Source organism: Lepidochelys kempii, chromosome 5, assembly GCF_965140285.1.
Source record: "Lepidochelys kempii isolate rLepKem1 chromosome 5, rLepKem1.hap1, whole genome shotgun sequence".
Lineage (NCBI taxonomy): Eukaryota > Metazoa > Chordata > Testudines > Cheloniidae > Lepidochelys > Lepidochelys kempii.
In genome coordinates, this window is record NC_136384.1 from 113,654,320 (window position 1) to 113,725,822 (window position 71,503).

The 71,503-nt window shown below is 40.6% G+C and overlaps 1 long non-coding RNA gene across 1 annotated transcript; it reads left to right on the forward strand.

The window, feature by feature from the left end:
- The first annotated feature begins 32,452 nt into the window (after nt 1-32,452).
- LOC140912124 (uncharacterized) lies at nt 32,453-57,716 on the forward strand. Its single transcript, XR_012159227.2, has 5 exons — nt 32,453-32,531; nt 38,386-38,526; nt 48,665-48,754; nt 56,573-56,714; nt 57,590-57,716. It is a non-coding gene; the product is annotated as an uncharacterized LOC140912124 (long non-coding RNA).
- Nucleotides 57,717-71,503: the final 13,787 nt, after the last annotated feature.

Here is a 71,503-nt window from a genome sequence, read left to right on the forward strand (position 1 = left end):
TGAAATTAATCAAATGTATGTATTAAAAGGGTGAGTCAGTTGAACTTAATAAAGTGGTTGATATAAAATACAGGTATTTTCAAAGTAGAGGCTTGGAGAGTTGTATCCTAAATTGAAATTTGTAGGGTGAAATCCTGGCTTCATTATAGTTGATGGCAAAACTCCCAAGCATTTGCCTCTGCTTTAACTGAAGTTAGTGCGGCTGCTTGCATGGATAAGAATCACTCACTAGAGCCAGGGGTTGCTGGATTGGGGGCTAAGGACCAAAACACAATGCATGCCCTAACTCCAAGCACCTAGTCCCATTGAGACACCAGGGTAGTAGAGTAAGATGAGTGGAACTACTCACATGGTTGTAATTCTTTGCAGGACTGGAGCCTAAATCTATAACTAAACAGGCAGCTTTCCAAGTTCATTTAGTTTTTTAATATTACCGTACCCAGACTAATACTGAGAATAGTTGAATAACAGTAAAGCCATCTTGTGGTCCACTCTGTCCTCATAAAAATAGTAATTTGGCAAGACAGTAAACATAATCATGTAGACTGGCATGAAAGTAATTTACTTTCAGTTCTGTTATGTTGAAGATGCTACTATAAGGCTTAAAAAAATAAAGACCAGTCAACTCAGTTAGTTCTGGGACGTTGAATGAATGTACTATTGAATGAATGTAAACTAAAATGATGTAAGCATGACAACAAAACGCTAAAAGAATGTACAAGTTGACTTTGGTATCATTCTATTGATAGAGTGCTTCAGTTTAGTAATGTAATAAAATTAGTCACAAATTTCTTTACAAACATCTGTTCTGCTACATGAATAGCTTGCAAGCCAGTCATTGTGGCTCTGGTATCTGAGCTTCAAAACTGGCATGCTTGGTCAGCAGCACGGGTCTCATGGAATTAATTCTGCTTAATGACTTAAGTGGCTAACTACTACACACAAATTGCAAATTTTGAATATTGAAATAGAATATATAATTGAAAATTTTCTGTCAGGGTAAAATTCATCCCTGTGCACCACAGGTCTATGTATTGCTTTAGCCCTATTTTGAGGGCTTATGTGGGGCATAAGTAATAGACGAGCCTTTTGCTGGATCTTTGCACAGGGTTGAATTTTGCCCATCATGCATTTTCAGATACTGGAGCTTAATATATATTTTTCTTGAGTATTAGTGCCAGTAAAACATGACTGCTCAAATGTCCATAGAAAGCAAATATAAAAAGGGTAGTGAAAACAATCAGATAGAAATTCATTTTTTGAATTCAAATGAATAGACAATGAAAAATGTTCACTTTTCACTCTGCTTTAGTCTCAGTTCCTTTTTTTCTTTAGCATATTTTTTCCTTTGTATAAAACTGATCTTTTGTGAACTGATAAAAGGTTCTTCAGAGCTGTTATGGCATGTTCTTCTGCTCTGTTAATGTGTATCAATAATAGGCATAATTGTGGTACAGATCCATGTTTTCAAATGTCTGCTAATCTGCTCAAGAAAACTAGTGTGTGATTTCAGCTTCCTCAACTCTATCTTAGTTATTTTATTACACTTCAAAGGACTTAGTCTATTTTAATTTCATAAACCTAAATCAATTTTCAATCAGAATGTGAAAAAGCACCCAGAGTTGCGAAAGTACAGTTTCTTTGTCGGGTGTCTATTACTCAGGGAGTCAAATGGATTGTACTATGCTTATTTTTTACAATAATTCATGAAACAGGCAATTATCTCTAAGTACAATGTATTCTTATGAGCCTCTGATAATCAGGACCATTCCTTAATTGGCATGTTTCTGAGTCCACTGGGTTGTGCCATTAAGGAGATTTGACTTTTCCAATTGCCCTCTCGATACCTCAGATTATCATAAATTAATTCTAACTGCCTTAGTAAAAATTGGGGGCCCCATCATGTAGTTCTTTCTCAGACCAAAGCAGGGACAATAATTGTCCTCTATTCTGCTGTGGGGAAAAGGGATGAGAACGCTGCAGGGAAAGAGATGAGGACATGTATAGAGCTCCCATGGAAGTTGTCAAGGTTCCTTCCCCATTCTGAGCTCTAGGGTACAGATGTGGGGACCTGCATGAAAAAAACCCCTAAGCTTATTTTTACCAGCTTAGGTTAAAACTTCCCCAAGGTACAAACTATTTTACCTTTTGCCCTTGGACTTTATTGCTGCTACCACCAAGCATCTAACAAATATATAACATGGAAAGAGCCCACTTGGAAACGTCTTTCCCCCCCAAAATCCTCCCAAACCCTACACCCCCTTTCCTGGGGAAGGCTTGATAAAAATCCTCACCAATTTGCATAGGTGAACACAGACCCAAACCCTTGGATTTTAAGTAGAATTTTAATTGAAGAAAAAGTAAAAGAATCACCTCTGTAAAATCAGGATGGTAAATACCTTACAGGGTAATCAGATTCAAAACATAGAGAATCCCTCTAGGCAAAACCTTAAGTTACAAAAAGACACAAAACCAGGAATATACATTCCATTCAGCACAGCTTATTTTATCAGCCACTTAAACAAAACAGAATCTAACGCATATCTAGCTAGATTACTTACTAAATTCTAAGACTCCATTCCTTTTCTGTTCCCGGCAAAAGCATCACACAGACAGAGAGAGCCTTTGTTTTTCCCTCCCTCCAGCTTTGAAAGTATCTTGTCTCCTCATTGGTCATTTTGGTCAGGTGCCAGCGAGGTTATCCTAGCTTCTTAACCCTTTACAGGTGAAAGGGTTTTTCCTCTGGCCAGGAGGGATTTTAAAGGTGTTTACCCTTCCCTTTATACTTATGACAGAAGTCAAAGAGAGTTTTGGAGAAATTGCAAGATCAGACCCTGAATTTCTTGAAATAAAATGAGTCAGAACCACTGAAAGTATTCTCCATCTCCTCCTCTTGAAGGCCAAATCTGTAATTCCCTGAACATACATGACACCTTCCACACAACACAAGGCTTTCTGAGTAAAGAGGACAAAACAAGAGCCCGAGTCCAAAGCAGAAGAGATCAACATTGAATACATTATTTGATGAAGATGGTCGTTAATCACCACCATTTATTCATCACATAATATTCTAATAAATTAATGAATAATTGTGATTTTCATCAATGTAGTAGATGAATAATATTCAACCAGTGGAGTTCAACCACAAAACTTCATAGCTCGGGTTTATAATTTTTTATTTGGGGTCATCTAAATCAGTGGTGCCCATCCTTATTACACAGGAGGGCCACATACACCTAAGCACAACCTGGTGTGGGCCAACAGATTCTACATATTTTAATAAGATATAAAGTAACTTGTGTTGATGTATATTTTAAGTTCAGCTTGTTTAGCATGTATTTAGACAGGTTGTTTCTATGTACACTATTCTCTGTTTACACACTTGTGTAAACTAAAATGATGTAAGCATGACGACAAAACACTGATGAATCAGCTGTTAGTATATTGTGTTGAAGCTGGCTGTGGGCTTTATGAGGTGGGGCACCCCTGATCTAATGGGACCATCCCTGGTCTTGGTTTAGATGTGTCTCTCAGGTTGTGGGAGGGGATTGGAAAAACAGTTTTGGTTTTGGTCCATCTGCCTTTCTCAGTATCCATATGTGTTTAGAGCTCAGTTGTGGCTTTAAGAGAGGCCATGGCAGGAGGCAGTGCAAAGTAAGAGCTCTCATAGACATTGTGCCTCATCAGGTCACGGTGCCAGGAGTGGAGGTGGGGGAGCATGGCATACATGCCTCCCTATCACAAGTCAACTTCATTGGCTGATGCACTGGTGGGTCAGGACTTTGGCCATACCCCTTTCTGGTGCCAGCATCGGCATTGTCAGTTCTTGGGCACAGTGGCCATTGCAGGTCATCAGTGCACGCTCAGGATTTGAAGAGGTCCTTGGCCCCTCACCTAACCTTGTGCACCTGTGTAGGGCTGAGCACAATAAGTCCCTTAAGAAAGCCCAATGTTACTGTGTTGCCTTTCCAAATAATGGATAGATGTACACAGCCTATTGTTGTTAGCTCTTGTGTTTTTACATTTTTCTCCATTGATTGTGAATTTATAATCTCCAGAATTGATAATTCTTCACCTCTTCCTCATCTATTCATTGGAAGCTGGGACAGAATAAGCCAGTCACCACTGATAAACTCTATGAGCCTGTAAAATATAAGGGCTTTTCCTTTCTAAAGGGAACAATGTTATCACATTTGCTTTTTTATGCAGAAGTGAACAGGCTTAGGCTACCTTTTAATGACAGAATTTTTCCATTATTCCCACATATATTTTACATGTTGATCCACTGCAAACTATCTGGTTTTGCTAATGATGTATGGCATGGGTGATTTTCACCCCTTTGCCTTATGTTGGCACAGAAGTGAATTTCACTATAGACTTGCAGCCAGCAAAAGCTCCTCAGTTCACTTGAGAGGCAAACATTGATGTACACATGTGTGTGTTTTTAGGAAGCAAGCAGACTATCTTTTAGCTCAGCTTTTTTGCCTCCATCTCCTACCCTGTCACACATACACAAATCTCTGATGTGCAAAGAGCTTCCAGCAGCCTTTGATTAAAGGGCCATAGTTGAATCAATGTAGGGATCGAATTTAGGTTTGGTAAAAGCAATATTTCTGTGATTTAAAAAAAATTCCACTGCAAATAGATTTTACTTGGGTGTAAACATTCCCCTGCATTGTACTAGGGAATGAGAGCTGCTGTTAATGTTTGTAATTTGCTCTGAGATACTCGGGTGAAAGTCTTATAGAAGTGCGAAGTATTTCTATTTCTAGGGTGTTACTTTAATGTATTTGTCAAAGTGAAAGTCAATATATTCACTATTCAGGATCTTTTTTTCCTTTTACTGTATTTCAGATGATTCTGTCCATCTGTTTAGAGAGTATTTACTCACTAGTGCTTGCATTTATCTTACACCTTTTAACATTTAAAATCTCACACATTTATTTTCAAATAAACTGTATGCCATTGCTTAAAGCTAAACAGGATCTAGATAACCAAAACTTCAGCCCCCAGACCAATAACATTACACCCCCAGATTTTCTTAATATTCCTCTCCTGGCCACTGAAATGAACTCTTCCTTCCAATCTGCCTCCCCACATTGGAGTCCTTCATTTTCCCCTCCCAGCCCCCCAGCATAAAATCTTTTTTGTTCCTCACTGACTCACTCCTGTGTTCAGCCTCCTCACATGGCCAGGCCCTGATCCCACAGATTCAATGATCCTGCCTTAATCCACCCCTGCATCCATGACTGTATGCAATCTATTCTTTGTACCCAATCTATTTCTCAAAGTTCTTCTGTATCTCTTTGAAGATTGCCTGTCATTAGGTTGTTAAAAATTACAATGAATAGAAAATGATGAAATGTGCTGGAGGAGGAGGTAAAGCACCTAGTCTGAGTGTTACTTCATACTGACTATGCATCCCAGTTTTCAAATTTCTCGTGCAAGTCCAAACAAGCAATTCAAAACATTTAAGACAGTATTCAGCATTCTTTGCCTTGGTTTGCATTATTTGACAACCAGCTTTCCCCTAGTCTGTACGAATCTATCATTTGTGCCAACTTCTTTTCAAACCTAGTATGCCTTCATCATCATATTTCAAGTACATAATTTTTTTTCATATTTCTCTGTTTAAACTGCATTAATGTTGATGCTCATCTCATTATCAGAGCTGGTCAAATACCACAAAACCAGTGTTGCATAAATAGGTCAATGACCATTGCCAATATGTGTTAAATAATGTATCAGATAAATAGTATTGCAAAACTAAAATTATTCATTGACTTAATTATTAAGTGAAAAAAGACAAAATTCAATAAATATTGTAATATTGAGTAGTATTTGGTGAGCTCCCACCAGTATATTAACAGCAAAAGACAAGGGGGTTAAGATTGGAATGCAGCTTTCATTGGAGTCTTCCTCTTTTTCTGTTACCCATAACTTTCTCAAACAAAATTTTTGGATGCAGTTTTTCATATCTCAGATGAAAGTCAGTGCTGCACCTTTTAAGAGGCACAGTACAGAACTCGCAGCCCAGGGAGAATGAAGCTGGCTTTGAGACAGCTTGTGCCCTCCTGATTCTGACCTGCTCAGGGGACCAGGACAGCCCTGGAATACCTTAGTCCTCGGGGCCTTGTCCAAGTTATGGCAGCCTATCTAGGCTGCCCCATGGGCTGCAGTGCTGTCTGGAATCTCTGTAGTGCTGAATGCTTTGGTCCTGCCACTCACATGCCTTCCAACCCCAGCTCTGTCCTCAACATGCCTCCGTACTTCAGAGCTTGCAATGGAGTTCTCAGAGGACAGACAACAGCTGTCTTCCTCTGTTCCTGTGGCAGGGAATCCTCCATGTGTAGACCCTATTTAATGCTGCTCTCAACTTTTTACAGGCACCAGATTCTCACCCCTGCTCTTTGCATAGAGGCAGTTTTTTAAAGAAAAGTTCAGTGAAATCGGTCCAGTCATTTTTGTGTTCTGGGTGTGTTTGAAAATAATATACAGTTGGTTCATATCATCCACTCAGAATTCGTGCAGATGTAACTCGGCAACAATTAAATACATTTAGTTCAAACGCAGTTTCCTTTGTATGTTTTCTTGCAATCTAAGGAATAAATTAGTCTGGGAATTAAGAGCACTGAACTTGTTTTACCTACATGAGTAGTACACTTGTCTTTACTTTCTTTGATCAGTCTAGGGCTTGAAATATCAGATATCAGAGGTGCAAATATCAGAGGTGCAAATGGTTATTCTGTTGGTTTGTCTGATTTCCAGATGAGCCTCCCTCATAAATTCAAGTAGCTTCTGGGCAACTCCGCTTACATCAGTTGCCCCAAAGGACTGTCATGGAAGCCAAGGATTCCTGGAAAATATGGATGTCCCAACCACATCCCTTTTCTCTGGCCATACCCTTACACCAGGGCCTGGGGAGGGGCGCTATTTGAGAAGCCTGCAAGCTGCTGCTGCTGATTTAAGAGCCAGCCTGCTGCCTCTGCAGCTAATCTGGTGGTGTGGGTAATTAGGCAGCCAGGTGCAGCCAGCTGTACTGGTGAGAATGCTTGGAAACTAGCTCTGCTGCAGGCCCTGATTTCTGACAAGTTTCTTGGTTCTACTGCCAGCAGAAGTGCAGTAGAATTCTGCAAGACCTTCCCCTCTAAAGGAAACTTTCCATTGAGAAAAGACCATCATCACAGGTAAGGAGAAGCTGAGGGCTATTGGTACGGTGCTATGTATATTACAATTGTATCTACATAGATGACTGAGTCAAGTGTGTTAGTTTAAGTGCCTTAATCATTTAAGAGCTGAAGAAAGGATATTGTGCAAATCCATAAGAGAACCAGGCAGCCCTTGCCAATGGATGAAGCTTGCAAGTATGTGGTCTGCATCTTCTAACTGGTCACAGTCGCAAAGTGGGGAGTCACAAAAAACCCAGTTATGGTCATTAGCAGCACGTTTGATCACTCAGAAACCATTGAGCTTTACCCAAAGATGACATGGAAGGTCAAAACCACAGGCTGGACTGTTGGAGCTGTCAAAAGATAGGCATCAGCAATGTTTGAAGCTTGCTCTTGCCTGGAGGCAATATCAAGGTTCCTTGGAGGAACTGTTCAAGTAGGAGGCCTTGACATGAGACAGTGGCTCAGTGGATTAAACACATCTTTAAAGAGGGGTAAATATGGCATGTCTTGCACCTTAAGGAGCAGATTCTGCAGGGTGACTTCTCGCCTGATGTCAGGAGGGGCTATGTTGGGCAGGACAGCCTCATGGTTGTGACAGTCCCCAGGGATAACCCAGGGTTGTGAGGCACCTTACTACCACTTGTCCTTAGCATGAAGGATTCTTGTCTGGATCTGTTGTGGGTCAATTCCCTGAAACCAACAGCCTTTGGCAACACAAACGCTGCCTTTCAGTCCTCTGCAGGCCTCACTATCTCTGTACAGGACGTGATAGTTACACATCAACCCCCAAGTCCTCTCAATGCTTCCCATCGTGTCCAGCCCCTTATCCACCAAACACTCACAGAATTACCAAACCTGCTGTTCCCAAAGGAACAGAAGAACACACAAGTTTAAAAGGTTCAGCTTGCAACCAACACTTTGCTGAACACATAGCACATGTGCACACATGTGTACGTGTGCAGACACACACACACACACACATATATATATATATATATATATATATATATATATATATATGACCTTCATCCCGATCAGCTGACAGATTGAGAAACCACTAAAATTGAGGCCAGGGTCTCTCAGTGCGAAAGTGAAAACAAGAATAAGCTTATTATCAAAGAACAGAGATTCAAGTGATAGTACTGGAAACCAGTGGTTACATATAAAATAAAACCATAACACACTTTTTAGAGATTAAATTTAACTAACAACTGTCTTAAGAAGAACTCCTGTCTAAAGAAGAAGCTTATCTCACCCAAAGTTCTCTCCAGTGTTTTCAACCAAGCCGGGTTGACAGCCCACTTTCATGAAGCAAACACACTGTTTACTTCCTAGCACTTACCACAACTGCCAGGCATTTTGTCTATGCAGAAGACATCCATCTGGCAATATAGAACCAAGATTTCAGCCACCTCAAAGGAATCCTCAATGCTAGTGACAGACAGTTTGCTGGTGAGTGCATTGTGAGCTGTGAAAGACTTAATCAAACCAAAGCAGGAAGAAAAAAGTAAGATTTTGCTGAGTGTTTTGCAGTATAATCTCTGGATCGTGGTTAAGAAAAGACTCCGCTTTGATTAAATATATCTCTTTTGAACTGGAGGAAAAAGTGAAAGGAATGACTCTTTCAGGTGCAGAGGATCAGCATAATTTTATGAGTCCCAGGGAATCAGCACTAGTATTCTGGATTTTGAGAGATTAAAGATATTGATGGAATATTTCACAGTAGCCAAAGTTTTTGCCTTCGTACATTTTAGTGGATATGACTGTCCCTTATTAGTCCCTGGAAACTCTCCAGCTGTCAAGTGACCAAATTAGTGCAGTTGCTAGACTTTGGACTATTCACGTTGCTGATGGCTGCGTTTTGGGGAGTGGACTGCTTTAATTCTTTACTTGGCAATGTTCCATGGCTTTTTAAAAATGATAAATTTTTGGACTCTAGCCTGGGGAAGGGAGTGGAAATGACTCATTGGAAAAAAGATCTATATACGGGCTGGTAGGTGTTTGAGCCCTCACTTAACATCTGATAACTGCCCATCTGACTTTAGCCATTAGAAGTGGGGAAACATATTTCTTTCTGACTACTCTCCCATCTCTTATGAATTAATTCTACTTGATGGAAGAGTCTCACTGGAGAACCTCAGTGTTAAAATTTATATTCTGCTTAGTGTGTTCACTTGCTTCTTGGTGAATGTGGGTCTCTGTTTGTTCAGAGTGGAGTTCTGCGACTGGAGATCATTGTTCAAAAAAGGTTTTTTGTCCACAGCTTAACCTTCACCTGCCTTGGGCTAGATCTCACCAACAGATTAGTAATCATCATGTCATAGTCTTTAATAGAGAACTGAACCTAAGTGATAAACTGAAATGTCTGAATTAGAGGAGGAGAAAAGACAGATTGTCTCTAAGTAAAGAAATTCCCTCTTTAATTTTGAAAAATGCGTTCTTCAAGGGCTAGATTGTGCCTTGTGCAAGGAGTGGCACTGAAGAAAGGAAATGTGACTGCTCCTGAGGGGAAGTAAAGGGGAATCTGCAGATGCCTCTTACCAGCAGCAGCCTACACCCTGCCATGGGCCAGCTCAGTATCACTGGCTGACGCTTATGTAGGGTGGAGTCAGAGCCCACCCACTTGTGCAGGGGAGCAAGGAACAGCCCCATAAGGAGTGAAAACCATTTTTAAATTGTCTGGGAACACAGACATTTTCTCTTTATAGTCACTTTATCGGGTGGAACTTGTAACTTTGAGCTGGAAAGTTTATTTTTGGTGCAAAATGCTTTTCAATTCCTGTGAAAATCTCTTCTCCTTTCTTATCATTCAGTACCATGCTACCCTCTCCTATATGATGCAGAGGGTGCCAGAACTTAGCAGATTGGCAAAATCCAGCCCAGTGGAGAGAGGGAGGCAGAATAGCAACTTCTGTTCAAGCTATCCCTGTACCCCAGACACAATGGCAGCCCCATCTCCTCCTGATAGGAGCTGTTGGGCTTGGTGAGCAAGCAAAACTGAGGAGCAACTGCTTTGTATGACATAGTTTCCTTGGCTCCAGGAAGATTTCTGACCAGGGATTTCCCTACACCGCCCCAGAACTTCCCCAACACCCCGCCCCCAGTGCTCAACTAGTTGCATGCAGTGTTGCCAGTTTCATCATTGCTTGGAAATTTGAATTGAAATTTAAACATTAATACACACTTTAAAAGCATATATGGTGTATGAGAAAATACTTTTTCAGGTGCAAGTATAATAGGTTTGAAAAGTATGAACAAAGACTAGCTTCTTCACACAGCTGTTGTTTTTCTGACGGTGTTGGAGCACTCGTTTTGGCAATGTTGGCCAGCTTTATAATTTCAAATTATGATTTGTAAGCAAGGTCTGAATGAGCTCTACCTTGACAGCTAGTGGTGAGCCAGGGGTGGCGGGTAGGCTTCTGGACCAGACTGTATTTACATGAACTTACCTACTCTGCCTAGGTATCCAGCAGACAGAGCTGTGTTGCTCAAGTGATCAATTTTGTCTGGCTTGGTGGTGTACTAAATATTTTTAGTATATTAATTTTTACATAAGAAAATAAGAACGGTCATATTAGGTCAGACCAATGGTCCAACTAGCCCAGTACCCTGTCTTCCGACAATTGCCAATGTCAGGTGCTTCAAAGGGAATTAACAGAACAAGGCAATTGTCAAGTGATACATCCCCTGTCATCCATGCCCAACTTCTGGCAAGCAGAGGCTCTCAGACCATGGTGTTGCATCCCTGCCCATCCTGGCTAATAGCCATTGATGGACCTATCCTCCATGAACTTATCTAGTTCTTTTTTGAACCCTGTTCTAGTTTTAGCCTTAACAACATCCCCTGACAAAAAGTTCCATGGGTAGACTGTGTGTTGTGTGAGGAAGTACTTCCTTTTGTTTGTTTTAAACCTACTGCCTATTAATTTCATTGGGTGACCCCTAGTTCTTATGTTATGTGAAGGAGCCTATTCATTTTCTCCACACCAGTCAAGATTTTATAGACCTCTATAATATCCCCACTTAGTCCTCTCTTTTCTAATCTGGAAAGTCCCAGTCTTTTAAATCTTTCCTCATGTGGAAGCTGTTCCATACCCCTAATCATTTTAGTTGCCCTTCTCTGTACCTTTTCCAACTCCAATATATCTTTTTTGAGATGGGGCAACCAGAACTGTGCACAGTATTCAAGATGAGAGCATACCATGGATTTATATAGTAAAAGTGGAGGAGCTTGGTTTGCCAGACCGATAAGCAAAGCCAATGTTGACAAACTATGTGAAAAGGCTGCAAAACACCAATCCTCTGGACTGCATCAATATGCAGAAAGTCTTATGAACCCGTCATTATCAAAGCCAATTTTAGAAGTACTTAATGAGGCTGTTAAGAATGCTGGAGACACAACACAGTTTATGCGAACAAGTATGTCACATCATACTTTCTCTTTAAGCAAGAGATATCACACACTGCAAACTGGAGGCCAATATTAAGTGCATTGTCATTTGTAAAGTTGGACACTGGTTCTCACCAAGACTAGCAAATGGTCACTACCTTTCTGCAAGAAACTGAACTGACTGGTTAGAAGCATGCAGCGCAACAGTGAAAGACTCAGCCACTGAAAAAGTGAAGAACTCTCACCGCATTCGGAAAATGTGCATACATGGCTGATGAATGCACCAATACAATTGGGTGTCAAGTAGTAAGTCGCGTACGTTATCTTGATGTCAGTGGTAGGCCAGTAGATGAATTTGTAGATGTTCAGGTTATAGAAGACATCGGCTGCATCTCTAACAACCCACGTCTTGGAAGAGTTAAATGCTTGCAAATTGAACCCCAAAGAGATGGCTGCTTGTGCATTTGATGGAGCTGCAGTCTTCTCTGGAAGACATAGTGCAGTACAAGTTTTGCTCAGAGAAAAGTATAATCCTAATCTCTTCTATATACACTGCAGAGGCCATCTACTCCAACGAGCACTAGTACAAGCTGCCGAATCTTCAAAAGGCATTTAAAAAGCTATAAATTTAATGTCTTCATTATACTCTTTTTTTTTTTTACTCTTTTTTTTCAGCAAGAGTCCAAAAGGATTGAATGTCTTGGAAAATATAGAAGATGCACTGGGACTGAAGTTCAAAACCTGCTGGGTTTCTCATGAGCAACCTTTGGCTGTCTTAAAAATACTGCAACCATTATTATTGGCTTTGGAGAGTCTCTACCAAGATGGGACGGATCTAAGTAGTGAGGCTGGTGGACTACTTTTGCTACTAAGTTCAGAGAAGTCAATCACCATTCTCTCTTGTAAGTCTGTTGTTAAAACCACTTGGGTCATTAACCAATGCCATCCAGGCATCTGCTACAACAGTAGTAGATCTCTTTTCAGCAATGGAAGCTATGCTTGTATCAGAGAGATATCCATTGAAAACGTAAGCAAATTACAGTTGAGCGTTCTTTTTCCTCATTGAATAGAATTGAAAGACATTGCCTTTTGCCTGATCATGAGCATATCGTGAAGGACTGGAAGTACCGGACACATGAGAATCCACCAAAAATGAATGCAGTGCATTTGAGAAGACCCTTAACAAAGTTGTCCAAAATGACAAGAAGAAATCAAGAAGGATGTCGATATTGTGCTTCATAGTAGGATTGTGCAGCCAACTTTAATTTGTGTGATGATTTAAAAGCATGAATTAAATCTAATAAAATGGTTGTGAAACATTTTTACTGTGATGCTATACAGCCCACCTTCTCCCTAACAGTCTCACCCCTCATCAGTCCTCACCCCTTTCCCCCCCCCGCAGTATTTTTGAAAAACGCCCCCATTTCAATTTCTGGGAAAAACACTGTTTCTGACTGAAATCTTCCCATAAGTTAGTGCCTGTTGAAAGAGCAGTAACATCTCTTCTGCAGTTGCATCTTCCCCATGCTCTTCTTGAAGCCTATGTGGCTTCTTAAAGATGCAGGCAAGGACCACATGGCTTCTGAGAAAGGTGTGTTGCCTGTCTTCATGATCATTCTGTGATGAATGGATGGATGATATTTAAGGAGTTGTGTATATGCACTGAAAATATGTTTTAAAGTCTGTGTCCAAGGCAGAGCTGACACACAGGTTTTGGTCAGACAAAGGATGCTGATTCACCTGTCTCTCTGTCAGCCATGTAGATTAAGCATTGTAAGCCAACACAATGGAAGCCCCATTTACAGATGGACTCAACAGGAAAGAAGTAAAGAGGAAAAGAACAAGCCATGGAGTACGGGGCGGTAAGCTTGCCTGTGTGCAAAGACTGTTGAACTTTGAGAAGTATATATAGGCGGCAAAGAAGGCACCTCCTTATCCTTATCCTTATCCTGCACTGAGGAAGTAAATGAACAGCACATTTTCCATTCACAAAAATAGAATCTCAGCCATGCCTTGGTTGGAAACACTGCAAAGGACATTGGGATGAGATAAGTTTCTTTAGATATATGGTTAGCCTATTAAAATTAAGCTTAGTCTCTTGGAATTGTAGTATGATTTTGTTTTCTATGTAACTTTTCTATTTCCATTATCCTTGCTCACTCTATCTTAAATCTTGATCTTTGGTATAAACTCATAATTGTTTTCACTGTAAATATATCTCAGTGCTGTGATATGATACAGGAGCTGATCTTGAGTGAAATCGGACAAGCTGGTGTGTATACACAGACACACTTAGCATCTTTTGTTGATTCCTCCAGCAATACAGGCAAACATGTTAAAGAGTCGAGTCTACTTGACCTGGCTTTGATAACTATCAACAAGGAATGTTCCTGTTTACCACTGCAATACCCTTGTGATATGTCCTTCAGGGTTGCTTCCAGGTCACCCCGTTGGCTGATTATTTAACCTTCCCTGCCTCAGCGTTACATATGGTGAGGGCTTATTATAAAGAGGACAGTGATCAGTAATTCTGCATGTCCACTGAAGGTAGGACAAGTAGTAATGGGTTTAATCTGCAGCAAGGGAGATATAGGTTAGATATAGGAAAAAACTTTCTAACTATAAGGGTAATTAAGCTCTGGAATAGGCTTCCTAGGGAGGTTGTGGAATCCCCATCGCTGGAAGTTTTTAAGAACAGGTTGGACAAACACCTGCCAGGGATGGTTTAGGTTTACTTGGTCCTTCCTCAGTGCAGGGGGCTGGATTTGATGACTTCTGGAAGTGCCTTCCAGCCCTACATTTCTGTGATTCTATAATAGACTGTATAGAGTAAAAAAATGATAGTTTGGAATGGGTATAAAATACCATACAGACCTATTTATCCAAATAGAGTGGGGAACATGGAATTGGAGGGGTGGTTTTTTTCATGTACAAGTGATAACCAAATAGTGCGATCCTGCACACACTTGATTTCAATAAGAGATGCACGAATGGAGTGCTTGCATCACTGAGCATTGAGCTTGGATTTCCTAGAGTGGGGAGGGTGTGTGGTTTCTGTTACACAGGTTTTTAACATCTGGCTACCCAACGTGTCGGAAAAGCTCTTAAATACCAGACTTCTTGGTAACTTGGGTTAATTGGTGCAGCTTTCATAAACTCTACAGAAGATTATTTTAAATCTACAATGCATAAAAATATGTTTCAATCTATTTGATGCCAGTGTTACAAGGTAGGGAGCCTGAAGTTCGGTTTGGCATTCTGTCATTTGTTTATATGATAGCTGTCAGTTGTCATTTACCATTTGTATATAGTGCCATAGTTGTGCAAGGTGTATTCCATTGAGAATAAGTCTGTGGGTGGAGGAGCTCAACTGGGCTTTTATTTTGCTGTAATAATGTGAATGAGTCCTGGAGTTTTAGCCTTGATTTGAATTTCCTGGTGCTTGTCAGTCTGTTTTTAAATATTAACATTATTCAGATGTAATATGAGATGAGCATTCTAGTTGACAAGAAATGTCTTGTTTAAAGTAGGTACAATACACAATTGTTTTTGTGCAACTATTATTTTCAAGGATCTGATGAACACATAATTCTGCAATTTCCTTGTCCTTTCCTTCTGTACCAAAAAGTGTTGTTGTTTGCTGTTCCTAGCACTTCATTTTGTTCTTATTAAAATATTCTATTTTATTTGCCTAGTGTTCATTATTTGCTGCTTTTAACAAATCAGTTCTACTACTTTAAGTGCTCCTGAGCATTATTTTTTCTACTTCCTATTTCACAGAGGAGATTCCAGATGCATTTATTTTCAAACATTACTATCCTTAGAGATCAGATGTTTGGCTGATTCATGCAGTAAGCTACAGCTTTCCTCACTGTGCTGATTTTTCGAGGAGGAACTAGCTTCTAGATTCTGAGAACTTTTTCTTATTAGAAGAATTCTCAAATGAGTAAAAGCTTTTCATTCCCATTCTTATGTGGCTCCAGGATTTTCGCTGGAGGTAAGGTTGTTGTTTTTTCCTCCACTGATCTCTTATGAAAATGGACAATAATTCTCATTATGCTCTAGGTTTTGTTTTAAGGCTATGAAGTATAATTGCTCTGAATGTGGATGATAGAAGAGAACTATAATTTGTACAGTTCTTTTATAGAACTCATTATCAAATAGGCTAATTTTAAACAAGAGTATTGCAGTCCTGCTCTTGGTGACATTTTGGGATATTTTTAGTTTAGGGGGTGTGTGAGAGAGGGAGGGAGAGAGAGAAATGTATAGCTTAACAGCACATTTTCCACCACTTTACCTACACTTTTTCATATATTGCCACTAAGTGATGTAATATTGTCATGATGCAGTGTAAGAAAAAGAAGACCATGCTGACTGCAACTCAAAGCAGAATGAGTATCAAAGATATCTGGGAGCAGATCCCCAGCTGATATAGATTGTCCTGGCTCCACCTGATGATCTGACATTTTCACAGAGGGTTAGTTTTCTGGGAGATGTCTTAAAGAAACAGGCAATTTAAGCTATTGGAAGTTTTATTCATATACTGAATGTAGTGCTTTGCTCTGGATTTGCACAAATCTAACAATTACGTGGAAGAGCAACTCTAGATCTCTAGAGTGCTCTAGATCTGCTGCTCTACTGGTCTGCTATCCCAGATGGAATGACATTGAATGTCTGACAATGCAATCCTTAACATTTTGTGCTCTGAAAATTAGTTATTTTATTTAGGGATTTTTGCCTTTTGCTGTCATTCAAAAGCTTCTCTACTAGCTGTCAGTTATTCAAAAATTACTTCTAATTTGGCAAATATGTAAATCTCTACATTATTCTGAATCCATTTAATCATTTGTAATATGTTTTCTCAAACTGGCATGAGAGATGTCTTCTGCAAAATTACAATGCACTTTTAATGCACATAAATCAGTGTAGCAAAGAGTTAATTGTAGGCATACTATTACAGCTCAGTGATGTGTAATCTACTTATAGCCCTTCTATAGGTGGCATGAGTAGTTTTTGGGTTGCTGATTTTCATATTCAGGAACTATCATTTTAAATAAAGGATAGAGCGGCTTGTGGCAGCTTTGCATTTGTTATAACAAGAAAACGACACATGAATTTTCTGTTTGATATCATTATATGTCCGGATATGGAGGAGTCCTATGCTCCTTTTCTTGGGGCAAGTATTATAAATTAAGCATATCAAAATAAGTGGGACAGATTCATCCCTGATGTGAATCTACTGACTTGAGTGGAGTTATGTGAGGGATGACATTGGCCGAGCTTGTTTGAATCAGCAATAAGCTAATCTCCAGAGGTTCAGAGTTTGTGATAGGTTTGGACAAGCATTTGGAGGCTTATCTGAAGCTTGTTCAAGTTATCTCCTTCCTCTCCCCCCTCAAGCTGTGAAACAGTCTGTCCTTGATCCCCCCAGGAGCTGCCTCCTCCAACAGACTTCTTAGGTCCCACCCTTCCCAATCCCCAACTTTCTGCCAGTGGGCCCCAGCACCCACCTACCTGATTTCAGGTCTTCAGGGAGGATCTACAGCCTACTACCCATGCCTGAATGTGATCCTCTCTTTAAGTAGTCAGATGGCAAATCACTCCTGAAACCCACTTTGTGGTGTGCCTAGCTGACCTGCCTCCCCCTTCGAAACCTTCAGAGGAATGATGCGTACGCTCATTTCCCCTAACCTGCTAGGTCACCCTGATTCTGGGGCAAATGGCTTGTCACCATGGTCTGGATATACTGTGAGGAGAGTCTCTTTCTTGATATTTCAACCTCTCTGGTCCTGACCAGAAACTGTACATTGAAAAAAAAAACATTTATCTGAACATTTCCGCAAAGCACCTTTTTACAAAACAGGCAGTGGGTTCGGAATTGGGAGATGGCTCTGATGTTACTTGACCCAATTTGGCCATCCCTAATTTAAAATCAGCATTTCTCTTCCTGCAGCGCTTTTTCACACTTGGGTTGATGAAGTCTTTATAGATCATGTGGGCACTTTTATCTGTGCTGATATACTTCACTTATTCTTCTTACGGATGAGTTTCCCTGAATGATGATTTTTCTTGTATACCTGCCTCAGTTAGTTTTATGGATGAAAAAGTTAAGACAACCAGACTTTTAATAGTCAACACATCTTTTTTTGTTCAGTACAAAAGCAGAGGAGATTTGTAGGCTGGTACACCAAGCATGAAAAAAACAAATATAAAATTAATGTATTGATAGTGTTTATAGTTTTATTACCCTGTAATTATATCATACCTATGTTTATTTTTTCTTTTCATGACATTCTATAAAATATAGCTGTCTGAACTTGTTTGGAAGGTCTGTGTTTTCAGGATTTAGACCGAAGTGATGTTTTGCCAGGTTCAAGGGAAGAAAGGCCAGTTGTAGATACGGTGTTATTATGCTGGAAGATGTTAAAGGCTGCCATCATGCAGGTCTTTGCTCTGTAGACAATCACAGACCTGGTTAAAGCTGATGGGTGTGCTAGGAGTCTTTCTTTCAGGCAAAAGGGAAGGACCAGTTAAATGACCCTTTATGTAATTATATTTGGAAACAATATCCAAGGCACTTGTTGGCCACATGGTGAAGCTTGAGCGGAGCTAAATATAAAAAAATCTTTGTGTGTGTGCAGTTAAAGATAAATATTAATAGTTTATCACACATGCAGGGCTTGATTTACCCCAACAAGTACAAGGGGGTTGCAACTGGTATCACATAGCCCTACACTCACAAGGGTATCAGAGTGGGAATTTAACCCCCATGGCTAGGCTGGCCTCTCCGCGGAGCTACACAGGGAAAGGTAACTTTTTAGTTCTGGCTGGAACTTTGCAGGAGTCCGACAGAAGGAGTCTGTGCAAGGAGGTGCTGAGAGCACTCAGATGTTAGGTAAGGGGCACTATGTAAAAACCCAACACAGATAAACTTCCTCTCCCCAGCCCAGCTTGACCACTTTTATGCTGGGCTTGCCAGCTCTGCTTTTGCATTGCTACGCCTTGTGGGAGTGTGAAGGTACAGTACAGGCTGTCAAGCTTCCATTTTCATGGGACCGCCATTAGAATGTAGTGGAGGAAGACGACTCCCTAGAGAAGTGGGTGGGACTGAGTCATCAGCTACAGGGAGTCTGTGATTTGGTACTTTCTCAGGGCCCTCTGAACTGCTGATTATAGCAATGGAGGCTCCATGCTTGAGTCAGAAACCAGACCCCTTCACCAAATCAGGGCCTCTTTAGAATTGGCAGCCTGTCCAATCATCCCTGCAGTAGAGCGTCTAAATAATTTCGGAAGGTTTTCAGTTTAGCTGTTGAATTTGGCAGATTACCTGTCCAGCATTTAGAAAAAAGAGACAAAATATAATACATTTAGCAGCTTTGGCCATGAGGCCTAACAAACGTGACATGTAGACAAAACCTCTGTAGGTGTGCCCCATCCTCCGGTCTGGGGCTGGTGACTGATACACAAGGCACCAGATGCAGTAGGGACTATATATCTCCCCTGCCCCCATGGCCAGACAGAGCATCATGTAGCTGTTTTCACATACAGAGTAGAGAGTAGGATTAGGATTTACAATTGCAATTTTCCCTCTATGCCCTACATTTAGTCAAAGAGCCGAGTTGTGCACTTATTCAGGTAAAACTTCCTGATGGGATATCCTGATGGGATATTGATGGGTTTTTTACCAGAATAAAGCAGGGTTGAGCCCAACATGTGAGACTGGGTGTGTAGTTTATGTTTGCCAGGGCTTGTGCAGTGTTTGAAGTGAGGATGAAGAAGGTCAGACAGGTTGCTTCTGGCCTCAGATTCTAAACTCTATGAAGTGCCTTAAGAGAGAGAACCATAAACTTCTCATCATAATAGGCAACTGATCTGTGTCAGTTTCCTGCCTGGACTTGTTGAAATGTGTGATTAATTTGAAATGCTTCTTTGCTTCTAGTCAAATGCGTGACTTATAATGTTGGAATTTTTAGCCAATAAAAACAACAAGGAGTCCGGTGGCACCTTAAAGACAAACCGATGTATTTGAGCATAAGCTTTCGTGGGTAAAAACTCCGCTTCTTCAGATGCATGGAGTGAAAATTACAGATGCAGACATAAATATACTGACATATGAAGAGAAGGGAGTTACCTCACAAGTGGAGAACCAGTGCTGACAGGGCCAATTTGATCAGGGTGGATGTAGTCCACTCCCAATAATAGATGAGGAGGTGTCAATTCCACGAGAGGCAAAACTGCTTTTGTAATGAGCCAGCCACTCCCAGTCCCTATTCAAACCCAAACTGATGGTGTTAAATTTGCAAATGAATTTTAGTTCTGCTGTTTCTCTTTGAAGTCTGTTTCTGAAGTTTTTTTTGTTCAAGTAGAGCTACTTTCAAATCTGTTATAGAATGTCCAGGAAGATGGAAGTGTTCTCCCACTGGCTTTTGTGTGTTACCATTCCTGATGTCCGATTTGTGTCCATTTATTCTTTTATGCAGGGACTGTCCGGTTTGGCCAATGTACATGGCAGAGGGGCATTGCTGGCACATGATGGCATATATCACATTAGTAGACATGCAGGTGAATGAGCCTCTGATGGTGTGGCTGATGTGGTTGGGTCCTCTGACGGTGTCACTAGAGTAGATATGGGGACAGAGTAGGCAACGAGGTTTGTTAAAGGGATTGGTTCCTGGGTTAGTGTTTCTGTGATGTGGTGTGTGGTTGCTGGTGAGTATTTGCTTCAGTCAAGTCACTTTAAATATCCATTATTAATTAAAATTTGTAATATGTATTAAATGAAATATTCACTGTGTGTATATATTTATAATACAGATAGAAAGATACCACAAAGATGTCTTCCTTTGCTATTTTATCAAGTGCAAGTGTCCCCTTCTTCCCATAGATATTATGAAAAATCAAACAATTTCAGCCCATCTTGTATCATTGTTTGGAATGATTTTTCATTGCTGATAATTGCTGATTGCAGCAGTAAAGCAATTCCAGCTGAAATTTCTTGCCAGAATGGATATGGTGAGGGCAAGAAAAGAATATGTTATTTAGGGATGAACCATTAGATGAAATGTGCAAATAATGTGGAAACTACCCTGGCATTTTCTTTTTACCAGATAATAAATTAAACCACTATATACACACATATAGTTACGTAAAATAGACATAACTAATTATTGTTACTGTTTAAACTGATTATATACAAATTTATTAAAAATTAAACTTCCTATACATGTCAATATATTGATCCAAATTTTGCCTTTACAAATTCTAAGACCTCTCACTGCAGCAAAACTGTCTGAGGTGTAAAGCAGGTTAGAATTCATCACTCTGCCTTTACATTCTATTCCACAGTGTGTTTATTAATTGTTTGGGGACCTGATCCTGAGATCCTTACTTGGGGGAATCCTTACTCACACCGAGTCCTACTGAAATCTGTAACTCCTTGGGTGACAAAGGACAACTCTCCAGTATAAGGGGCTGTGGGACTTGACCACTAATTGCTTACACCTGTTTCATTGTAGTTCATTGTACTATTTGATTGGAAGAGTTACGTGAATGATTCCCTGTTAACAAAATGAAGGGTCTGATCTTGCAGTCCTTAGTTGGGTGAAATGCTCATTGCTTCATTCAGAGGGTTACCTAAGGACTGGAAGATCAGGTTTATATTTATTATTAAGTGTGTATGCATCTTTATTAAGAAATTATCACATTGTTCTGTTTGGATTGGATCCAGAACAACATTTATTTTTAATTTCTTTAATCTAGAGTAAAAGAAGAATGTAAAATGTTTTTATCTCTTTTCCTTGGACTGAATCATTTTTGTAAAACCCCTGAAACTGAGCTGGAGAACATGAAAACTTTCTCTAAGTAAGAGACAAGACTATTGTAAGCGAATACATAGACGTGGCATTTCAAAGAATTTAGAGCCCGATCCAAAACTCATTGAAGACAATGGAAAGATTCCCATTGGATCAGGGCTTAGGATCAGGCCATTGAAGACAAGGGTGGACTTGCATTTGATGAAGTACAGTAAATTATGCATAGGAAGCCAAATTTGTGCCTGCTGAAGCTACACTGGCCCTCTGAGCATGTACGTGTAATAGCTCTCTCACCATTGTGCAAAGTCCAAACAAGAGCTCTTTACGTAGTAAATCTCTATGAGGATCGGGGAACGGAATTCGTCACCCCAAGATGAGTGGCACCAGTGTGGTCAAGGCTTAACTGCTCCTCAGTGCATGGGTTTTAGAAGCGATCGCTGTCGCTGCCACTTTGGGCTCATGAAACCAAGAAGCTGTAGGCCTGTTGGGTATGTCTTCCCACAACCCCAGCCTCCCCTTTGCGCTCTTGTGAAGAAAATCACCACAAAACACAAGAGGTGCTGGAACTAGGGGTGCTGGGAGGGTGGCAGTATCCCCTGGCTTGAAGTGGTTTCCATTGTTTACAGGGTTTACAGTTTGGTCCGATGGCTCTCAGCACCCCCACTATACAAATTGTTCCCGTACCCCTGCAAAACACGCATAAGGCACATTGGAGGGGATGAATGGTCTTTCTAGCCTGCATTTTCTCTCTCAAGGCAAGTTCAGCAAAACCGTGTGCTAACTGTTGCTTTGCAGACTTTGGACATATAAATAGGAACAAGATTTGCTTCTTTATACTTACACTGCATACAGGAATAACATTTCACAAATTGCCCAGAACCAAAATTCACAGCAATCAAAAGCTGTATACCACCCCCTCAGCAGCAAGTTTTTATATACACGTGTATAGTTTCTCATACAGTTGGGAGGCCACAATAGTTAACATTAAAAATTGCGATTTACCCCTCCACCCCAAAAAAGTACTTATTTTTTAAAAAATACTAACCAAACACTCCAGAAATGTGTAAAATTAAAAATCAATTGATACCCTTGTTGGCAGTCTCAGTGGAACGGCCAGGACTGAATGGACAAAGAGACTGGATATTCTGCCACTCCTATGCACCCTTTGTCCCCATCAAGGTTTAGGTACATTGGTAGGGTAATACAGTATGGGAAGATTTATACTGTTTATATTGTTGCCCGTGATTGACATGTTCTGTGGATAGAGGATTTCAGTCTCCAGAGGCATCAGTCTCTCACCTTTCCAAGGAATAAAGTCCACTCAAATATTAGTAAGAAAGAAAATGGTCAGGGCAGAGGGGGAGAAATGATTTATTGCAATAAAATACTAGTTTGTTTTAATTCTTGAAAGACCATTGGATCCTATTGTCCCACGTCTCTCCTTTTCCTTTACCTCTCCTATGCTATTTCTGTCTGCATAACTCATGGAAAATAAAATGTGATCAAATAAACAAGAGTCGCTGACCTCTCTCTTTATATGCACAAATTTATTCTTCAAATATTAACCTGTGCAGTTGCTATATGTGATTGCACAGTAAATGTTAGCATTTTAAATATTTATGAACTATGCAAGAACTGATGCTATATGCGCAGTCACTCTTGATTCCAGCACTTAAATCACTGCAACAGTTTGTTTTGGAAGGGGTTTAAACTCCTCCATAAGCACTGGCATGCAAGAAATCAGCTGAGGAACAATAGATGTTTTTAATATAATTTGAGACAGTCCATTAGAATGTTTTTAAGTGATCAGAGTGGAACAAAATAGAAGCTGGAGACTTCACATGGTTTTTAATGTCAGGTTTTGATGTAAACTATATTATATTTTGTGGCACCTTAGAGACTAACCAATTTATTTGAGCATAAGCTTTCGTGAGCTACTCCTTTTCTTTTTGCGAATACAGACTAACACGGCTGTTACTCTGAAACCTATATTATATTTTGTAATCTGTGTACTCAGTTTTATTCACATTAAGGTCATTGGCAAAACTCCCATTGACCTCAGTAGGAGAAAGAGTAGATCAAAATGTCCACATTGAACATTGGTATAACTGGATATTCTGTGTGCATGTTGGAAAGGAAACGGGTATGTGAACTGGCCAAGGTATTTAACTCTGAAAAGTGCCTATTGCACATATGCACTAACAAAAAATTCATAGGAATTTTTACTAGAGATGGGAAATGCTGTTTTGCCAGATTCAGAACAAATCAAAAATTGTGGCTTCTAGATTTTTTTTTAAGAAATGGCTCTGGCGAAATATGTATTCTAGGCTGCTATTTATTTTTATGTTGTTCTTTTTTAGTCTGAGAAGGAGGCCCAGAATTACTTACAAAGGCTATTTATTGTTTACATATTACATATTTTCAGGAGATAGGATTGTCCTGTGTTTAAAACATCAGTATATGAATAGAGTCGTTATTTGACAGATAATTTAGACACCCCCCCCCGCTGCCCCCCCCACCCAGCAGTCCAGCAAAGCATTTAAATAAGTGCTTAATCTTAAACATGTCAGGATTGCTGTTGAAATCAAGCAAGTGCGTAAGTATTTTTCTGAGTCAGGGATTTATGGCTGCTTTCTCATAATAATTTGTAATGTAACCCTATGTGTGTTAACATATTTATAGGTTACTTGTCCATGTTGATCCCTGCTATATTCAAATCTGCACATTGCCAGCCAGACAAGATTCAGTTGAGATATGGTTAAAAGGGAAAAAATGATTATTTTAGTTTAGAAGATGGTCTCTCATTCATTGAGATCTAGGCAACAATAAACCTACTGGTAAAAATCCTGTTAAAAACTATTCAGTATAAATTCAGACATATAAAATTTAAAGACAGCAATTTGGTGTCTGGTGCCCAAGGCTTTGTGCAATAAGCTTTTAAAGTTTTTAGCCAGGAGTGGAAGACTATTTTTGCTGCCCCCTGAGGACTCAAATCCATGAGGGGCATTCTGGGAGCCCATCTCTTAAGTTTCAGAGTAGCAGCCCTGTTAGTCTGTAATCGCAAAAAGAAAAGGAGTACTTGTGGCACCTTAGAGACTAACCAGTTTATTTCAGCATAAGCTTTCGTGAGCTACAGCTCACTTCATCGGATGCATTCGGAATGCATCTCTTAAGTGTGAACCATACACCTTTAACTAGAGGCCAGGCAAATTAATGGACATCTTCAGGTTTCAGCCTGCTCCCCTTCCCAGCCTTGTGATGACTATTCACAGAGGCAGACAGCCTGCCAGATCCCTCAAATCTGTACGTGCAGCAGGAGTACTAGACCCACAGGCAGCAGCCAGCCAGCAAGGTGACTGCCAGCAGTGGCAGGCAAATGTGAATTATTCATAGGTAAAGGTGGGTGAAACTTTTCAGATGAGTTTTTTATTCACCAAAAAAATGCAGTTTCAAGTCAATCAAAATTATTTGCAAATTTGGTGAATAGTTTCATCTGGGGAAAAAAATTGAGAAAAAATTGAAATGTTTCATTACATTTTCAAAACAAAGTATTTCAGTTTTTAGTTTCAAGATTATAATTTGTTTTGAAATTTGCCTGAATTTAATAAAAAGTTTTGAAAACCTGAAAATGCAATTAAATGTTTTGTTTCAAGTCAAACGAATCATTTCAGTCAATTCAAACCAAATTTGTTTGTTTGTTTTTATTTCACCAAGAGAACTGACTGTTTCTCATTTCGGGTTGACCCCTCTAAAATTAAAAAAAAAAAAAAAGTAGTTGTTGTTGGGGTTTTTCCCATTGGCCCAGTAAGCTAAACAATCAATTATTCTTAGAACTGTAATGCAGGATTCATCCTTTAAGGCCTGATTCTCCACCACTGCCTTTCACTTTGTATAGTAACTTATACCTGTACAAAGTAGGGTTAAAGGCTGCCACTGGTGTGAAAGAATGGAGAATTCAAATTCTGGTAGCATTTTACACCCACTTTATACTCCTTGGACTCACTTCGGCCAGTTTCACGCCAGTTGACGTTAAAGTCAATGGAGTTACTTCAGGTTTACACAAGCATGACAGGAGAATTGGGCCCATTGCATACTGGTGTAAAGCCTACACAAGGTACAAAGCAGTAGAAAATCAGGACTCTAGTGCTCACAAAACTCATTGCTTTGACATCTCTGGAAGCTGAAGTTCTTCATTTATCCACAGAAAGATACAGAATAAGCAGCCGCAATGCAACTTGCACTCCAACCTGTATGCCTCATTCACGGTCTAATGCAAAACCCATTGAAGTCACTGGGAGTATTCATAGAATCATAGAACTGGAAGGGACCTCGAGAGGTCATCTAGTCCAGTCCCCTGCACTCAATGCAGGACTAAGTATTATCTAGACCATCCCTGACAGGTGTTTGTCCAACCTGCTCTTAAAATTCCCCAATGATGGAGATTCTACAGCCTCCCTAGGCAATTTATTCCAGTGCTTAACCACTCTGACAGGAAGTTTTTCCTAATGTCCAACCTAAACCGCCCTTGCTGCAATTTAAGCCCATTGCTTCTTGTCCTATCCTCAGAGATTAAGAACAATTTTTTCCCTCCTCCTCGTAACAACCTTTTATGTACTTGAAAACTGTTATCATGTCCCCTCTGTCTTCTCTTCTCCAGACTAAACAAACCCAGTTTTTTCAGTCTTCCCTCATAGGTCATGTTTTCTAGACCTTTAATCATTTTTGTTACTCTTCTCTGGACTTTCTCTAATTTGTCCACTTGTTTCCTGAAATGTGGCGCCCAGAACTGGACATAATACTCCAGTTGAGGCTTAATCAGTGTGGAGTAGAGCAGAAGAATTACTTCTTGTGTCTTGCTTACAATGCTCCTGCTAATACATCCCAGAATGATGTTAGCTTCTTGGCAACAATTCGATTGATTTCAATGGACTTTGGATCAAGACCACTATTTTAAAGGTGAAAGGAGGGAAGTTCAGATTCCAAGATCGCTCATTCTTAAGGCTCTGTGCCAAACACATTTTAAATGTATCCTTTATTCCATTGCCAGTTCTATGAGTCATCATGTCCTCTCCCCTCACCCCCAGCTTGCATGATTATTTTTATTAAGATGAAGAAATCAATGTTTATTGTGTACAGACCTCTCGGGCTATCATGTTCAGATTTGCCATTACCTGGAGGACACACAAATAATATAGAAGTGACAAGTTTGTACTGCTTTGTTTCTCCCATGTGCTATTAATTTACCTGGCATGGATAATTTCAGAATAACATGCAAGCAAAAAGGTTGTGGCTTTTTTTTTTTAAGTTGACATGTAATAAATTATTTAACACCTTGCCCTATTGCATCCCACACCACAACATCTATCAGTTTCACCCGTTTATGTGGTGTTTGCATAAATTTCATTAGTACAAGAAAAGGAAAGCTTAAACAAACACAAACACAATTTTCAGGTTTTCAGTTCATTACGAAAGCTTTCTCTCTGGGCAAATGACTAATACACTGTCAACCCTTTATATCCCTGACAAGCATGCTAGCCAAAAAGAGAGGTGCAATCAATCAAATCCTCGATTAAATGAGCTAAATACACCTACTCAGGGAAAATGCCATTGTATGACTTAGACTTGTCCTAGGGCAGCACTAACATGCTTCTAGGTCACTTATGTATTATGGAGCCATACTAATGACTCTATAGTTAAGGGTGTAAGACAGTTTTCATTATAAGCCTGAGCTGAAAATTTTGGAGTAATTACCGGTAAGTTTTAATCATAGAATCATAGAATATCAGGGTTGGAAGGGACCCCAGAAGGTCATCTAGTCCAACCCCCTGCTCGAAGCAGGACCAATTCCCAGTTAAATCATCCCAGCCAGGGCTTTGTCAAGCCTGACCTTAAAAACCTCTAAGGAAGGAGATTCTACCACCTCCCTAGGTAACGCATTCCAGTGTTTCACCACCCTCTTAGTGAAAAAGTTTTTCCTAATATCCAGTCTAAACCTCCCCCACTGCAACTTGAGACCATTACTCCTCGTTCTGTCATCTGCTACCATTGAGAACAGTCTAGAGCCATCCTCTTTGGAACCCCCTTTCAGGTAGTTGAAAGCAGCTATCAAATCCCCCCTCATTCTTCTCTTCTGCAGGCTAAACAATCCCAGCTCCCTCAGCCTCTCCTCATAACTCATGTGTTCCAGTCCCCTAATCATTTTTGTTGCCCTTCGCTGGACTCTCTCCAATTTATCCACATCCTTCTTGTAGTGTGGGGCCCAAAACTGGACACAGTACTCCAGGTGAGGCCTCACCAATGTCGAATAGAGGGGAACAATCATGTCCCTCGATCTGCTCGCTATGCCCCTACTTATACATCCCAAAATGCCATTGGCCTTTTTGGCAACAAGGGCACACTGCTGACTCATATCCAGCTTCTCGTCCACTGTCACCCCTAGGTCCTTTTCCGCAGAACTGCTGCCTAGCCATTCGGTCCCTAGTCTGTAGCTGTGCATTGGGTTCTTCCGTCCTAAGTGCAGGACCCTGCACTTATCCTTATTGAACCTCATCAGATTTCTTTTGGCCCAATCCTCCAATTTGTCTAGGTCCTTCTGTATCCTATCCCTCCCCTCCAGCGTATCTACCACTCCTCCCAGTTTAGTATCATCCGCAAATTTGCTGAGAGTGCAATTCACACCATCCTCCAGATCATTTATGAAGATATTGAACAAAACCGGCCCCAGGACCGACCCTTGGGGCACTCCACTTGATACCGGCTGCCAACTAGACATGGAGCCATTGTTCACTACCCGTTGAGCCCGACAATCTAGCCAGCTTTCTACCCACCTTATAGTGCATTCATCCATTTAAAGCTCTGTTTAATAGAGTTTCAGACTGTAAGTTGAACTGTAATATTTCACATTTGAAGTTTGGACTGTGTTTGGGGTTCAATGCACCAAACAAGTACACACATGAAAAAAGTTAGTTACTGTTGTTTAGTTGCACAAGGAAAGGAAAGGAAGGATGATCCTGTGGTTAAGACACTGTACTAGCACCTAGGAGATCTGGGTTCAGTTCCTTACTGTGCCACAGGCTGACTGTGTGACCTTGGACAATTCACTGAGTTTCTGTGTGCCTTAGTTTCCCAACTGTAAAATAGGAACCAGTTTTGTCTATTTAGATTGTCAAGGCAGGACTCATTCTTGCTATGTATTCATACACCACCTAGAACAAGGAGGGCCTGATCTCTGCTGGAGCCTCAGGATGCTACTGTAATACAAATCAAAATGACTAAATTGTCTAGACAGGGCACAAACCAATGGCACTGGAGTTAGGAAGCTAACTAACACTAAATTTCAAAGCTTACCTATCAGATACTCACAATGAACTGTGGCAAACTATTAGGGAGAAAGTATTGTGAAGAAATTTACACAATTTCCAATAACAAATGTAAGACCATTACAACCTGTTTATGGACAAGTCACAAAACAGAAAAAGAGACCAAACTCAATTAATAAATTATTCATTATGGAATCTTCATTTAACTCCGTTAGAATTAAATATAAATTAAAACCAATTTTTTTATCTAAAATGTTCAGATAGATTTTTTTTTAATTAGAATTTTTTCATGGAAACTCTGTACTTTGGACCACAACAGATAATGCTGAATGCAACAAAAAAGTACTGTTTTATATATATATTTGGCCATGATCAGAAACTCTAGAAACTTCATTAAAAATCCTGTTTTTGTCAGAGTTCTACTCCAATTTCAAGACTCAAGAGGTTCAGATAAGTATCCAAACTTTTGGATGCTTTTCTGAATCAATCCCCAAAACTCTGAAACTATACATATCTGTCAAAATTCTGTTTCTAAGCCATTACATGCTCAGACTTTGAAAGTTGTAAGAGCAGAAAATTTAGTAACTACATGTCCCTTAAAGCACATTAAACTAAGTGTAATCAAAGGACGTGTTCACATGGACTTCACATAGAAAATATGTATATTCATTATAATTATTTTGGTATGCTAAAAATATCTGGTGAGATGCTCCCATACACTGTACATGCTACTCCCAGTGAAATGTGAGATGGGAGCATGAATGTTAATATACCTGTCGTTCGTAACATATCAGAAATTCTATTGTGAATGTGCTTAGTTGTATGTGCCTTTAAATATGTTGCATGAGAATCATGGCATAGTGACTCAAAGTACAACCCTAATTACCCTTACAGGACCAAACTTGATGGAGAATTTGGGGTATTGTTCTGGTAGAAGCTGACACTGACCAACTTTTTCCCCATTATGAAAAACCTATTCAATTTATAGTATTCTGTACCACAAACAATTTTCATTTAAAAATGATTTTAATACACCCACTTTATAGAGAGGGTTTTTTTTAAGTGCAGGCATATTTTTTTTAATTAAAGAAAGAAAATTACAGTAAATGATTTTAGTTTTCGTAACTTATTGCTTGCATCTAGATCTTGGTGTGAACTTAGGATCAGGGTTTTTGCACTCTGTAGCCTTGTAATTCTCCATGGGATATATTCCTGACATTTATACTGATGTAACTGATTTCCGAATCTAACTTAATAAAATGTCTGTTGCCTTTAGGAATAATAAGGAAGGAGCCCGACTGCAAGTAGATTAACAGTCTTCCCAAGAAAGGTAGGTAATGATCATATAGGTTTTCCCATAACTGTCGCTACGGCCTCCTTCTTTTGCTGAATTCATATTGATTAGGTACTTTACTACACAAGTAGTACCAATCAGAGTGCAACATCTTAGAGTGCTCTACAATTCACACCCCCGTAAACTGCACTGTGGTGCCATCCATGTAGACAAGTCCACTGAAAGCAGTGTGACTGGTCATGTAGTAAGGTATTATTCAGCATGAGTAAGGGTGGAAGTCAGGACTACAGTAAATTGAGTGCCAGTTTTATATTGCAAAAATAATCAGATCCTTTAGGGTTTTTATCTTTATCGTGAATGTGGCAGATCTTTGATTCTCCCTGTGATCACTGTGTTTTCAGCACTCTGAGACTGAGCCTGCATTTTCTGCAGTCAAAATTCTCATTGACGTCAGTGGGAGTTCCAGGTAGTGAAGACATAGCCTAAGTGTGGACACAATTATACCAGTATAAAGGTACCTTATGCCAGCATAGCTTATTCCCCTTCCCATATGAGAATAGTTATACCAGTATAAAGCACCTTTATACAGATATAAATGGGTCCACAGTAGGAGTTTATACCACTTTAACAATATTGGTATAGTTAAAGCAGAAGAAATTGTATTTTTGTGTAGACAAGGCCTTAGTTTAATTATGAGATTTGAGTCATTTTATCAGACTCATCTGGGTTTATGAATCTTAGAAACTGGACTAGATCAAAGCACAATAAATCGACCCCGACCACTCTCCCGCCGACTCCTGTACTCCACTGCCGCGAGAGGCGCAGGCAGAGTCAGCGGGGGAGCGGCAGCAGTCAACTCACCACAGTGAAGACACCTCGGTAAGTCAATCTAAGTACGTCAACTTCAGCTACATTATTCACATAGCTGAAGTTGCGTAACTTAGATTGATTCTCCCCCCACCCCCCTCAGTGCAGACCAGGGCTAAAGATTATTCCACTATAACTATTTTGGTTTTAAAAAAAATCTGTGTAGACCCTGTTAACACAGATTAACAGTTTTTTAATGTGCTTTGATCCAGTCCAGTTTCTAAGATTTGTAAACCCAGATGAGTCTGATAAAATGACTCAAATCTCATAATTAAACTAAATCAAAGGGTACATTGAAATACAGATCTGATACAGTGTGAACTCAGAATAACTAATTAAAGACCTGATTATTTTTAATGATTCTGTGAAAAGGTGTTCTGTGAAAAGGTGTAGTTCATCTGTTAATTAAATTGGGAGATCTGAACCAACATCTCCCCACTTATCTACTGCTCAATGTCACTCTCTTTTCCAAGAACCATGGAAATTTCCAGGAGAACTGGAGGTGTTCCCACTATTTTTTACTTTTTTTTTAATTCGAACAATTACAGAGAGCACCTCCAACTTTGTTTTTTAATTTTTTGAATCTTAACACAGACTAGAATAAACCAGAAGATAGTGCATCAAAACTAGGAGTGGTCTGAAACTGTGCTCTCTGAAGCTGGCTGGTGGTTTGGGCTCCAATTCAGCTAAGCACTTAAGCACATGCTTAAAGTTAAGTACATGCTTCTACCCTTTGCTAAATTTGGATCCTTAGTTTTGGCTCTACTTATTTCCAGCTGCTACATTTCATTAAAAGACAGATAAAGCATAGCTCATACTTTCTTAATTTTACTTCTCAGTGTAAACAATTTCTACAATTGCCACAGCAATGAGATGTGACAGCAACTGCGGGAGAAGTGATCAACTGATGGCAAATGGAAGGGAGGCAACCAAAAGACAATTTAAATTAAGATGTAACCCACGCTATGAAAAGAATTTGAGAACCCTTACTCTCACTTATTGGCTGTAATTCAGATAATTTAGAAGTTCTTTTAAAAAACTGAAAATATTAAATATACCTTTCTGGTTGCAAAATTAGGAGTAATTTATGGGAAAATGTTAAACTATGTCTACTGTGTAGTAATGTTATTAAAGCCATTTGAGATCCTCAGATGAAAAGGTCTACATGGGCACAATCCTGCATTTCCCATGAGCATCGTGGTTTTTCATGGGATGTAACTCCATGCAGGCACAAGGATCTACTCAGGTACAGCAGCTTGTAGAATGGTGGTCTATAACAAAACTCCAGCTGAAGTCTGTGAGGACTACAGGATCAGGTCTTCTGAGTGCAAGGTATAATTATGAATAATAAAAGAATATGATAAATGAGATACATATACATTCTCATAAAATCATCTTTTTAAATTGTGCACAATCCTATTTTTAGAATAGTCTTTATAGCATTTCCTCAAACTGCCCAAATTAGTTAAAACAGAACCACGTTCCTTTCTTAAAACAATATTAACTTCCAGGTTTTAATTCACCATGAGCCTGCATCACTGTGTACAATTTAGCACATTTTCCAATTTTTTTTTGCATTAGTAGCATTATATAAAATAATTCTAACAAACCTTATTTGCCTTTTGTCACAGGACCAGAAGTTGACTGACAGGAAAGAGAAGTTCATTGGCAGATCAGGTTTGAACATCAAAATCTCCATCTTGGGGTGGTGTTTATTATAGGGGGGGCTTGGTTCATCCAAGGAGTAATCGGTTAATCCTTGGTTAATCCAAGGACATCGGTTTGGTGCTTGTCTGTAACTGCTTTGCTACGAAGCAGTTTTCCAAAAAGTAAATGCAAAAAATAAAAACAAAAAATACAAAGTATCCAGTACAGCTCCTGTGTTTCCCCAGGGTTCCTTGCCTTGGTGTTTTATCAACACAGCCCCCTTGTCCGTCTCTCTGCGGTAGCCTTGTCCACATTAAGATTTTTTTTTTTAAATTCCCCACCACTGCTAACAGCATTTTAGCTGAAGTGTTCTTAGGAACAGTATAACGTTTTTTCAAAAAGTTCCCTACCGTAGGGAAGGGTCCCTTTCCTACAAGGCTTGAGTGTGACACACGTTGAAAGTGAGTTTCAGGAGAGTCTCTTCCTTGGGACTCCATTGGACTGGGGCATGGCATAGTTTCAGAGAATGGCAAGAGAACTTTACATCCCAAGAAAGCCTTAGGCAGCCAAATAATCCCACTGATTTAAATGGGACTACCTGTATGAGGAAGGTGAGGCATATTTGTTGGAATTAATGGAATATAATAACAATACCTAGCTCTTTTACTTAGTGCTTTTCATCAGTAGATATCAAAGCACTTTACAAAGGAAGTCAGTATTTTTATTCCCGCTTTACTGACGGGGCATCTGGAGGTGAAGTGACTTGCCCAAGGCTACCCAGCAAGCCAGTGACTGAGTCAGAAATAGAACCCAGGTCTCCTGAGTCCCAGCCCACTGCTCCAACAGAATATGTAGTGGAGTCTTCATAGAATGAAGCCATTTTTTTCCAGAAAACTTAGTTTTTGTAACTGGAATTGCAATTTGCAATGCATTGAAACAATTTTGGCACTCTCATTCTGTGTCTATCACTCTATGTCTGAGCTCATTGTGGCTACATCTAGACTTGGAGGTGGCGATGTGGTTCCCAGCTCCAGCAGATATACTATGCTAGCTCTCCTCAAGCTAGCGTGCTAAAAATAGTAGTGTAGCCACAATAGCACAGGAAGCCATGAGCAGCAACAGCACAGGCTAGCTGCCCCAAGTGCAAACCTGCCTGGACCCCGTGGGTATGTGGTGGCTGAGCTACCATGGACATACTACTATTTGTAACCTGCCAGCTTGATTGAGAGCTAACATGGATATGTCTACGCAAGCTAGGAATCACACCCCCAGTTCCAAGTGTTGAGGTTAGCCTATAAGTAAATTCCAGGCCTGGCCTTAAACTTTTGCCATGCTTGCAAAATAATTTGCCACCCAAACCCCCTGCTTCTCCTTCCCAACTACTACTACAGTTAGTAATTTCAGTCCTGCCCCAGCCTCCTACTTGGGTATGGGGCTCAACTACTTATGCTGAAGCCTATGCATGTTTATCAACATTTTGAAAAGTTTTGCAGGAGATGATATTTGAATATGGTGGAGGTCTGAGGGTTGCTTGGTCCCCATCCCTGCAGGATTCTGTGTGGTTCTGGTGAGCTTTAGGCCTTGTAGCAGTTTGCAGATATTAACTATTTACTAGTCACAGTCTCTCTGTGGGGTAGGTCAGTATTATTCACCTCATTTCATTAATGTAGACAGCGTTTAAGGTCCAGATTTTAAAACTTGGATGTATAGAACGTATACTTGGCTGCTGAAAACCCCAAGAAGCTGTTTTGGCAACTGAGAATAGGTGTATGGTGGCACCTCAGCCACACCCCCTACCAACAGTCACATTGGGGCTAGTCCCTTGTGGACAGATCTACCAGCTTTTCAGCCCCTTTATACTTTTGAAGCCACACAAGGGGACACTAAGATCAATATTTGGGCCCATAATTTCTGTGTCTCAAGTCCCCTTATCACAGGGGTGACGTGAAGATAAATTAATTGATTGTTGTGAGGTCCTTTCATAGTATTGGGATGGGGAATGCATAATAGTATAAATAGATAAAAAAGAAGAATGATGAGTGAAGAATTCCATACTATAAAGCATTTTGATTGGCAACAGTTCACTGAGATTTTTATCCCATAATGACAGGTTTCAGAGTAACAGCTGTGTTAGTCTGTGTTCGCAAAAAGAAAAGGAGTACTTGTGGCACCTTAGAGACTAACCAATTTATTTGAGCATAAGCTTTCGTGAGTTACAGCTCACTTCATCGGACATCCGACGAAGTGAGCTGTAACTCATGAAAGCTTATGCTCAAATAAATTGGTTAGTCTCTAAGGTGCCACAAGTCCTCCTTTTCTTTATCCCATAATGCTTAATCATAGTAGTCACTGAAAAGCCTCTCTCAGCTATTTTCTGATTGCCCTATGAAGACCTACGTCAAACCATTTCACCTTCTGTATGAACAATGTTGTGCTTTTAAGTAGTATTGGAGAACCAAAATTACTAGATGTGACCTGACCTAACTTGTTCTTCTATTGTAGCTCAAGATTAAAGCATTTTTTCACCACCACACTTTTAAAAAAAAACAACTAATCCTCTATCCAGCTGACTCATAACAGCTGTTAAATAACTGGATATTTAGCTAAAGATTAACTGACCTATACATCTAAACATGTGATATAATAACCAACCCCTTTCTGCATATCATGCTGTTTCTGTCATCATTTGAATTTTTGTGCTGACTTCAGCTTCTGCATCCACTTGAATAGATTTAATGTAATTGTTAATAATGATGGGAGCCATTGCGTTGGCATTATGGAGGTGGACACTTACGGTATAGGAGTATGTGGAGGAATGGAAGGGGAAAGTGGAAAGGCTGACACAATTATTCAGAAGACTGGTCGCTGTTTGCTACTGAGTACTTAAGTTCTGATGGAGCAGTTCCATGTGGAAATAGCTTATATATACACACATGCACACATCTAGCTGTTCCACTGCCATGATTTCACTTGTTTTCTGTATACCTCTTGCCACTTATTGAAAATATTTGTTTTAATAAGGATTTGCTTCCCCATAGCCCTTCTTTTCTTCCTGTGTTATCCTGCAGTGGAGTCAGAATCCTATTTATGATGTCACAGTTGTTTCCATTGCAACACACTGTGCTATATTAAACACAGGACAATGGGCCCTGGTCCTAGAACTGCTGACTCCATGGGAGATTCATAATAATAGTAATTATTAATGCTTTTCATCCCTAGATCTCAGTGTTTTGCAAAGGTGGGTAAGCATTAATATTATCGTCATTTTGCAGAAGGCACAGAAATTAAATGACTTGCCTAAGGTCACCCATGGTAGAAGATAGCCCAAACCTCCTGAGTCCCAGTCCTCCCATCACAACTGGCCCTTGTGCCTTTCTTCTTGATCAAGGTGAAGACAGGCTATGAGCATTAAAGCCCTTATTCAAACATAAGTCTCTAAAAGCTCAGCCAGGAGAATAAAACATTTTACTGGCAAACTAACTTATTTGTGCTATAAATGTTCTCTTGGTTCAAGTTTGCACTGGTTTGGATGCCCTTGAAATAAAGTTTTTGTAGTGTTAAAAAAAAATCCTCTCTCTCGTAGGAATTAATTCCAGGAAACCTGAAATAATTCCAGGTGAACAAATTCCCAGGTGGGTTTAAAGACTTTAAACATAATGTCATTTTTAAAGATTAAGGCCACAATCCTCTAAACATGTATTTATGTGCGTAATTTTAAGCTTGTGAATAGTTCCATTGATACGGGGCTATTCACTAGTTTAAAGTTAATCAAATGAGTAGGTTTGCAGGACTGGGGCCTAAATCTTAATCAAAAGTTTAAGGGCCCAATCCTGCTCCCACTGAAGTTGGTGGAAGCGGACCAGTATTTTGCACAAAATCTGGCTTGTTTGTTTTTTCAGTTCACTGTTGTATTTAATCTCAGGAGAACTGTTTTCGGCAAACCCTAAAGGACTCATACAGCTACATCATGGCAGAAAGTATTAATTTGGGTCTTTGCTAGGGAAAGAGTTGCAGTGTATAGGACAGATCTACACTTAAAACGCTGCAGCTGCGCTGCTGTAGCACTTCAGTAAAGATGTTACAACACCGAAAGGGGAGCTAATCCACCTCTGCAAGAGGCGGTAGTTATGTCAACAGGAGAAGCCCTCCCGTCTACATAGCGCTGTCTACACCAGCAGTTAGGTCGGTATAACTGTGTTGTTCAGGGGTGTGGATTTTTCACACCCCTGAGCAACGTATTTATACCCATGTAAGTTTATATGTAGAACTGGCCCAAGTTAACCTTGATGTATTTTCCTAGTGTAGATGCACCCTTACACTTTGAAACATAAGCTTGTCTGGTCAAATGTCACAACAGGGCTCAGATGCAGAACTGATGCTGCAGTGCAGTACGAGGAAGATGCAGTACTTTAGATATAATTAGAAGTGCAATACCTTATGCAATACCCGGTGGCTGTTCAAACTGAAATGATAGTTCTCATTGCACTTTCTGAAGTGATAGGGATAACCCCCCCATGCGCTGCCAAGTATTTCCTCTCTGAACAGATCAGCATGCATAGCCAAGGCTCACCTCATGATATCACCTTAGGGTGACCAGACAGCAAATGTGAAAAATCGGGACACGGAGTGTGGGGGGGTAATAGGAGCCTATATAAGAAAAAGAGCCAAGAATCGGGACTGTCCCTATAAAATCAGGGCATCTGGTCACTCCATATCAGCTCCATTTGTCTACACTCATTGCACTACTGGTATCTCATTCCTTTATGACATACTCTGAGATCCCTAGTAAAATGTATAAACAAAGTTCTGTTCAAAATACGTTTTACAACCAACCACGCATCCAGAGGGGTCATAAATACAGATCTGTAAAAAGGAATTTTGCAACCCATTAGTGCCTCACATTGATACTATCTATAATAGCTGCAGCGACATCACAGATACCTACACTTCTAAAAAACCTGTTGTGGTCTCTGATGTCAGTAATCTGTGTCTAAAGATTGGGACTGTGCACTCAGGGGGAAAAGGAAGTTTCTTCCCACTCCTTACCCTCCACCCATTTGCTCTTGGCGAGGGTATCAGATTCCCAGCCCCTACTCTCAGAGCCACGCAAGGTTCCTGTGCATGGGCTTGCTCTCCCTTTTTCCCCTTATTTAAGACCAGGGCAAAGATAAAGCCTAAAATTTAGAACAAGCATCCCCAAAGTCTGGGGAGGGAGGAGCTGGCTCTAGTCTTTCAGATCAAAGCCATCTCTAATTGTAATTATTTGTTTTCCAGTAAAGATTTGCAGCAGATGCATGTAATCTGTATGCTTCGTGACAAAACAAAACACAGTAACAACAGCTAGGAAACTGCTTACGTGTCCATTGACCTGTGTAATCTGATTATGCATATACACTAATTGTAATGCAGATGTAAAGCATATAGCTTGCACATCAAAGCAGAGAGCTTAAAATCATAGCCAGTGGTGTTCTTTGCTAAAATAGTGGCTTCTTTGAAAGAAGCAGTAAATGTGAATGAGTGGTGTAAAGGGGAAGAGGGAAGGTAGGAGCCTGAGAAGGGGGGCTTGCAATGGAGGGTACATTGGAATTCCAAACTCCACTCACATTTTTAGTAGAATATGTAATTTCTGATGCATGCTACAGCCCTCTTCTTCTAGTATGCTGGTGTTATACAGCTCTCTGAGACAGGAGGAGGGCTGGTAAGGAACTAGACTTTGTTTTCTAGCTCAAGTCACATGGCTATTGTTAGAATTGGAGAGATCGTTAATAAAAGAAGGGTTATTATTATTTTTTAAAATTACCATCCATGTGCCATGTACAATCAAAACTGGATTTTCACAGGGATAAAGTGGGGAGCTTTGCCAATTTTCATCTTTCTTTCCCAGACATGGAAGCCCAGGAGTTATCCAAAAAGATTTGCAAGATTTTTTGATGTTCTCAGTACTTGCTGAACTACATTTGATCATACTTTCCTAGAACCTTCACCCTTGGCCAAAGATCCCATCTGGAAAACGTCAGCCAGAAAGGTAAAAGTTTGAGAAAGTCATAATAAACCCCGATTGAAAAATGGGGTTTTTATAATGGAAATGCTTAGGTACCTTCGCTATAATTGTTACTATATTTTCCAGCTGTTACATGCGCTGTACATATTACATGGTGATAAGTATATATCTATCTCTATAGCAATAGACATGTAAATCTACTATGAACACGGGATAGGATTTAGGTGGTTCCAGGTTATTAAACTTGATTTGACTGATAAATGCAATTACTGATGCTTTTATATTATATATGAACTGCAGCAGCAATAACTATCAAAGAAATCATCAATATTGCTTAGAACAAGTAAGACGCTTCAAATACTAGCAAAGAGACAATACATATATTTGAATTTAACTAAGACTTGGGGCATGCTGTGACAATTCTAGTAAGACATGCAATAACTCACTTGCATGCCATAGGTCCAAAATGGCATCCTTCATGCTGTGTGACCTCCCACATACAGTACATGTGAGGTCATGCTGTACACAAAATGGTGTCTCCCAAGGGGGCTAGACAGAATTGTCCCATGGTATGCCAGTTGAATAACACACAGCTAGTCAGGCATGCAGGACGTACAATGCATGCCTTGCATATACAGACAGCACGTCACTGCTAAAATGAGAGGTTATAGCATGAGCTTTTAACAATACTGTCAGCATTTTGGAGAGACTTACCTATTTGAATTTTGGAAACTTGTCACAACTTATTTGCAAGCCATTAGCTGTTCTATGCTAAAAGTGTCTTTTATGCAAATCAATAAAATCTTGTTTGTTGTTTTCAATACCTTGGCCCAGACGCTCAGATGGTGCACTCTTCAGCCACTTTGTGCTGCTCTGGCAGTGCTAAACATTAATAAACCTGGTGGATCTGGCAAACTAGGGATTCCTTGGAGGAAATGAAGTATGGCCATGGTAGCGCTATGTTCTACAATGCCTGGCTATTGGAACAGCCCCTTGGGAACCCTGGGCAGCCAACATAAAGTAAAGCAGTCCTGAGATTGCTCTGCTTTACATTTGGCATTGGCACTTGATGGTGTCCAGTTTGCAAATTAATTCCAGTTCTGCAGTTTCGTGTTGGAGTCTCTTTTTGAAGTTTTTTTGTTGAAGAATTGCCACTTTTAGGTCTGTTATTGAGTGACCAGGGAGATTGAAGTGTTCTCCTACTGGTTTTTGTATGTTATAATTCCTGATGTCAGATTTACATCCATTTATTCTTTTGCACAGAGAATGTCTGTCCGGTTTGGCCAATGTACATGGCAGAGGAGCATTGCTGGCACATGATGGCCAGCACATCTATATATCTACCAATTTGATATATACCATCATGTGCCAGCAATGCCCCTCTGCCACCATCAAATTAGGCCTGAATAAAGACTGGAAGTGGTTGGGTCATTACAAAACCTAATTTCCCCCATACTAATTTCCCCCTACTGTTACTCAGACCTTCTTGTCAACTGTTCGAAATGGGCCACTCTCATTACCACTTCAAAAGTAATTTTTCCTCCCTTGGTATCCTACTGTTAATTTAATTGTCTCATTAGACTGACCTCCTACTTGGTAAGGCAACTCCCATCTGTTCATGTGCTGTGTATTTATACCTGCTACTGTATTTTCCACTCCATGCATCTGATGAAGAGGGTTATAGCCCACAAAAGCTTATGCCCAAATAAATTTTTAGTCTCTAAGGTGCCACAAGGACTCTTCATTGTTTAGACTAATGAAAGTGTGAGTAAGGCATTGTCCCATATCTTCCAAATGAAACAGTAATTATAACCAAAATGTATGTTAAAGAAATCTGTCTGGCAGGAATAGACATAATTGCCAGCTACAGATGGCTTAGAACTTAATTTTTTGCAGGCAGTATGCTGCTTTGTTTTATACTTCCCAGATTTCTTTGTACTCATTTTAATCTGTCCTTAACTCTGGGTAAAAATTCTTCATGTGAGAATATCTACTGTCATGGCATCTGGCATATATAATAATTGAAAATGTAGAATGAAATTTTCATCCTAATTTCTCTATTGTTTTCATCCTAATTTCTCTATTGCAGTAAAAGCCTTTAACATGCAGTGAATCCCAAATGAAAAAGTAGTCAAATATGTTTTTTTTTTAAATCTACACTTGTCAAGGAAATTGCATCTTTTTCTATCAGATGCAGCCATCACCACTGTTTGCCATGTTTTGTCACCTCCATACGGAATTAATTACTGCAGTGTTCTTCCCCAGGGCTACAGCACCTGTGCACTGAGTGGTCTTTCTTGTATGGAGCCCATCATGCCTGTGATTTCTAGCACGTACTGGTTCCCAGTCTGTTTCTGTCTCTGACTGGTTCCCAGTCTGTGAAATTCAAATGTTGTTCAATCAAGCCATCTATGGTTCTGGTCTTGGCTATTTTGGTTTAGCCCTCCACTCGTGTTCTGTCTCAACAGTTGGAGTCTGGGGTTTTGAGGTAGAAGCCCTTCAATTCTAAATATCTTGGGGCAGGTGGCAGAACCTTCTCATTGAAGGGCCCTTGACTCTGGAATTTGCTCTCCACATTGGTGTGAAGGAGCCTGAGTCTACTGCCCTGCAGGATATGCTGCAGGGCCCGTATAACTACAAGGGCTATGGCCTGAGGTGGTCATTTGGCTCAGTCTTCCTCAACCCTCAATGTCAGCTAGAAGATTTAACAGTTTACTGAGTTAGTGTAGTCTTTTAATTGGGTACATTTACCTAAAGGCTGTGATGGGCTCTCTTCGTGAAGCACACCAGTACAAAACACATCACTCCGTAGTACAGTAAAGGGCATTTCAGCAGAGCACACATCCCAGTGTTTCTGATCCCCATAGTGCTCCCATGCTTTGGAGCAGAGACTTGAAATTTAGCAGGTGGCCTTTTGTGGCAGGGAGATACCTTTCGCCATCCCTGTGAAAATCCAACCAAATTTGGCCAAATTATAAGCTTTTCAAAAAAAGCAGTTTGTACATGCTCAGTAGAGACTTGCTAGAGCTTAGCAGTTAAATTCCCCAAAGAGTCCGTGAGAACTGAGCATGATCCAGGCCAGGGGGCCGACCAGGACTTTCCCCTACAACTGTAGCTGCAGGCTGGATGGTGACCAGGCAAAGGAACTGCAAACAGGGAGACTGTCTCTTCTCAGCTCCTATTGCTTTCCCTGCTAATACTCAGGCAGCTTGGAGGAGGAAGCTGCCTGAATGAAATGCAGAGGGGACAATAGTTGGTCTGGGGGGGAAGGGGAGAAGGAAGTAGATTGGGACAAGGAACCTGGGGGAGGTAAGAGGGAGACTGGGACTGGAGGTTGGTGTGGGGGCAGGGAACTGGGACTGAGAGATGTGCGGGAGTGGCTGAGGGGTCTGGGAGATAGCTAAGAAGAGATTAAAACTGGAAATGAGGGTGCGAAATGGATGGGGGTGGAGACTGAGATAGAATGAGAAGCCAAGGGGAGATGGGGAAACCACTGGTGTCGGGGGAGGGGAGACAGAGCTGATGAGCCAGGATATGTGGGGAGAACTGGCTGGGTAAGCAGACTGGGACTTGGATGAGGAGCCAGGAGATAAAGAGACAGAATTGGGGCAGGGACAGGTTGAAGGGGATTGAGAAGAAGGTAAAGTCGTGGGGGAACTGACAGAAGGGTCCATGATCACTAGAGAACACTCCCCTCCAGAGCCTGGAATGGAAACCATGATTCCTGAGTCAAACCATTCCTCAGCTGTCAGCAAATATCTGGGAAATCCAATGGCAAAATGTGTCTCATCCACTTCTAGTACCAGACCACATAGAGGATGACAACCTACTACTGCTATCAGTTACTTTGTTAGTTCAGGTGGCAAAGGTCTTTGCAATGGATCTAAAGATTTTGCTGATGAACCATTTGGTTGTCAATATGATCCCACCTGATGGAATTTGGGTGTTTAGTTTGCTTTTTTTAAAACCTATGAAATTACAACAAAACAAAACTATATTAAAAAGAACACGGTTAAGGTTCTAAAATCAGGCACTCAGAAGTTAGGAAGTGCCAGAATTAAGGTCGCCTGTGCAATCTTAATTCAACCCCTTTGTGTGTGTGCATTGATAGTCTTAAATTATATGCCATAGGATGGGTACTGCTCATGTAATGAGCAGCTATTCAGTGTTTTGTTTTCTCCTCATTGTTCTATGTATTGCCCTAGGCCTTATTTACTGTGCACTATTCAACTCTACTCTGAAGACAAAATTAATCATGAGCTTTTCTACAACACTCATCATTACAGTATCTGAGTGTGTCACAAACATTAGTTCATTTTCCCAATACCCCTGTGAAATGAGGGGATATTATTACCCCCCATTTTATAGAGGGGGAACTCCTGCCTAGAGAGATTAAGGTCAAAAGCATCCACTAATTTTGAGTGCCCGTGCGGAGACACCAGAGGTCTCCAGTCAGGCACCCAGATTTTTTAGAGTATTTAGCATTAAAGAGCATTTTATATGTTAGAGCAGAGCTCCCACAGGTTTCAGTTGCAGTTGTGAGCGCTCAGCCCTTCAGCAAATCAGACCCCAGGGTCTCCAGTCAGGCACTCAGAATATGAGGAAGTTAGGCCTAGATCCTCAGAGGTACTTAGGTACCTAAACCCCAGCCGTAGGCCCTTCTTAGTATATGCGCAATGTGCCTTAGGTGGCACATGACCAGGATTCATCACCAAATTTGGTCCATGGTTGAGCATTAGTTTCCCCAGCCTGGGCTGACGGGGAGTGCAACATGAACACTGATCCATGTCCCCCTCCTTAGGCACTTACGTCTCACTTGGGTGCTTAAATCCCAGTTTTGGTTCCACTGCGATCCCCAAAACTCCCACCAAGCCCAGTAGGCACATACGCTTACTTGGCAGGGTAAAAGTTCCCTTGGAACCTAACTTTCAGCCTATGAGCATGCACACTGCTGCCTCCCTCTAGGCAGCCGACCACCTATCTCCTACCTAAGCCCCACAGCAATTCTCAAACTGGGAAATATAGATGTACAGCTGCCTAAATTGCGTGTGGGGCTTGATCCAGTCAGCATGCTCAGAAGCTGCCTACTGGATTGGGTCCCATTCAAAATCTGGCAGGCCGAAGAAGAGGTGCCTCCCTTATAGCTTTTAGTCCCAGGGTTACAGCACTTGCCTGAGATGTGGGAGACCTGGGTACAATACCCACCCCCACCCCACTTTGCCAGATTTGAGCAGAGGTCTCCCACCTCTCAGAAGAGTGCTTGAACCACTGAGCTATGAGATATTCTGTTGTGGGGGCTCTCTCCACTTGTCCTATTTAAGCTGTTCCACTGTGGATAAAATAAAGAGTGACTGGAGCAGGGGATCTGGACCCAGAGTCTTCCACTCCCAGGGACAACACTGCAATCCACAAAGCTGAATTAGGTGCCTTTATGGACCACAATGTTGCTTCTCTGATTTTCTGGAAACCTAATGTTAGGTGCCATGATGCTCAGCATTGCAACATCTAAGTCCCTTAGTGGATTTTACCTGGCCGTAGTAACCATCCGTGAAAAGTTTTTGGTTTAAGTGACTCACCCCACATTGCGTAGGAACTCTGTGGCATAGGCAGGATGAGAATGCAGTTCTCCAGGGCAGCATTCAGCTGCCTCAACCATGAAGACTGTCCTTTCTCTTCCTGTCTCACTCACTACACCCCTTCCAACAGATGAGGCTACATTGCAGAAATCTGATTTATCCCCAGAGCACTTCCATCCTATGCACTGAATACAACTTTGTGGAAAAAATAGTCTGTAGCGTAGACCAGGCCTTAGACATCTCGGAAAGGAAGCGTTCACAAAGGTTCATAACTTCCAGTTGAGGAATGTGTCCCCCACATCCCAGAATGCACATACAAAGCCTTTGAAAATCACAACTTAAACAAAGAGCTTGTGGTAAATCAATGTGTTATGTACTGGAATATACATGTATACATGCGCAGGTTTATAATACAGTGTGAAAAAAATCCATTGTGTGACTACCACTATCTCTAGAAAATAAAGTAATTTTTTCACATTCATAAAAAAAAATACACACGATACAGGATGTAGAAAATTTAGTGCAACATAATTTTTTCACTTCCTAAAAATGCAGCTGCCATTAAAAAGTTGTTAGGCTCTCAGATCCTGCATTATAAATAGATACCTAGAATTATTAGGTTCATGCTAGTCTATAACCAGCTGTTTTGCCCACATACGCATCTTAAAACTTGACTGGCAAAAAAAGTTTCATGTCTAAGATGATCCTTTTCATTGAACAATTGTTCTAAAATAGCAATAATAACCTGTTTGTCTTTACTGATCATGTAATAATCAGCTAGAGAGTTGAATACTTTTGGTGTTTTGCTATATCTTCACACTCCTTAGACGGACATAAGTATCTGACTGGAGAGAGCCTCCAAACAGGTTGCCGTTTCTTAAATATTGAACAAGGATCTGTTTCCCTGAAATTATTTTTTAAAATGTCAGGGAAGCATTTCTGTTGGTCTTGGCTTAAATAAGAGTTTGTTTTTTTTTAAAAAAAAAATAGTAAATGATGAGCCAAATTGATCCAACTGTTCTTTTAAGGAAATACTGGAATTTTTATTTCTCATGCTCTTGGCAATTGGAAACAAGCAAAAACTTATAATTTTCTTGTACTTTTATTAATAGATTATTTTATGCTTAATTTCCCACATGGTTAATTGTACAAACTTTTATCAGTGAATATTGATCAGCCACCCAGCAATCTAAATAGCAGCCACTTGTTCCATTTGGCATAATGTTGCTTTTAAGTGACTACAAGGACAGTATTTTCAAATGGGGTATCAGACTGATTTCTTAAGACCAGTCAGAGAAAAGACAGCTGTGTGTATAACAAAAAACAGTTCCCCAGGTGCAGAAGGGCCGGTCAAATCTTGTTGGGTAAGCTCCTTTGCTGAAAAGCTGCCAAATAGATATCTGCTTTTGTAAAAGACAGAGTACACCTGGATCATTCTCACACTGGTCTGCATGGTTTTATAGAGAAAAGTAACTTACCAAAACTTCCAATTAAATAATATGAAGCTTGTGACACAAATTGACAAAAGACAGGAAATATGTAGTTCAACTTAACACTCCGGGCCCAACTGGTGTAGGTCCCCTGATTTCTTGTATTAGGCCATATGTCCATAACTCACCATGTTGTGAGCATGAAAAAGCACAGTGACATAAATTACATGCAAGATGAAGGTCAGCTTTAAATCTGAATTTCCTGGCTTTTCTATGTTCATTTCAGAAGCCCAAACAAAAGCCTTATGAAAGGTGAGTCTGGTGGGTTAGGAAAACAGACTTAGGCAGGGATTGAGGGGAGGGGAAAACACTCACAAGCTAGGGAACAATACAGAAACAATAGATGAGAGGGTGAGAAGAAGAACATAGGAGAAAAAAGAGCAAAGGAATGAGGAAGAAAGGGCATAAGATGTGTAGCGAGAGAATAATGAGAGAGGCTGCCCTTCTGAAGCCAAGAGATACATGCGCTTTTTCAAGTCACTCTTTTTTTTTTTTTTTTCCCCCTGTACAAAGGTTAGAGCTGCATCTTTAGATGGTGGTTTAAAACAGCTAAAAGTAAGAAATGAGAATTAAGGTTGAAACTCTAGCTGTGACTGGTGCCTTGAACCTTGTTTAGCCATTTGTACCTGTGCAAAGCAGATGTCAAATGCTTCCACTGGGGGAAATGAGTGGAGAATTCTGATTGGGAGTGTTTTACATTGACTTGACACAAGAGGATCTGATCCAGCAACACACTTAAGCACTGGTTTAACTTCAAGCAAATGAATATTCCTTTGACTACTGGGGGACTACACATGCTTAAGTGCTTTGCTGATCAGAGCCTACATAATTAAAGTGCAAGGCAATAGAGAATAAGCAAGTCCATCCTTACAATCCTCCAATTACAAGACCCTATAGAAGCATTAAGTATAAATTATGTTATTTATACACACACACATCCCACTTCTACTTAGGTACCTCCTAGGGAATTTTTTTAAGGATAATAGAATAGTGGGTGATCATACATGACCATACAGGTCCCAAGGCATCTCGATTTTTGTTTTGTCTCCTAATTTTCTTATTTTGTCCCAGGGCAGTAGAGCAGATAAGCAATGGATTACTGTAAATACTACAGCAGAAAAACATTTTCTGGTGGTGTTTGGGGATAATTTGCATTTTTATTTTCCTGTTATTGAATTTCAGCAAGGAAATACAATTTCTCTAATAGAAGAATAGCAACTAAAGACACACAATAGGCACAAACAAGCATAAATCTGTATGTGGTAGCTGGACATTCTAGTCTTTTTTCAGTAGTTATCATCTTGCTATGTTTCATATATATGTATAAAAACATTAAAAGAACATTAAAGTTACAAACACTTAAAGTGAAGAAATGACCACATTAAATTGTGGTCAGATTTGCAGAAATGCTTCGGGTTGGCCTTGCTCTGCTCCCATTGAAGTCAATAGGTGTTTGCTGAGTGCTTTTGAAATTCCTCTCTAGAATTTTTTTAAAGAGATCTGTGTGTGATCATCCCATCCACCCATCCCCTTTTGCCACCCACTTCATAACAACAGTAGACAAAGAGCCAGGTCATTAGCTTGTGCATCATAGGGCAGGATTTTGCCCTACAAATCTGCCCACACATCAACTTTTAATTCTTATGTTAGTTGGCCACCTTTTTTTTTTTTTTCACCCACTCAAATTTCCTTCCAAAAACTGATGAGTCATTGGGCATGCAGTCTATCCCACTATGATAGACCTCACATGATAGTACACCTCACCTATGTACCTGCAGAAAAATGGCCTTTTAGGAAACACACTAAAGGGAAGATTTGTTTGTACTTTCTAAATGAGGTGGAGAGAGCTTATGAAAAAAAAAAACCCTAGGTCTTTTTCCTTTCAGCAAATAATAGATTTTTTCCCCCTTAAGAATGTCAGAATCTCTTTGCCCAGTGATTTTGCCTTTCAGTTCTTGGCTAAATCCATGAATTATGGTGTATCCTGTTCTAGCCATGCCAAAAAATGCTATTTATCTGCCATAATCTCACAAACTGTACTTCTCTTTCTGTGCCACAAAATCAAACCACAGACCTGGTGCAGAGACCCCGAGTGTACTCACAACATGCATCCACAATACAGTGTTTCCTTTAGTTCTGTGGTTTTCTTTATGACTGGGACTACAAGATATATAAAGCTCCTTTCTGGCTGCAGGCTTTTTACACATATAATAGCTCTTGACAGAAAGCTGCAGCTTGTTAAACCCAAATGATTTTGATTATGCATGTTAGTAACAAGACAAACCAGTTGTACAGAATTCCCTGGCCTGCAAATATTGTAGTCTATAGAGAAAAAAATTAAACAGATCATACTGCAATCAAGAATGTTCCTGAACAAATTTAGTCTCATTAAACTAGAGAACAGAAAGTGATCATTTTTAAGAGAAATGGCTGTTGCTCAGTGTTAACTTATAGAACCTGCTAAACACTTCACTTTAAATGTGTTTTTACACACTATCCCCATTCTAGTCACAGAGCCACTGATTAAACTTGGAGAAGGTCAGAGGTATGTGTTACTTTCTCTCTAGTTCCAGATATTGTCTGAAAATTCTCTTAAATCTATAAGACTTAAACATGTTGTGATAGTCTGTACTCTTATGTTCACCCTTTTTACAAGACTATGATAAGTTTTGTACAAAGTATGCCTTGTGAAGTACCATTTGAAAGATCACAATCTGCTGAACATTATTGTCCTGGTAAAATATGTGAGGCAATACTGTATGTAAAGTTATAAAATTCTGCTGTATAAGACTTGTTCCAAGTCTAGGGAAACAGTTTCAAACCAGTTCCCCAGAGACAGAAGGTTAGCCATCACCTCAGCTAGATGTCAGCATAATCAAAATGGACTGTCACCAGATTAAGCAGTCATTTTTTGGCAGGAAAAAGGGTCTGAGCGAGAAATTGACATGTTGGCAAAGAAATAGCTGGAAGTTCCCATTTCCCAGACCTGCTGTCTCCTGAATCCCAACTGGAAATGATTCTCAAAGAGGAGGAAAAGATATAAAAATGAAGAACAGAGGACACAAATCACCTTTCTCCCCTCATCTCTACTCACAGCATCAACACTTGAAAGACAAAGGAATCATCACTGAGCTGGGGGAGGTGTCCTGGCTCAGAGGAATCCAACCAGACTGCTGTAATCATATGGTGAGAGAAACTTTTTTGCTTTAAATTCACTCAGCTTGTTAAGTTAGGTATAAGTTTGTGTTTTACCTTTTATTTCTTTTTAACCAATTCTGACTTTTATGCCTCATTATTTGTAATTACTTACAATCTATCTTTCTGTAGTTAATAAACTTGTTTTATTGTTTTATCTTAACAAGTATGTGTTTGGATTGAAGTGTTTAGGAAACTTCATTTGAGATAACAGGATTTGTGAATATCATATTCTATTAATGAAATGAGGGACTTTCTATGCTTGTATTGTCCAGGAGGGTAGTGGGCAGTACAAGGTGCACATTTCTGACACTGGGAAGTTGTGGTGTCACTCTGTACTATAATTCAGGAGTGGCTTTTATAACTCAGCTGGGAGTAATTTACATGCTAGAGGCCATGTATGAGCAGACCAGGAGTGGTTACTCTCACAGTGAAGCTGTGTAAAAGGCACCCCATGTTGGAGAGTTGAGGGGACACAGCTGTTCAGTGGTCCAAATTGTGCACTGGATAATGTTATGCATGAACTTAGTGCTTTCCTGGGTCAAAGTTAACAAATTTTATAACAAAGTTAATTAACAGAGCTCTACACTGGGGGTTTCAGCTGTTACTTTAGTTGCATCAGGGTAAGCCCATGTAAAAGCACTGTGAATTATAATTTGCACCTATGCAATTAAACTCTGCTTGAAACTAGCGTAAACTATACAGGTATAAATTGCAGTGTGGTCCAGTAGACTGGGCATTGGACTGGGAGTCAGGAGATGTGGGTTCTATTCCCATATATTTCACTAAGCTGCTGAGTGACCTTAGGCAAATTGCTTTGCTCTATGCCTCAGTGTCCCCTCCCATGCTTTGTTTATTTAGATTATAAACTCTTTGGGGCCTTAATTATGTATACGAAACCTAGTGCCAGGGGGCCCTGATCTAGGTTTGAGTCTGTAGCCACTATCATAATATAAATAAAAATAGCAGTTTTGCCTATCTACACTCAGGGTTTGTAATAATAACAGATGAAGGGCCAAACCATCACTTTTTGGGTAAATTGGCCTCAAATATTTTCAGAGAGAAGTTTGATTATTAAACTGAAAGTGTCTCTCTAATTATTGTGTTTCTCAAATTCAAATGATTACATTCATCTCCAGATTGGGGATTAGGAAGGAATAATAGCGCTCGTGACTTTCATGAGGTTGGAGGTTGGTCTTTCGCTTGAGCATTGAATAAGGATTGTCTTCTAGGATTTGGTGATCATGATTAGTTTCTGGTGCCTGTGTGGTACAGAACATTGGGACACACCTCACTTTTTTCCATCAATGGATACAGTGCAGACTATGCCCAAAGAAACTCCTGGGAAAGGCTATATGAACTTTCCTTCCTTGTCTTTGATGACATGACAGAATCTTTGACCAACTGCTACCAAAATCCACTTGTTTCTTTTTGTGGAAGGAGGCTGTCTGTACCAGAGACAATGCTCGAGGTATTTTAACAGTGCTCCTGATTGTGACTGTCAGAATTCCTCTGTGTTATTTAGCACATTTCTAATTTTGGCCCTAGCAACACCCTTTTCCGCATTATTTAGAACAAAAAGTATGAGTTGCTGCTTTTTTTATCTAGTCTAAATAAAATGTTGAGGATCAGGAAAGTATGTTCACCTGTGCAACCTGTCTTTGCAGAAAAGTTAGAAGTACAAGAGACTTGAGACTGCTTTTTTATTTTTTGTTTTCTTACAATACATGCTAAATAATATGCAGAATTGCCTGTCATAGACTAAATACAGACTAGTCAATAAAGTGGAAATAGCCAATAGTCTGACAACAGGCACCAGAGTCAAAATTAGCAAGGTAGCAAAATAGTCATTTTCTCTCGCAACTATTACAAATAAATAAATAAATCGTAAAATAAATTCATCTGTACATCCATATCTAACATTCTTCCAGAAGCCACCTTCAAGTCTTACATACCACTGGAGTCAGGTTCTCTGTATTTTTATAAGCCTTTTTAGCTTTGCAGATATATTTTTTACTTGTTTTTTGTGTAGAGGAAGGATAGTCCAGTGGTTAGGACTAACCTGGGATTTAAGAGACCTAAATTAAGTACCTATTCTGCCACAGACTGCTTATGTCACTTTTGGCAAATCACTTAGCCTTTTTGTGCCTCAGTTACTCGTTTATTAAATGAGGCTATAGCACTTCCCGACAACACAAGGGTGTTTTGAGGAAAAATACATTAAAAATACTATGTGGCTCTCAGATGCTATGGTAAGTATCTTAGGCAGATAGATTTGGTATCTATCTAACTTATTTGTTACAAGCATTTTCCCCCAAACCTTCTCATAGATAGTTACTAAGCTGGGGAGTTCGTGTTCATTTTTTATTTCCATGAAGGTAGAAACAAATTTGGTCTCCACTAGTTAGTTAACCAGCGTGTGTCAATACTATAAAGGAGCCAAGACATTAGCTAAAGTTGCAGATGCCTTTAAGTGCCTCTTTAGCTCATTTAAAATATTTTACAATAACAACTAAATGGTCCTTAAGCTGCATATCACGCTTTCACCTTCCTGTTCTAGACATCTGATTTCTCATATTGGAAGAGGCCAGTGTAAAGAAGGCAACAAAAATTTACCTTTCAGATAAAGTATATGGGCCCCATTCTGAAATCCTTATTAAGAGCTAGACTGTGACTTGCATGACATCCCCCCAGAAGGGAGTTAGAATCTCTAGAGGGTTCTAGGCACACAGGAGAAATTGGGGTACTGTGCCCACTCTGCAGCGAGCAGGCAGGGACAGGGAATAGGTGGAGTCTTGGCCCCAATCTCACTACTTGCTGGCCAGCAGAACTGCGTCAGCATGCAATAGGGGGTGGGGTAGCATGGGGGTGTAGTAATTATTAGCTGCTACAGGCCAGCAGGCAATTACCACCCCCTAGAGCAAGGAGGGGAGCTGGAGAGGCCAGGTGACTCAGAGGTGTCTCTGAGTCACAGTGCCGCTCAGGGCTACTCCTAGGTAGTTCAGCTTATGGATCACCTCTTTCTCAGGGCTATGCCTGAAGTCCCAATCTAGCCCTAAATCTTTGAACTCATACGGGAGTTCTATCTGAGTAGGGACGGAAAAGACTAATGGATTCTGAATATAGTAAAATTACTGCTACATGTTACTAATCTACATGTAAGCAGAGTCAGGATGAGCTTTACCCTGACATCTGGTGGTGAATTGTGGCAAGTTGTGGAAAAGAACTTCAGGGGCTGATCTTGTTTGCATAGGCACACCCACCCCGCTTAGCATGAGCCCACAGCAGCCCAAAGGGTCACTGTGGCTGCTGTGGGATCCCCAATTTCTCTATTATTGGGGCAGGAAGAATAAAGTGTTGTTACCCTGATTATGTGAATCTAGGACAGTGGAACTGTTTTATGACGGAGGGACTCGCCATCAACTAAGTAGCACTCGCTAGACAAGGGGCATGGGTTCCAAAACCCAGTGAATTGAGAGAGGCTAGAGATAGATATTGGTATCTGGGGCCCTTTTGAGGGTCTGAAACACCAGTTGTTCTGCCTTCTCTCTCTACTGTGGAATATCAGAGCTAATTTTGATTCCATTAGGACTCTAGTTATAGGCTGTTGAGCTGAATTCACATTGGGCCAATGGTACACCAGCACTGAGGCTTCCCCACTACAAGCTAAAATTACTAAGAGCTGAAATTGCTGAGTGGTGTGTTAAGTAGTGGGGGGTCCTGAAGATATATTGCTGAGCGGCTGGCAGAGCAGAGCCATTTGCGGGACGACTGGCAGAGCAGAGCCGTTTGCGGGACGACTGGCAGAGCGGAGCAGTTTGCGGGATGACTGGAGCGGCTTGCGGGATGGAGCAGAGCGGCTGGCGGAGCAGTTTGTGGGATGGCTGGAGTGGCTCACGGGACACCTGGCAGAGTGGAGCAGAGCAGTTGGCAGAGTGGCTCATGGTGAAGGCTGCAGTAGAACTCTACAGAGAGGTGGGGCAGTCGGCCTCGGACAACATAAGGTGCCCCTTAACACCCCCACTTTCACCCAGGCTGGGAGGTAAGACTCTGCAGATAAACTTTTGAACTCTGGGACGGCACTGACCAGAGATAGAGACTTTTGGGTTGTTGGACTTTTGGGACTTTCGGTTGCTGGACTCAAGAACCAAAGGGAAAGAACACGCCCCAATTTGCTGGGATGGGTCTTTGCTCATGGTTTGGTTTATGAACCCTAGTTGTGGTGTTTTCCCAATTTAATACTGATGTCGTTTACCTCCTGTTGTTAAAGATTTTCTGCTACACCAAGACTCTGTGCTTGTGAGAGGGGAAGTATTGCCTCTCTGAGGCACCCGGGAGTGTGTGTAAAATTTTCCCAGGTCACTGGGTGGGAGCTCGAGCCAGTTTTGCATTGTGTTGTTGAGAGGGAACCCCTATGTACTGAACCCAGCCCTTGCTGCTATCAGCTCAGCCTGGCAGAAGGGTTACATACAATAGAATCTCAAAGTTACAAACACCTCGGGAATGGAGGTTGTTTACAACTCTGAAATGTTCTAACTCTGAACAAAACCTTATTGTTATTTTTTCAAAAGTTTACAACTGAACATTGACTTAATACAGCTTTGAAACTTCACAGAAGAAAAATGTTGCTTTTATCCATCTTAATTTAAATGAAACAAGCACAGAAACAGTTTCCTTACCTCGTCAAATCTTTTTTTTTTAAACTTTCCCTTTGTTTGTTTTGGTCGTTTACGTTTAACACAGTACTGTACTCTATTTGCCTTCTTTTTTTTTCAGTCTCTGCTGTTGCCTGATTGTGTTCTTCTGGTTCCAAATGAGGTGTGTGGTTGATCGGTCAGTTTGTAATGTTGGTGTTCGTAACTCTGAGGTTCCACTGTAGTAACTTCTGTCAGAGTCCAATTAACCCCTTCACAAGAATACTAAAAACAAATCAATGGCAAAGTAACGTGAACTGCTCTAGCTCTTCCGCTTTTCATTTTTGCATAATGCGTGTAAAACTAAATCCGCCACACAAGTTACAACGAGCCATGGGAAGCACACGCATGTTGCAGGTCAGGCCTGAGGAAGCAGTGGCAGAGCTGTGTAGGGAGCGTGGCCACACTGTATCTGGCTCTAGTACATATTATAAGCACTTTTATGAACAGGTGGTGTGATGAATCCACATGCTGCTTGCACACAGATTCATTAGTTGGTAGCTAACCCATACACATGCAGCATCAGGGATAGACCCCAGGAGCTCTGGCTTTAGAAACACAGGACTCTACACTACTTTTACTTGAGCTGAGATCTCTCTCAGCTGATGCCACTAGAGGAAGGTCCCTTCTCTTGAGAAGCCACTGGAGAGAGAGGGAGACTTGATCACACTGAGCCAGTACATTTTATAGGGAAAGGAATGTTGAAGGTTGTACAATTAGCTAGTTACGTTGCGGATTTTTTGTCTGAAGCATCATGTATTGGCATCTTTGAGGGACAGGATTCTCGACCTGCTGGTCTGATCCAGTATAGCAAACACTATATTCTTATGTGCTGTGCCTAGTCTCAAATAACCATGATGCATTCATTCCTCTAAATATTGAGAAAAGCTTTAACAACTAGAGTAGAAAATCGGTGGAACAACTGCAAAACTCTTTTTGGCAAACCTTCTCCTAAGAAGCTAGTGGACAGAATCACCCCTGACTGTGGGCTCCAGTTTCTCAGTCCCACTGTCGCTGCTTGGGTTTGTGCTCAGATGGCACAAAGCAGCCATAACACCAGTTGGACTAGCTTTCTGAGGATTCCCCTTGTATACCTTGGATGAAGGGGAAGGGGGTGATTCGATTGTTTGTATACATCAGCAACCCTTGGTTGTCAAAACAGCCCCTTAGAGGCAGTTGCAACTGAGAATAATCCTAAATTATGCCTCAGGACCAACAACCCTAGAATCAAGGAGCCCTCCCTCCCTGGGCTACTCAAGCGTAATAAGGCCAGTCCTCAGGATCTGGCCCACAATTGAGATTTGATGCTTCCTAAGTTGTTGCTTAAATCTGTCTGAGAAAGAATTAGTGCAGGAAACTATGATGATTAATACATTAGAAGTTTGTAATAGTACAGATGATTTAGGAATACTTATATCACTTATTACAGTTTTGGGGAATGAGATATTTGGATCCACTATAGGTTCTTTCCAACCCCACTGATCTATGTAGGGGGACAGATACTTGAACAATTTAATGGTTAACAAAAATACATTTACATATATTTTTTTCTGTGCACATTGATCCATGGGGGTTTGACTGATTCAGGCTTGTACGTTGATCTGAAATACAAAGTGAAATATATTTCTGCCTCTGCACATTGTTAGGCAATGAGATAAAAAGCAGGCCAGGTCTCCGCTAGAAAAGGTGTCCCGGTATAGTTCTACCTCTAGAGCTACACTGGCAAACTCTACCAGTGTCGATGTGCTCATACTGGGTATCACGTATAACTAAGGCTGCCAGTCTGTCATGGAGGTCATGGAAGTCACGGACTCAGTGACTTTCCAGGACCTCCGTGACTTCTGCAGCCAGCTAGCATGACTGACCCCAGGGCCACCCGAGCAGCTCAGGTGGCCCCGGGTCCAGCTGCACTGCTCCCCCTCCCCTCAACAGCGGTGGTCCTGGGCTACCCCCTGCCAGCTGTGGCGCGGTGGTCCCAGGCCAGCAGGGCCGCCCCCCACCGGCAGTGGCGGCAGCGGTCCTGGGCCAGTAGGGCCACCCCCTGCCAGCAGCAGCCCCCGTGCTGCCCCTCCCTGAGCACCAGCGGGCACCCCGGAGCCCGCCCCCAGCACCAGCGGGTGCCCTGGAGCTGCCCCTCCAGAGCCCCCCAGAACAGCAAAGATTTAGTCGGGGGTATACAGTACAAGCCATGGACAGGTCACAGGGCCGTGAATTTTTGTTTATTGCCCAAGACACCCCCCTGAGCGACAAAAGTTTTAGCGCTGAAGGGCACCAGTATAGACAGCGCCTTCTCACCAGGAGCTGTGCTCCCGGCAATAAAGCTACCACCCCCAATTCGGGGCGGGTTATTTTATCACCGGGAGAGCTCTCCCCTGCGGATAAAGCGTGACCACACTGCCCACGTAATGCGCTGCCGCGGCTGCGCTGTAACATGGGCAGTGTAGACATCCCCTCAGACTGCTGAAGCATGTGGTGAGAGAGACTTTTGCTTTGAATCCACTTAGCTTGTTAAGTTAGATCTGAGTTGTGTTTTACTTTTGTTTTCTTGTAACCAATTCTGACTCTTATGACTCATTACTTGCAATCACTTAATGTTTCTTTCTGTAGTTAATAAACTTGTTTTATTGTGTTATCTAAATCAGGGTGCTTGGATTGAAGTGTTTGAGAAACTCCATTTGAGATAACAGGATTTGTGCATATCTTTTTCTATTAATAAACTGATATGAGCTTGTGTTGTCCACGAGAGAGCTGGGCAGGGCAAGATGAATATTTCTAAGAGAAAGTCTGGCACCAGGAGTTTTCTGGTGTTACTCTGCAGTGTAATTCAAGAGTGGCTGGCCATAGCACTCATACAGTATAGCTGGGGGTGACTTACATACTGGAGGCTGTGTGTGTGTGAGCAGACCAGGCGAGGTTGTTCTAGCAGCGAAGCCGTTTAAAAGGCACCCCTGGCTGGAGAACTGAGGGAACTCAGCTGTTCAACAGTCCAGATTGTACCCGGGGTAATATCACAGTGCTTCAGTGTGAAAGATGCTATATTATTACTTGTTCTTAATCAGACATAGTTACTATGGTGGCCAACACAAGAAAACATAATTCTCTCATTGTGTTTCAGTTTTCCCGCTACCTATCCGCGACTGGTGGAGTACAGGATCATTTCCAGTATATTTCCTTTCTGGCTTCCAGGCTACAAGCTATTAAGCTATTAGTAACATTTAGTGATCTTCTACATTAGTAGCTCTGTCTTAAGTGGGAGGGTGAGTTTTCCTCATCTTTATATCTTGACATATGAAATTTTGAGTGTGCTTCTTATCTCAGCCCCCTGAGAATTTGCCATGATAGTAGCATATCTGACCCATCCGATGGTCCAGGGACATCTACATCAAACACATCACTGGCCACCAACAGTACCAGGAGGTGTGAGCCGGAACGACATCGTGCATCAACTATGGGAAAGGGACCGAGAGACTTTTTCCATTGGACCATATGAACTGGAACCATAAACTCACTGAACATTAAATCTCACCAAATGAGGGTCAATCCATCCTCATCACCGTATCCACTCATTATACTCCACACCTGAACATAGCCATTATATGAACAATGGACCCCCATATCTCAATGTCTGTACTTTGACCCGTCAACCTTTTACCCCCAATCGGGGAGCTTGCAGATTATGTATTCCTTACGCCACCTGTTCCTAAACAGATCGTCGCACCCTTTGATAATCTGTACCTTATTCCCTGATAACCAGAAACTTCTACGCTTCAACTCTGCCTTTTTCTCTCTTTTTTAACATCATCTTAACAAAATTATTATATCTGAAAAGATATTTCAAATTGAATTTAAGCCTGACCCTGGTGCCTTATTCTGTGCAGTGCTGGGTGCCCTGACTTCCCATTGAGTCAATCAAATAGTCCAAGAAAATACTGGAGCTTCAGCTCCACGTTCTGAGAGTCGGAAGTTGAGAATGCTCAGCATCTTTCAGGCTTGAGCACGAGCCGTTGTTTCTAGTACACAGCTGAAGACAAGGAGTTAATAAGTACTTTATGTGCACAGGTTTGTTCATAATCGAATACACAATAAATCATGTGTATTTTCTTTTTTTCTCCCCTCTTTTCAATGCTACAAGAATATGTGGAGTCCGTTCTCCCTTTGGCACGTGCACCCAAGTCCCATCAGTCTCAGCATAAATTCTGCGTGAAGGGGAGAACAAACATCGAAAGTGTTTAAACAGTCCAAGGTAGGAGTCTCCGAAAGTCAAGATCTGCATGAGTCAATGCGAAAGTTGTCAGTTTGACGTGACTGTCTTTTTCTTAAATATTTTTTTAATATGAATCTTCTTGCTTTGAACTAGCTTTAGCATAAGCAATGCAAAGTCCTGATGTGTGTGATTGGGACAATTACATCTTTACAGCATCTTTTGGTAAAGATATAATAATAATACTTAGTGCTTTTCATCTTCAAAGCATTTTAAAAATGTTTGCTAATGAATCTGCCCACCTCACTGAAACAGGTAACTGTTGTTATCCTCATCATCATTTGACACATGGAGAAACTGAGGGAGAGAGTTTGTGGTCCAAGGCCACAAAGGAAGTCAATGTCAAAAACGAGATTAGAACTCAGGAGTTCCTGCCTCCTAGGGCTGCACTCAGACCATTAGACCACACCTCTAAACCAGTTTTGCAGTGTTAGCCTATTTGAGAACAGAGGTTAATCTTTGTTCCCACAGACATTTACATATACAGTACAGCTGTACAGTGCTATACACACACACGGATGTGCATGGCCAAGATTTCAGTATTGGAGACCCCCAATTTGAGACCCTTTACAATAGGGGTGGGGAATCTATGGCCCACAGGCTGGATCCAGCCCTTTGCTCATTTTCATCTGGCCCTTGAGCAACAGACGTTCAACTCACCCACAGAAGGGGGTCGCCGAGACTCGGGGATTCCCCCCGCAGTGGGGTGACCCAGCACTCACGGCTCTGAGACTTGGGGCTTTCCCCCCGGCAGCGGGGTGAGCTGGCACTTGCTGCTCCAGCCCCATGTCTTGGGGCTTCTTGGCACTGCAGGGCTGGAGCCATGTGTGCCAGCTCTCCCCACCACGGGAGGGAAGCCCCAAGCCTCCGCACTTCCCTGGGCAGGTGAGTTGAATGTGTGTGGCCCACCGTTGATTTTTCCAGTGGGTCAATGGCCCCTGATACAGAAAAGGTTCCCCACCCCTACCTTCAAGGCCTGATTTTTAGAGTTTCGAGCAACATATTTGGGTATGTACTGTTCACACTCACTGTTAAACTATCTCAGCTCTTGATTCTCATTTACACTAGCCCTCTTTACACTTTACATTTAACAGCGTAAAGGGCTTTAAACTAGGTGTAAATATAGTTTACTCCTACTTTAATGCCCTTTTGCACTGCCAGAGAGGTGTAAAGTAGCCTCATGTAAGTGAAAATCAAGCTTTTATGCATCATAAAATTATAATTTAAATAATGAAAATGTTAGTCATTTGCCAAACCATTCCTACCCACCCCCCAACCCTTAAATATTGGGGAGGAAAAAAAGCATTGTGTATTTCTTCCACTTTTGTAAAACTGACATGAGATTTCATTGAAAAACTCTTGCTTATTATTATTCAGATAAATTGATTTACATTCCATCATTTACAATATGAAGAACAAAGAGCTCCCTCTGGGGAAAATGCAAGGCTATAATTTTGTTTCAAGGGGTTCTGTGATGTCATAAATAAAAATTGAGCAGAAATTATAACCTCTTTAGTAATCCCATAAATGGTGCATTTTTTGATAATATATGGTCGTCCTGAAACAAAAATGTTGCTTTCATATTTTTTGAAGTGCCCGCTCCTAATTGAATGTGGCTGCTGCAGAGAGCTGACTACATCTTCAGAACACAGCTGTGTGACAGGGGAAGCAGCCCACAATGATAAATGTTAGGTTTAGAACTTCAAGGTTACAACCTACTGATGAACTGTCATTGAATGAGATTCCATTTCCCACTCCTGATGACATTTTAAGTTTTACCTATTTAAACCAGAGTTACCAAAAACATTTTCCTACTGGGAACAGATGCAGTAGGTGCACATTTTAAAATATTTAATCAATATTGTTACCCATGAATGAGTAAATAAAAGATCCCTCTAAAATCTCGGAAATTTGTATATTATGAGCCAGATTCTTAGCTGGTGTAAATTGAGGTTGATTTACACTAGCTGAGAATCTGAATCTATGTATTAATAGAGTTAAATTAGTGGGGCAGGAAGTTGAATGAAAGTTCCATACAAAACAACAGGATCTCAACTCCATCACTTTCTGAGAGATTTTTAATATATAAGCCAGATCCTGGTCTCAGTTATACTGGTATGTTTCGGAGTAGCAGCAGTGTTAGTCTGTATTCGCAAAAAGAAAAGGAGTACTTGTGGCACCTTAGAGACTAACAAATTTATTTGAGCAAAAGCTTTCGTGAGCTACAGGTATAAATCTGCAGTAATTCCACTGAAGTCATTTCGTGTCAGTCCAGAGTAGCTTCATTGTTGGATTTATACTGATATAACTGAAAGCTGAATCAGCTCTGTGGAACAGATGGAGGACCTATTTTTCATTCATTTTGCAAAAGATACTTGTCTTTCAGTCAAAGCAAATGAAATATATATATTCCTCCCCAATATATAACAATGCGTTGCATACATCATACATATATCATGTCAGTGTCAATGTCTCTGTTTTGTCCCATATATCAATCAAGCAAATTCCACATTAAGGTTGATCCTATGTCTGCGTGTAGACTGCACTATTGAACACAGAATCTGCCATAGGTCTAGGTACCTCCTATGTGAAAAAAACTCAGGTATCTTCCCCACAAATTTTGGGTCATCCAAAAATGAGTGAAGGCATGCCCTGCCCCAACCAGCTGCTATGAAGGAAACACCACAAATTGAAATTCATGAAGTTTCCTCAAAAAGATAAAGAGGACTTGTGGCACCTTAGAGACTAACAAATTTATTTGAGCATAAGCTCAAGATGAAGTGAGCTGTAGCTCACGAAAGCTTATGCTCAGATAATGTGTTAGTCTCTAAGGTGCCAAAGTACTCCTTTTCTTTTTTCAGATACAGACTAAAACAGCTGCTCCTCTGAAAAATGAAGTTTCCTGACACTCTCATGGGATTATTTTCATGGTTTAACACAGTATCAGCAGCTGTGCAACTGAGCAAGAAACAAAAGCAGTAATTCAAATTCAGTCTCATAAAAGTACTGTAATTGTATTAGAGATTTGTTGATCTGTAATGTGAACCAAAAAATGTACATTTTGGTATTATTACAGCTTCTTTTACAAACTGTTAAATAAAACTGCTAACAACATGTAGTCACAGTTTTAAATTTAAGGTGCTTGGTATTAGTTTTCATGAAGATCAGTATTTCAACTGGTTTTTGTAGTTCTGACTGTGAGTATCCACCCACTATCTGGAATGTGTCAAAACAGTAGCTTAGCAATGCCAGGATACTTTGTCATATGGATGCATTAATTAGATCAGTTCTCAATCTTTTTCTTTTTGAGGCCCCTCCAAACATGCTATAAAAACTCCATAGCCCACCTGTGCCACAGCAACTGGTTTTCTGATTATAAAAGCGTTAGGGCATAGAAACCAGGACAACTGCTCAGTGCCCCATGCCACAGGGAGCCCCAAAAAGCTAAGTTGCTCAGGCTTTGGCTTCAGCCCCTGGTGGTGGGGCTCAGGGCCCCGGGCTTCAGCCCCATGCAGCAGGGCTTCAGCTTTCTGCCCTGGGCCCCTGTGAGTCTAACACCTGCTTAGCAGACACCCTAAAGCCTGTTTGAAGCTCCCCAGGGGGCCCCGGACTCCAGTGGTTCTTAGTCAGAATTAGATGTTTTAGGTGTGCACATCTCAGCTTCTCCACTTATGTATTTTTTACTTATAATCCTTCTCCAGTGCAGACAATGCCACTTACTTCAGAAACATTGTGAGTAGAGTTTTCCGATCATCATGAATGACATGCTCAGATTTACACAAGAAACCTGCAGAGCTGTACTCTGCAGGAGGGCTGATATCCCTTTGGACAATATTAATGTTACTATAGGAACTAATCCTGTTCAGATGAACTCAGTGGGAATTTTGCCACTGACTTGACATGGGAGCAGGATGTGATCTGTATATTCAGTGCTTAGACATCACAGTGACAGGTGTGTTGGAAATATCTAAAATAGATTACAGTAAAAGGTAAGTCTTCACGTTTACAGAAAAACGATTGTGTGTGTGTGCATATCCTAAAAAATGAATACTGTGATACAACTGTGGTATTTTTTTCTGTGAATAATTAAAAACTAGTAATTCTACCCCATGCATTTTTGCCAGATGATTCATAACTAGATTCCATTCAATGAAGGATAAAGGTAAATCTGAATACTATCCTTGATAACTCACACTTTGAATTCAGCTGTCACTGGAGAATGAGAAAAATCCCATTGCTTTCATTTACCAAATGCAGTATTATGACTGCTGCATTGAAATAAGAACCAGAGTTTAGCTTTACTAGACTCAGCTACTTTTCATTTGAACTCATTTCAGGTGACCTAAAATTCAGATGACATAAATACAATCCAGTTTTTACTAAAATGAAAGGTTTAGCAATATCTATTGCTCTATATAAAGACCTCTAACACAGATTGAAGACATAAAGAAGTACAGTGCTGGAAGGTAGATGAAGATCAACTTCCAGCTGAGACAAGTCTACTGTCTTGGTCAGAAGGAAGTTCCTTTTTACCTTTTTTTGGCAGGGTTCTTATATAACAGACTGTAAGGGCCTGGGTCCAATTCTCAGCAGCAGTACTGTACAGGACACACACGGTGAGTCCAATAACTGGATGGAGGAGGCTAACAATTGGCCAAGTGCACTTAATTGTTATTTATTAATGTATATTTAGTACTTTTGTACCACCTTAGTCTGGCCACCATCTGGCAAATGTGAGCACTGCATCTCTGGACTGTTGATGCCTGCATTGTGTAATCTATGATAGATGAGAATGAATGAATGCAATAACTAGACCTTTTTGTATTAAGGCAGGTTTCAGAGTAGCAGCCGTGTTAGTCTGTATTCGCAAAAAGAAAAGGAGTACTTGTGGCACCTTAGAGACTAACCAATTTATTTGAGCATAAGCTTTCGTGAGCTACAGCTCACTTGACTGGATGCAACTCCGATGAAGTGAGCTGTAGCTCACGAAAGCTTATGCTCAGATAAATTGGTTAGTCTCTAAGGTGCCACAAGTACTCCTTTTCTTTTTGCGAATACAGACTAACACGGCTGTTACTCTGAAACCAATTTTTCAATAAAGTAACTTTTAATTAACAAAATAATTGCCAACTTTTCCAAAGCAGTTCATAAAATATGAAATGACTTGTTCTGACTAATAATTATTAAATATACATTTTTCCTATTTCAACTCTTTTCATTCACTGTAAATACTTTAAATAGTATATAACAGACAAACATCAGAAGAAATTAATAAGAAAGCACTGTCTTTTCAGTAGGAAGAGTAGGGAAATTTATATTTGTTCTTATGTGGACTGCTGTTAAATGATCAATATCAATTTCTTTAGGGTCTAGGTATGAGGTTACATATGAATCTCAGAATCTCTGCCTACGTTCATAGGTTTGTGAAAATAAGACAAATACAAGAAAGGAAACAAAATAATTTTGTTACTTTAATCAATAACCAATTAAACAGGTATCATTGCCTTATTCAGGTCATTGCAAGTGGTATTAAACCTGGAGAGATGTATTTCTTTATTTATAAAGAAAATAAGGACTTGGAAAATCACAGATTTTTTTAAAGTTTAGTTTTCAAATGTGCTAAGAACTGTTCTCAGGATTTTTCCTGGTAATTCTCAGATCAGCCTTTATTTAAACTGTATTGATCATCTAAAGCAACTGCTCTTTTAACTGATAACAGATCTCTTCAACTAAAGCCCAGTAAATAAAATCAAATTATGAACTCTCTTACAGCATAGATATGGAGTCCTTTTATACATGTGTTGCGGATGCGAGTTTGGTGGACTTTTCAGTTGATCTGTAACTGAGATACACTCTGATGTTTTGGGGGTGGTCTAACACGTTAGCACATCTTGCTTTTCATTTCATAGGATCAACAGCGTCAGACTTCTCAACTGTCTTTAACAGGTTACCTTTCCTCCCCTCTCATCCCCCCCAAGCCCTTTTGTGGTGGTGATGTTTGGAAGTGAAGGAATTTTTAGGAAGAGCAAGCTCAATACCAGAATGTTTCCAGGAATGTGTGAGGAGATTGATGAGAAATTGAGGGTTACCTCTTGAACTGTCCCACAACCAGAGACATTGTTACACTCTAGGGCACTTAGCATTTTTAGTTGATGCTTACAAATTGGATCAAATTAATTGTTTCTCCATATTATCTCATCCAGAGACCTGTGGAAAGCTATTCCTTGAAACTGTGGCATAATTCTGAGATGGATTTTAACTCCTCAGGACGCAATAAAAATGAATGTGCTTTCTTGTATGAAGTGGAGATTTCTGGAGAGTCAGAAATGAAGAGAAAGAGTCAAACCTAAATTGCTGAAGAGAAAACAGGCTCAATAAACAAGGCCCTTACTCAGCAAGCTACTTAAACATGTGAATACCCTCATTGACTTCAGTGGGTCTACTCTCATGCTTATGTGTTCCAGTAGCCTGCTAACTTGGGATCCAAATGGGTTACACTATTGCACAGTCTGCCCAAAGGTAATCCACTCTGTATGTTTCCAAAATATTCTGGAACCAGTGTGAGGATGTTCTAATATCACTGTTCGCAAAATATAGATTAGGACACAGCCACTAATGCTGCTGCTCTCAATAAAAATATTTAGGAATAGCTGGTCTGACAACAGCCACTTTGGGTGAGCAAAAAGCTATTACACGTGTGAAGAGTTCTGATCCAAATGTATAACAAAACAGAAGAAATTACTCCAACAGCTGATCTGCATTTTATTTTCCAAATAATCCCAGCTATTGTTCTTTTTGTAAATGTGTTTTAAGCACTTATATGCTTATCCAGCCCAAGCAGTTCAATATCTGTAAAAGGTGAAGGGCTAACCATATTTAGAGATTTAGATGCCCTCTGCTGATTTTCAGAAGTACTGTGGCCAGTTACAATATGTGAGCTCAATTAACACTATGATTCAGTAATCTAGAAACACTGTCTTAAGGCTATCTTTGTGTGGGTGTGGGAAGGGAGAGTGATATTCTCTTTCCAATGGTGTCTTACCCTTGTTTTGGTTTTAATAAAATCTGTCAAATATACAAGTATGCAGGGATTTCCCTATGCGCACACACCAGGGGGGTGTACACTGCCCCCCTGATTTTCCCCAACACCCCCCAATGGTTAACTAGTTACATCAGTGTTGCCAATTTAGTCATTGGTTGGAAATTGGAATTGAAATTGAAATATTAACACACACTTTAAAAGCAAATACTGTGTAGGATACAATGCTTGTACCTGAAAAAGTATAATAGGTTTGAAAAGTATGAACAAAGACTAGCTTCTTCACATAGCTGTTGTTTTTTCTGACAATTTTGGCACATTATAATTTCAAATTTATGATTTGTAAGCAAGATCTGAATGAGCTCTCCCCTGATAGCTAGTGATGAGCCAGGGGAGAGGGGAAAAGCTTCAGGACCAGACTGTATTTTCTCACCCACTTTGCCTAGGTAGACAGAGCTGTGTTGCCCAAGTAATCAGTTTTGGCTGGTGTTGGGTTACAAATCTCTTTAGTATTGAATGTGGGGGTCATGAAAAGTTGTTATCTTTATTGTATGAATAAAGGGCAGCGGAACTCTAACTTAGAGGGGGGTCACCCTCAATGCTTAATTTTTCACAGGGCTGAGCCCCAGAACCTCTAGGCTTGGCAGTTCATAGCTCCGGGACCTCTGGGCTTGCTGCATCAGTTATGAAAGTAAAAAACTTGCTTGAACTCTGGCACCTCTTTCATTACAAATTAAGCACTGGTCACCCTCAACTGAACTGCTCTTGCTAAGCAAGGGGTTTGGATGGCAGATCCCAGTGGACACGGGGGAGACAGGGGTTTTGCTTGGTGGTGTGGGCTCTGCCTAAGAGTCACAGGCACCATTTGACTTGCTCCTCTCCCCTATTTAAAGATAGAGCTTATTAGGCTCCATAGAGTCTTTTGTTTTGTTAAGTGACCACTAGAGCTGAAATCACTGATGATCAGGTTTAAGTGAAAAGAAAAGGAGTACTTGTGGCACCTTAGATACTAACCAATTTATTTGAGCATAAGCTTTCGTGAGCTACATCGGTGCATCCGATGAAGTGAGCTGTAGCTCACGAAAGCTTATGCTCAAATAAATTGGTTAGTCTCTAAGGTGCCACAAGTCCTCCTTTTCTTTTTGCGAATACAGACTAACACGGCTGTTACTCTGAAACCTGTCATATGGGCTCAGATCGATGGTCTATCTAGCCCAGTACCCTGTCTTTCAACAGTGGCCAATGCCAAGTGCTTCAAAGGGAATTAATAGAACAGGGAAATTATAGAGTGATCCACACCTGTCGTCCATGCCCAGCTTCTGGCAAGCAGAGGCTCTCAGACCATGGTGTTGCATCCATGCCCATCCTGGCTAATAGACATTGTTTGACATATCCTCCATGAACTTATCTAGCTCTTTTTTGAACCCTGTTCTAGTTTTGGCCTTAACAACATCCTCTGGCAAATATTTCCACAGGTTGACAGTGTGTTGTGTGAAGAAGTACTTCCTTTTGTTTGTTTTAAACCCTGCTGCCTATTAATTTCATTGGGTGACCCCTAGTTTTTGTGTTACGTGAAGGAGCTTATTCACTTTTTCCACACCAGTCAAGATTTTATAGACCTCTATCATTTCCCCTCTTAGTCGTCTCTTTTCCAAGCGGAAAAGTCCCAGTCTTTTTCATCTCTCCTCATATGGAAGGTGTTCCATACCTCTAATCATTTTAGTTGCCCTTCTCTGTACCTTTTCCAACTCCAATATATCTTTTATGAGATGGGGTGACCAGAACTGCACGCGGTATTCAAGATGTGAGCATATCATGGATTTATATAGTAAAAGTGGAGAAACCAGACCGATCAGCAAAGCCAATGTTGACAAATTATGTGAAAAGGGTGCAAAACACCAGTCCTCTGGACTGCATCGACATGCAGAAAACCTTACAAGTCAGTCATTGTCAAAGCCAATTTTAGAAGTACTTAACAAGGCAGTTAAAAATGCTAGAGACACAACACAGTTTATTGAAACAAACATGGCTGTCACATCATACTTTCTCTTTAAGCAAGAGATACCACACACTACAAACTAGAGGCCAATGTTAAGTGCATTGTCATTTGTTAATCCTGAAATTGGACACTGGTTCCGATCAAGACCAGCAAATGGTCACTATCTTTCTGCAAGAAACTCAGCTGACTGGTTAGAAGCATGCGGTGTAACAGTGAAAGACTCAGCAGTTGAAAAAGTGAAGAACTCTCACCGCATTCAGAAAATGTGCATACATGGCTGATGAATGCAACAGTGCAAATGGGTGTCCAGTATTAGGTCTCTGCGTACGTTATCTTGATGTCAGTGGTAGGCCAGTGGATGAATTTGTAGATGTTCAGGTTATAGAAGACACATTGGCTTCATCTCTGACAATCCACGTCTTAGAAGAGTTAAGTGCTTGTAAATTGAACCCGAAAGAGATGGTGGTTTGTACATTTGATGGAGCTTCAAACTTCTCTGGAAGAAATGTGGAGTACAAGCTTTCCTCAGAGAAAAGTGTAATTCTAAACTCTCCAATACACACTGCAGAGGCCATCTACTCCAACTAGCGCTAGTATGAGCTCCAGAATTTTCAAAAGGCATTTAAAAAGCCATAAACTCTCTTTTTTTCAGCAAGAGTCCAAAAGGACTGAACGTCTTGTAAAATATAGAAGATACACTGGGATTGAAGTTCAAATTAGTCCAACCTGGGAAAACCCACTGGCTTTCTCAGGAGCGATCTATGGCTGTTGTCTTAAAATTACTGCAACCATTATTATTGGCTTTGGAAAGTATCTACTGAGATGGGACAGATCAAAGTAGTGGTGGACTACTATTGCTACTAAGTTCAGAGAAAACAATCACCATTCTCTCTCTACTGTTGAAACCACTTGGATCATTAACAATGCCCTCCAGGAATCTGCTACAACAGTAATAGATCTCTGTCCAGCAATGGAAGCTACACTTGGATCAATCAGAGAGATATCATTGAAAATGTACTGGAAGAAGCAAGATTTCAGTTCAGAAGTTGATTAATTAGCGCACTTATATTGACTCCTTAAATGGCGCGGACAAGAAGTGTTTGTTAAGCCAGCTGAAAAAGTAAAGTACACTGACTTGATTCTTACATCTCTACAACAGCAACTTCTGGATTCTGTCAACCTCTATGTAGCTTTTACAGATGCCTATCTTATAAAACACGGACAGTTGAGTGAAGTGAGGCACTACCTGCAGTGGGGCTGCCATGTGATCAGGACAGAACAGAGAATTTGAACACAGAGTGGAATATCATACTATGGACAAATGAAGATTTGACTTCACCTTCTTTATCATCACTAGTGGTTCGACCCAATTTTAGTGCTATGGTTCCTGGGATGAAAGAAGTAGGAATTCATCTCTGTCTAGTCCCAGTCACAACAGCTACAGTTGAGTGTTCTTTTTCCTCATTGAATAGAATTTTGTGTTCTGAAAGAAGTTGCCTTCTGCATGATCATGAGCATATCTTGAAGGACTTGAAGTACCGGACACAAGAGAAGCCACCAAAAATGAATGCACTGCATTCGAGAAGTTCTTTAACAGAGTTATGCAAAATTACAAGAAGAAACCAAGAAGGATGTAGATATAGTGCTTCATAGTAGGCTTGTGTAGCCAACTTTAATTTGTGTGATGATTTAAAAACATTAGTTAAATCTAATAAAATGGTTGTGAAACATTTTTCAGTTTTTACTATGGTGCCATACAGCCCACCTTTGCCCTAACAGTCTCACCCCTCATCGGTCAACACCCCCCCCCCACGATTTCAATTTTGGGGAAAAACACTGCAAGTATGTCACATTAGATGTGATCTGGATGAGGCCCAAATGGTTAGGGCATGTTCTCTATCTGGTACTGTATTTTACGGATGCAACTAAGAAAAAAATTTGCACTCCTGGGACCAAATTTTGCATTTAGACACTCATGTTTACCTCTTATTGATTTCAGTAGGATTTGCTCCACTGCATAGATGAAATCTATTCTACCCTTATAAATCCCAAACTATCAAGATCTAGACTGATGGTGCACAGAAGTGTTAGGGAGGTGAGGCCGACCCCATAGACAGGGACTGGGCCTGTTGTATATCTACTATTCCAATTTGTCGACAAGAATAACAAACAGCTCCTCAGTGGGTACTGGGGCCACTGGGTCTAACCATGCATTCTGTGGGTACCATTCCTTTGGGTCAAACTGCTTTATGGCATTTGTCATAAATATAAAGGGAAGGGTAACCACCTTTTATAGTATACAGTGCTATAAAATCCCTCCTGACCAGAGGCAAAATCCTTTCACCTGTAAAGGGTTAAGAAGCTAAGGTAACCCTGCTGGCACCTGACCCAAAATGGCCAATGAGGGGGCAAGATTCTTTCAAATCTGGAGGGGGGGAACAAAGGGTTTGGTCTGTCTGTGTGATGCTTTTGCCGGGAACAGATCAGGAATGCAGCCTTAAAACTCCTGTAAAGTTAGTAAGTAATCTAGCTAGAAAATGTGTTAGATTTTCTTTTGTTTAATGGTTTGTAAAATAAGCTGTGCTGGAGGGCATGTATATTCCTGTTTTTGAGTCTTTTTGTAACTTAAAGTTTTGTCTAGAGGGATTCTCTATGTTTTGAATCTGATTACCATGTAAGGTATTTACCATCCTGATTTTACAGAGGTGATTCTTTTACCTTTTCTTTAATTAAAATTCTTCTTTTAAGAACCTGATTTTCATTGTCCTTAAGATCCAAGGGATTGGGTCTGTGTTCACCTGTACCAGTTGGTGAGGATTATTATCAAGCCTTCTACAGGAAAGGTGGTGTAGGGGTTGGGGGGGATATTTTGTGGGAAGACGTCTCCAAGTGGGCTCTTTCCCTGTTCTTTGTTTAAAACGCTTGGTGGTGGCAGCATACTGGGACAAGGAAAAGTTTGTACCTTGTGGAAGTTTTTAACCTAAGCTGGTAAGAATAAGCTTAGGGTGTCTTTCATTCAGGTCCCCAGATCTGTACCCTAGAGTTAGGAGTGGGGAAGGAACCTTGACAGCATTCTATCCTGGCCTATGGAGGCCCAGCAGGGAGACCCTTTCTGCAGCACATAGGGTTATATAGGTACTAGTACCCTTATCCACTGTGCTGCTCCTACTGGGGGCTTAAGTAGTGCAGAGGGATTTGCCCTGGCCACCACACCAGGGGTGAATGTCATCCATGAGCATATCTGAGGACAAAATTTTTCCCACGATGTCTGGGATCATTCTATTCAGAAAAGAAAATAGCACTTGGGAGTCAAAAATTGGATTCCTTTTTCTGAAGCCATTCATCTCCTGTAAACCACATTGTGTCTGTGCACCCTCATTTTCTGAGTCCCATAGTAGTGCATGGCGCTGTACAACCACAGAGAAAGGTACAGTCACTGCCTCAAGGAACTGTTTACAGTTAATGTGAAGCTATTGACTTTTATGCCGATTACTGAAGTATACTTCTAGGGTTAGCTCTTTCCAAGTACTGAAATAGTAAATGGTACTTTCCATGTCTTTCTCTCATAGTGTTTTAATATCAATAGCATGCAAATATACTGCCACCTGCAGGATAGTGATTACTATCTATTTACAGTTTGGCAATAGTTAACTTTCTCACTATTTATCATAAACACGTGTTATCTTGAAATGGAGATATGTTTCCTTGTGAAAATATTTTTCTCCACTACATTCTAAAGGTGAAATGGGAGTTTTCCCACTGATTTCAATGGAGTCAGAATTTCATTCTTAGAGTTGAGGATGAGAGAAACATGATTTATTGTATTTTTGCTTACAGGACAGCCCAGCTTTTGATGCAGTTTAGTACCTGCACTTTTAGATGGCGCCCACTGACTTTTTTATATTTGATATGAACTTCTGTGAACAGATCTTCCTACCGAATAAACACTGGGTTTAGTGCGCAGTTTCTGCTATTTGCATCCTGTAAATAATACTTAATCAATCATTTATCAGTTTCCCCGCTCTTCCTTCTTAATTTTAGACGACACTGGATACATAGCTACAGAAAACTCTGTTTTGACTACACACACACACACACACATATATATACATATATATATATAAAACTCTGTTTTGACTACACAAATGCATATATACATCAGATCACTTCTAAGTTCATTCAGATCATATTTTCTGTAGCTATAAATCCAGTGTCAACATTTCTTTCTAATAAAAGAAAATCTGAATTTTAAAACATTATAACCTGCTTAAATTTTAGGACATACATCTTATTTAAGGTGGAAGAGGATTAAGAAGGGATGTGGGGAGAGATGATTGATTTATTTACGTTTGATGTTCTGATCCCACTGTAAAAGAGAAGAGGCGGGAAGAACCATTGTAGTATATGTCACCCACTGTAACCAGATGAATGTCCCAGAGTTGGCATTGGTTGAATTACTTTGTATGTCATAATGGCTCCTTGGCAGATGGTGCAGGCTGCTTTTACCCACAATAAAGGACAGGCCTGGCAGAAAATGGCCCCAGGATTGGGGGAGTGAAAAGGGCGTGTTTGCATTCATTCTTCTCTGCTGTGCAGAAGGGTCCTCATCTGCAGCTGAGGCTCTAGACTGATGCCATGAGCATACCACCTAACAATGAAGTGTTCTTGGGGAAGCAAATAGTGGGAGGAAGAGGGAAGAAGAGGAGGTGAGCAGAGCATCACCAGTTACTTCCATTCTGGGGTGGGC